At 40.8% G+C, this 67,877-nt stretch overlaps 9 protein-coding genes across 20 annotated transcripts in view; 5 read left to right on the top strand and 4 right to left on the bottom strand.

Moving 5' to 3' along the window:
* The window catches only part of cbarpa (CACN subunit beta associated regulatory protein a), a 12,440-nt gene extending 9,509 nt beyond the window's left edge, over positions 1 to 2,931 (bottom strand). For 2 of the 3 annotated variants that reach the window (XM_025066278.1, XM_025066280.1), the window contains exon 1: positions 992 to 2,931. The gene's annotated coding sequence lies outside the window, so the exon portion shown is untranslated. The remainder of the gene's footprint in view (positions 1 to 991) is intronic. The other variant, XM_025066279.1, reaches the window with a different exon arrangement.
* A 2,529-nt stretch (positions 2,932 to 5,460) lies between these two features.
* LOC103395951 (midnolin) lies at positions 5,461 to 9,324 on the top strand. Of its 2 annotated transcripts, none has more exons than XM_008333816.3 (7): positions 5,461 to 5,817; positions 6,070 to 6,157; positions 6,920 to 6,982; positions 7,470 to 7,985; positions 8,080 to 8,185; positions 8,351 to 8,590; positions 9,112 to 9,324. In XM_008333816.3, exons 1-7 carry the CDS (start codon positions 5,660 to 5,662, stop codon positions 9,279 to 9,281), a joined length of 1,341 nt encoding a protein of 446 aa, XP_008332038.1. In that variant the 5' UTR covers positions 5,461 to 5,659; the 3' UTR covers positions 9,282 to 9,324. The 2 variants fall into 2 exon arrangements, with proteins under 2 accessions (XP_008332038.1, XP_008332037.1); XM_008333815.3 differs by having other exon boundaries at positions 5,463 to 5,817; positions 8,351 to 8,602.
* Positions 9,325 to 10,607: 1,283 nt separating this feature from the next.
* On the top strand, positions 10,608 to 16,377 carry LOC112486262 (cold-inducible RNA-binding protein A-like). Of its 3 annotated transcripts, none has more exons than XR_003053100.1 (9): positions 10,608 to 10,758; positions 11,372 to 11,505; positions 11,601 to 11,707; positions 11,804 to 11,924; positions 12,012 to 12,186; positions 12,267 to 12,325; positions 13,878 to 13,983; positions 14,207 to 14,327; positions 15,793 to 16,377. XR_003053100.1 is itself a non-coding variant. In XM_025066319.1 (7 exons), exons 2-7 carry the CDS (start codon positions 11,406 to 11,408, stop codon positions 12,732 to 12,734), a joined length of 576 nt encoding a protein of 191 aa, XP_024922087.1. In that variant the 5' UTR covers positions 10,609 to 10,758; positions 11,372 to 11,405; the 3' UTR covers positions 12,735 to 13,648. The 3 variants fall into 3 exon arrangements, 1 of the variants encoding a protein (XP_024922087.1); XR_003053099.1 differs by having other exon boundaries at positions 14,155 to 14,327; XM_025066319.1 differs by lacking the exons at positions 13,878 to 13,983; positions 14,207 to 14,327; positions 15,793 to 16,377 and adding an exon at positions 12,721 to 13,648 and having other exon boundaries at positions 10,609 to 10,758.
* Positions 16,378 to 18,146: 1,769 nt separating this feature from the next.
* On the top strand, positions 18,147 to 22,508 carry LOC103395949 (cold-inducible RNA-binding protein A). 6 transcript variants are annotated; one of them, XR_003053096.1, is made up of 8 exons: positions 18,147 to 18,298; positions 18,916 to 19,046; positions 19,136 to 19,242; positions 19,326 to 19,467; positions 19,543 to 19,708; positions 19,786 to 19,844; positions 22,134 to 22,231; positions 22,307 to 22,508. XR_003053096.1 is itself a non-coding variant. In XM_025066317.1 (7 exons), the coding sequence occupies exons 2-7, from the start codon at positions 18,947 to 18,949 to the stop codon at positions 20,878 to 20,880; spliced, it is 582 nt and encodes a 193-aa protein (XP_024922085.1). In that variant the 5' UTR covers positions 18,147 to 18,298; positions 18,916 to 18,946; the 3' UTR covers positions 20,881 to 21,157. The 6 variants fall into 6 exon arrangements, 3 of the variants coding, with proteins under 3 accessions (XP_024922085.1, XP_024922084.1, XP_024922086.1); XR_003053098.1 differs by having other exon boundaries at positions 18,149 to 18,298; positions 19,326 to 19,446; XR_003053097.1 differs by having other exon boundaries at positions 18,246 to 18,268.
* A 2,306-nt stretch (positions 22,509 to 24,814) lies between these two features.
* ndufa13 (NADH:ubiquinone oxidoreductase subunit A13) lies at positions 24,815 to 26,324 on the bottom strand. The gene is made up of 5 exons (XM_025066322.1): positions 26,158 to 26,324; positions 25,615 to 25,693; positions 25,451 to 25,522; positions 25,290 to 25,359; positions 24,815 to 25,054 (listed from the first exon to the last, which is right to left on the bottom strand). Exons 1-5 carry the CDS (start codon positions 26,249 to 26,251, stop codon positions 24,935 to 24,937), a joined length of 435 nt encoding a protein of 144 aa, XP_024922090.1. The 5' UTR covers positions 26,252 to 26,324; the 3' UTR covers positions 24,815 to 24,934.
* Positions 26,325 to 27,756: 1,432 nt separating this feature from the next.
* plekhj1 (pleckstrin homology domain containing, family J member 1) lies at positions 27,757 to 30,753 on the bottom strand. Its single transcript, XM_008333809.3, has 6 exons — positions 30,363 to 30,753; positions 30,083 to 30,150; positions 29,933 to 29,999; positions 29,507 to 29,597; positions 29,226 to 29,289; positions 27,757 to 28,824 (listed from the first exon to the last, which is right to left on the bottom strand). The coding sequence occupies exons 1-6, from the start codon at positions 30,454 to 30,456 to the stop codon at positions 28,732 to 28,734; spliced, it is 477 nt and encodes a 158-aa protein (XP_008332031.1). The 5' UTR covers positions 30,457 to 30,753; the 3' UTR covers positions 27,757 to 28,731.
* Positions 30,754 to 31,149: 396 nt separating this feature from the next.
* Positions 31,150 to 33,834, top strand: sf3a2 (splicing factor 3a, subunit 2). The gene is made up of 8 exons (XM_008333807.3): positions 31,150 to 31,304; positions 31,878 to 32,164; positions 32,257 to 32,303; positions 32,488 to 32,597; positions 32,687 to 32,736; positions 32,932 to 33,072; positions 33,168 to 33,236; positions 33,331 to 33,834. The coding sequence occupies exons 2-8, from the start codon at positions 31,967 to 31,969 to the stop codon at positions 33,568 to 33,570; spliced, it is 855 nt and encodes a 284-aa protein (XP_008332029.1). The 5' UTR covers positions 31,150 to 31,304; positions 31,878 to 31,966; the 3' UTR covers positions 33,571 to 33,834.
* On the bottom strand, positions 33,588 to 42,066 carry LOC103395946 (uncharacterized). 2 transcript variants are annotated; one of them, XM_008333808.2, is made up of 7 exons: positions 36,487 to 42,065; positions 35,442 to 35,545; positions 35,098 to 35,126; positions 34,938 to 35,019; positions 34,702 to 34,836; positions 34,529 to 34,623; positions 33,588 to 34,399 (listed from the first exon to the last, which is right to left on the bottom strand). In XM_008333808.2, the coding sequence occupies exons 2-7, from the start codon at positions 35,536 to 35,538 to the stop codon at positions 34,061 to 34,063; spliced, it is 777 nt and encodes a 258-aa protein (XP_008332030.1). In that variant the 5' UTR covers positions 35,539 to 35,545; positions 36,487 to 42,065; the 3' UTR covers positions 33,588 to 34,060. The 2 variants fall into 2 exon arrangements, with proteins under 2 accessions (XP_008332030.1, XP_024922079.1); XM_025066311.1 differs by having other exon boundaries at positions 35,442 to 42,066.
* Positions 42,067 to 57,375: 15,309 nt separating this feature from the next.
* lingo3b (leucine rich repeat and Ig domain containing 3b) overlaps positions 57,376 to 67,877 on the top strand; it is a 36,731-nt gene continuing 26,229 nt past the window's right edge. The window contains exons 1-2 of the mRNA XM_008333806.3: positions 57,376 to 57,839; positions 60,041 to 60,658. The gene's annotated coding sequence lies outside the window, so the exon portion shown is untranslated. The remainder of the gene's footprint in view (positions 57,840 to 60,040; positions 60,659 to 67,877) is intronic.

Below are 67,877 nucleotides of genomic sequence, written 5' to 3'. Positions count from 1 at the left end.
TACAGTGGGAGTCGTTTATGTACTTATACATATAAATATCTGTATGTGTGTATATCTGTACAGCAGTGTAACCTGATAATTAGGTCATTTCCTGGTGTGACTTATAGTACACAGTGCTAACACATACAAATCCTTCTTTTTTACATGCAGTGTAAAGTCATGCAAGCCTCCTGGATGATTTGTGAAAAGCACTTGGGATTTTGTAATCCTGAGATAATGATGTATTGATTTTGAAAATCATTATGTAATAATGAAACACATTTATTATGTACTCTGTAAGAACGTTTACAGAGACAGTTCCAGGTACTGTTGAAAGGGTTCTCTGATTGTGACCACCATTATCACCAGAATTACCATTAACAACAGGATAATGGTGATATGGTGTGGTGCTGATGGTTATGGTGACGTTAAGGGTGATGATGACGATGATGATGTAATGGTGACATTGACCTCAGATATCAGTGTTTTGTGATTAACTAAATCTGACTATAACTATTAACTATCAATCAACAAATTAAAAAAGATTAATTAAGTATTAATTGTTATTAAAATGTATAATTATTATTAATTATTAAAGAAATATTAAGATATTCAAGTAAATTCTAATACTCAAACTAAATTTGAAAATGTCAAAAATTAATGTAGATTTTCTTTTTGTTTTTACTAATTCTGCAATCCAAGACCATCATTTTAAAAAAGTAACTTATGTCTGAATAACAAACCGAACCCAAACAACAATTAGGCTCGTGCCCGTGTGTGAGTTTCGCCCTGAAACATGTTGTTATGTAAAAGCATCGTGAGCATCTCTGCTTCCACTGAGCCTTTAAGCCAACAGTTGATTCATAACTGAACCAAAGCTGCTGGGGGTTTAAAAACTCCAGCAGAAACAGCGGTGGTGGTGATGAAGAGGAGGAGGAGGTGGAGGGGAGGGCGGAAGGTGACGTGTGTGTGTCTGCTCCAGATGTGCTGCTGCTGCTGCTGTTTATCTTACTGTGTACGAAGGCGGTGTTGGGGCAGCTTTTCCCTCAGCTCTGTGACTACAGTGAGCGGCTGCAGCCGGCGCTGCTCAGCATCAGCAACATCCTCAGCATCCTCCTCAGCCTCAGCATCTCCAGCCTCAGCATCATCACCGTCATCATGTTGCCCTCTCCTCTAAGAAGCCAGCGATCAGGGCTGCCCCACATCTCTGCGACGTCTGTCCCCAGCCTGTCAGGAATTAACCAGCCGTTAGTCGTGGGGACGGAGGGAGATCCTCCACCGTGTCCCCTGGACTGGAGCTGTCCGTGTGTAACCTGTCTGTCTATCCCCTCTCCGGCGTGTTACATAATAAAGCGGCAGCTCACGAAGGACACCAGAACGTCTGCATGTCCATCACTGGTCCTGATGTGAGACTCACCTGCCAGTAGACCAGCTCAGAAGATCCTGCCCAGTCTGCATACTTTAATCTAAGCTCCACATAAAAAAGAGGGACGGGAGAGAGAGAGGGAGAGAGAGAGGGAGAAAGGGAGGGAGAGAGAAGTTATGAATGAAACCACACGCGATAGGACACGCCCACCGCCTGCTCCTGACCACACACGTGACCAGCAGTGACGATATTGGTGATGATGATGATGATGATGATGGAGGTGGATGTCCTGGTAATGACGATGTAAAATGGAGGAGGGTTTTCCGTTTCATTCAAAAGTTGTTTTTTAGTATTATTATTATTATTGGTGTTGTTGTTATTATTATTATTATTATTATTGGTGTTGTTGTTATTGCTGTTGTTTCTGCTGTGGTTGTACTCAACTATATCACTGTATTAGGGTGTTGGTAGTGGACCAAAGATTTGAGTCGTTAATTTCCTACAAATACAGCGTGTCTGACTGAGTATGTTTTTCTGCGAGGCTTTTCCGTTTGATGGCTGTACATTGTGTAATCTTACAGTTTACCACAGGATGGCAGCATTGCTTACAATGATCATGTCACGCTCTGTTAGAGAGATCTCGGTTTGGTTTGAGCATTCAAAGGAGAAAACTGTTTGCAGCACGTTGTGCTGTGGTCTGCAGACGATTTTGTGCTGTGGTCTTCTCCTCTCAACATTCTCAAAAGAACATTACAAGTGTTGTGCAACATGCAGTGGTGCATGCTACTTTTTCATTTAAGCCATTGGTTGTCTAGTTTCTATATTTGTCTGCATCATTCTCCCGTTATATTAGTTACCTAGGAATCAACGAATCAACAATTGTGTCGTTTGTGCATCTCTGATTGTCTCGTATTGTAGACACAAGGCTATGATCACATGGTCTGATGACGAACATTGTTAGATCAATCAACCCAGCCATGATGATGTATTTTGCCCCTTGGATATTTCCTATTTTCCATAGTGATCGTACCTGTTTTTCTCTCAGGCTAAAAAACAAACATATCCATATCCTAATCTAAAATACTACACGCAGCAGCCTTTTCCTCTGCAGCGTGCACTGTTTGCATTAATAGCAAATGCCTCAGCGGTGAAGTGGTGGGAGGCTCCAACTGTGCTTGTATGATAACAAAGAGTGGGTTGATAGATAATGTAACGGAGAAAACGTTAACAGAGGTCAGAGAAAGGCAGCCTGTGTGTCAGCAATATATTTAACAGAGGTGCAGTTATAAATGAAAGGCATGTGGTATTATCGTCCACACAAATCTGATGATATGAAGTCACTAATGGGGTGTCTGTGACATTGTTAAAAGCTATGCAGCAAGTTCTATAAATTGTACATTAAGAATGTGCTGCTGTAGGGTTAATTCTTAAGTTCTTTTTAGGTTTCTGATCAAACTGTCCACAGTTTAGACTAGTGGTTCTCCAACTTTTTCTACTCTGTACCACCTGAGAAAACACTGAGCTCTCTGAGTACCACCATGATGACCAACATTAGAATGTAGCAGCATAGGCCCTCCACCACACAGGAGAGATGTTTAGAAAGATGTTTATGTTTAAATGTTGTATTAATTGTGTATGGTATGTTTCAGATTTACTTAACTGAAAATGTAAATGTGAAAATGTGAATTTTCCCCACGTACCACTAAAGAGTGTTCGCGTACCACTGGTGGTACACGTACCACAGTTTGAGAACCACTAGTCTAGACCTCTTTATACAAAGAGCTAAAAGCAACATTATTATCAATCAGTTTGAACAGAATAAAAATAAAACTGTGTTGTGTGTCATTCTTTAAAGAGAGAGTTGTTGTTTTTTCATTAGCTTGACCAGTGTTTATTAAACTTTCATTCCAGTGAGCCGTTACACTGGTGTTGAAGAATACAGAACACATTCCTTCCCTACATATCTGTTTGCACCTCCGAAAATTCCAGGAATTCAAGGTGCAACATACTGGAGAACAGAAATATGTGGGAAATGATGCCAGGAGAGGCTGTGCAGGGTGGGAGGAATGTGGAGGAGAGTATATGAACAGTGTGTGTGTGTGCTGCTGGACAGTTGACGTCAGAGCTGCGTCTGTGCATGCTCTAAAGAGCAGGACATCCTGTGGAATTGTTCTCAGCGAGGCCTGAAGAATGTAAAGCAGAAACCTCTCTTCTCTGGAAGACGTGCGATTCTAGAAATCTCAGAGATGGTTGAGGACGGAAAGGAGAGATTCAGGGAAAGGAAAGAGGAGAAGGAATCACCATCTAAACCATAGTAGGACATCAAGCTCCCTGGTCACGGACAGATGACACAGCACCAAAAATGGAATGTGGCGTTCTGCTTAAATTCCAGTGATACTATGATTTCAATTCACTTTATTTTGCACCACTATTGCCGGGAATTGTTAGGTACTGAAACCCATCATAAAGAAATATGTGTTATAACATGTGTGCTAATACTCCTTCCCCCAAAACAGAAGAAAGACAACAGAAACAAAATGATAAATGTGGCTTCTCTCAAATGCGGCGTAGCAATTGTTCTCGGACAGAAAAGACACAATGAGACAAAGATGTCTGCAGAGTGTGAGGAGGAGTGAGTGGGTGAGGGGAAGAGAGGGAGGTGAGGGAGGATATGAGAGTATAGTGACGCAGGCTGGATGAAGTGGGGGTGTTGTGTGTGCTGCTATATTTAGCCGCAGTGAGGAAAACACGCATTAACTGCATTTCTCTGCCCTTTCTGGAGTCCTTTTACTCCGGTCTGGTCTCCACCGGTGTACGTCGTGTGACAGGTGCAGCTCCAGGCCCTGCTGTCATGGACACGGGGAGTAGAAGGATGTGAGGAATACAGAGACTTGTCCCTCTGTGGTTGGAAACAGGTCTGGGTGTTTCCATGCCTCCAGCAGAGTGCATGATGGAAAAAGATACAAATGTGACCTTGAAGAAGAAAACAAGGAGGATGCACCAGACGGAAATTGATTATTGATATGTCAAGTGTAAAAAAAAGCACACGTACTATTCATTACAATAACTACAACGTAGTATAATTACTATGTTCCTAAGACTTAGATGTTAAGTAGCGATAACTGGTTTATTGAAAATGTGAGTGGTATTCATTGTACTTTTAATGAAAAGTAATTGTGTCGATCGTGATGTTTTCCAAGTATTTTTCTACAAAATTGATCAAATAGTGGTTAAAAACAGGAAGGTCAAAGTTCGTGTCTGTACTTGGTGAACATGGCCTTACTCATTTGTAGGTTCTCAAGTGTAGAAATGGTAAAATATAAACTCCAAATTGACCATTGATGTGAATATCACTATTATTGCTTTTCCGCCTGTATATTTAACCGCGTGGTGAACTGATGACCTGTCCCGTGTGTACACTGCCTTTGTCAGGGACAGCTGGTTTCCTCTGTGTAACCCATGGCAGGATAAACCTATACAAAAAGAATAAAAAGAAAAGAGAAGAATAAAAGGAAAAAACAGAAATCCTAAGTTTAAACTTTAAAGCTGACTCTGTATCACAAGACTGTGATACATCATTACATACCATAATATCCATCCAAACTGTGTAAATTATACTTATTTACTTTATATAAATTACCCATTTTGCACACCTGCCTGTCTTGGTTCATCCTAATATTTCCTTTATATCATAATATTTTGCGTTTTTCAACTTTAAGTGTTATATCTTGAATTTTTTTTAATTGCTAGAAAATCGCTGGGAAACTGTAGCTACAACATAGAATAGAAATAGATTAGAATAGAACAGTAAGTGCATGCACATGTTCTAAATGTAGTTGTGCCTTTGTTCAGTGAATTCTGATTAGTAATCAGTGCAGACCTCAGATGTATTTTGGCGATACGTCGTTGTTGACATTTCTTTTTCCATTTTAACATGCTGTTGTCCTCTGTGTACGTTGCATCATTTATGAATGGTGAGTGTGACACAAATGGAGGGACTGTGTATGTGTAAAACGCACGTTTTGATTGGATAGTACAGGATGGCTGTCGGTAAGATGGCGGTTGATTGGCTGTTGGTTCGGCGGAGGCGTGGCTAACATCGAGAGGGCTGTGGAGCTTTTTACGCTCGGTGGAGTAGAGCTGCGGCTGTTACTGACCGAGAGAGACGAGCCGGTACATGGACCGTTGTTCGAGACTGTCCTGTAATGGTAGATTTATAGAAATGATACATGGAGACTGAGACGATGACAGCCTGTCGAGGTGTCTGAACACTTTCTAGCATCAACAGTAGCTCGTTCTATTTCACACACGGTTATGGAGGATCTCACCATGCGTTTGTCCATCACCTCCACCACCGGTGGTCCTTTGGAACTCACTGTGCCCCGGGGAGAGACGGTGGAAGGACTGAGGACACGGATTTCCCAAAAACTCAGATTGCCCAGAAACAGAACCATCCTCCTGCACCGAGACAGGTGAGGTGGTCTGTGGTGTGCAGTGTGTGTGGGAGAATCTGTCGTATCTGTGCCGTGCGAGCAAATTACCCATTAAAAAAATATTTTTTAAAGACATTTCAGCAAGGGGTTATGTGTTTATTTTAGTTAGCTAGTACATATGATTATAAAGGGCATGGAAATGCATCGTGTATCTGAGAAACAACAGTGTGTGTGGGACTGTGCTGCACAGAAAGATTGATGTCCGTGAACTGTGTGTGATGTGTAAACCAGGCAGCTGACTGCAGGAAAACTGCTGGAGCTGGGAGTAACAGATGGCAGCAAACTCACCCTGGTCCCTGTCATTGAGGCTGGTTTAGTAGTAAGTACATGTTCCACTATCTTCACTCTAGTATATTTAACGGTGTGGTCGTATGGGGTGCTGTCACCTTCTTGAATACAAATTACTTCAAGTGTGTGGGCAACTTGTGTCGTAAAACTGTTTGAAATTTGTTTTACGACACGATAAAAATAAAGACTACTTTATGGGAGACCAAATGACTGTAGAAATATAACAACAATCACAACAAAGCGATTGTTGAAAATTAAGCTGTGTAATTTTAGGGGGAAAAAATATATTTTTCTAATCAAAATCAGAGTCCTAAAGGCGCTTCATGTTAAATAACGGCCACTAGTGTTCATATCTGGTACTGCCGTCCAAGTAAAAACTTAAAGGTTGAGCCATCCCGAAGCTACATTTGTACCAGTGCGCATGCACAGAAAGGCAAACATAGATGTCTCGCCATACTGAATCTTTAATAACCAATAAACCAGATAAAATATTTTAAAATTCAGCAACAGGTTCAGTCTGAATATTGTATAGTAAATGATATGTTTACATTATTTATAATGATATAAAACATTTTCCTTTTAGTTTTATTTCCTTGTGACCTGAAACACAGTTCTTTATATTATACTAATATTTATATAATTAAGAGTATAATGTCTCTGTCAAAAATAATAATCCCACATAGAGGGAAATACATAAGAAACAAGTTAAAAAGAAAAGGGTAATTAAATAGGGATATCCACCTGGAAAGCCTTCACTTGATAATAGGAAAATATTTGTTCTTTATTCCCACAGTTTTCAACTACTAGATCTAAAAGAACTATGATGGACGTTTTGGAAAGTCTACCTGACAATCAGGTGAGTGTTTTACGTTCATTTTTGTAGGCCACTGCAGAAAGCTGTTAACTGTATCGATGAGGAAAGATCAGAATACTGAATCCTACCAGTGCATTCAAAGCAGCAGGACTGTTTTGATTTTCTGAGATCTAATCGACTACTGGAAAATTCTGGTATTCAGAGTATCCAGAGTGGCTGAATACCCAAAAAGTGGGTCTTTGTATTAAAACAAGGGAGATGACCACACCCAATTCTAAAGGCAGGAAACATGTGGTTACAAAGGTCAAGGTGTGTGTGTGTGTGGGGGCGGGGGGGTTGAGACATTTTGTAGGTGGGTATCATCAATGGATGATGGACAAACCTGCCTACGTGCCCCTTTCAGTCTGTCCTTAATCTTAATCTGTGATTGTTAAAACATAGACGTGTGAACGACTTCTTATCTTATAAATCTTTTCTTTTCTCATGGTCTCTGAGAATTTATAACCTTTCTTTTCTGACTATCCTGCAGATCAGTGACTTCTTGTCTGGACACTCACCTCTGACAATCAATCTGGGAATTGGAGCTCATGTAATGTATGTGCAGCTCCAGCTGTCTGAACAGGATGTGAAGAAGCTACAGGAGAACGGGGATCTGAGAATACAGAGAAACACAGAGCTGCAAAACAGCCTGTCGACTGCTGTTGGCATGAGCCAAGCTGACTCTGGGTCAATGTCCTTTATCACCTCAGAATCTCCCCAAAAATCATCTACTCCAGTCTTAGACTCTGGTGTCTGTCCAACCGCAGTCCATGATAATGTAGAAAGACCCCTTAACCCAAATGCTGTCTCATTCAGTTCCATCCCTCGTGCCAACAACCAGCAATACTCATCTCTACCTCAGTCCAGTCAATTTGGACACACACAACCATCTGCTTATTCACAGTCCAGTGGTCCGCTCCAAGCAACTGCACCAATTTCCTCTTCTGCTCCTGCTGGATTCAGTCCTGGACCACCAAGCCCAGTGGAAGCCACAACCTTTGAAAAGGTTATCGTCATATCATATAAAACTATTTATATCTCTCACCTTTTAGTCCCCAACATGACAAAATATACAAAACATGTTTTGTTTTTTCTTCCAGAGTAATGTTCAGACATCACCCTCTACTGACCAGAGGAGGCAGACAGGAGCTGTTATAGAAAGCTTCGTAAACCACTCTCCGGGAGTCTTCTCTGGAACTTTCTCAGGTAAGTCATCCTAGACGACAACACACTGTACGCAAACAAATGTTCCTGGTTGTGTTTTTAACATCATAGTTTGGGAATTAAATGGAAATTTAAAAAAAATATTTTGGAAAATTCCCTTGTCCTAGCTTTTCTTATTGACTTGCCTTTCTCTTCTTATCCCACCAGGCACTCTCGCTCCTCTCAGTCAGACTGGAGTGAGCCACCCTCGACATGGCATCAACATCATTCTCCAGATACTTAGTGACCTCCTCAGAGCTGCTTGTCACCACCAGGTGGCCCTATCACACGCCCTTCCTGAACATCACTGTCCTGCTGTGAACTCCTCACTCAACCCAGTGCTCACAGAGGGAGGATCTGGCAAAACAAGAAGTAAACCAGTTGTGACCCAGAGGGCAGAGCACACCGGTAAACGTTCAGGTCAGCCTGACCACATTTTACATGTAAAACAAATTGGAATCAGATGCTCACTGTGAAGAGTAGTGCGTTACTACTTCCCATGTTCCTGTTTTTTAATTTTGTGCATAACAATTCTTCAGACACACCACTGTGGAAAAGTCTTGATGCAAAAAAGTTTGGGAAACACTGGTCTAAATGAAGATTTGAAGACGGTTAATATTTTTTAGTGTGTGAAACGCCTAGTCAGGATTAATGAAGGAATACCAGCGTGACATCTCAGTGTACACAGTTTGGAAAAAAAGATAGAGAAGCTGTAGATTGAACAGTTACTGAATGGTGGACAATGAATGTTAGATGTCGGGCTGCAATGCAGGATCTGATGTGGATTTATTAAAAGACATGAACATTGTGAGTGTAATGGTTACAAAGGCCAAGGATATGGTAAAAGAATGGACTTCTCCTGTAGTTAGCCTTGAGGTAAAGGCCTAAACTCAATCATATTTTATCAATGTTTTCTTTGTCTCTTACAGGTGAGGAGATCAACTCTCACCGTTCACTCACTGAAGAGGAACAAACCTTGCACTGTAAGCTAGAGCGCCTTCAGTCACTGATGCATGAGCGGCGCTTTCGTAAAAGGACACAAAGGAGCACACATCTTCCACAAATGTCTCATCCCTACCAACGTCAACAACATCTCTAGACCCCGGACAATAAAGATCCACTCACTGTGACAGCAGTAGCAGCCTATTGAAAAGCAAATCCCTCCTTGGTTGAAGGAAGGAAGGAATTATTGTGGAAATTAGACTTCATTTGAAATGACTGTGAAGTTCATTGTGTGTCTGTGATGTCTTCTGAGAGGAAGACTAAATAATTGTCTTTGAGTTTTTGATGAATGTTAGTATTAAAAAAGCCTATTGGCACTGTGTCCTGTTGTAATAACGACACTGATTATGTTGTATAATCAGTGTGTTTTAGTGTAAGACTTCTGTGATGTAGCATATAATAATATTGTGAAGATTGTCCCTATTATGTATGTGTTTTTGAAATATTGTGAAGATTGTCCCTATTATGTGTGTTTTTGAAAAAAAAAACACAAAAGAATCTCTGTCTTGTGTTTTATGTACCAATGCCTTAATCATTTCTGTCCCGAATGTTATGTTTTCACATGTGTAGAAATGTTGCTTTAAAAATCAGCAGTTGAATGCAACAACAACAGATGAAAAATATGCAATGTAGGAAGAACGTATATTAGAGAAATGGATGACTAAAGCAGTCTGTTAAAGGTGAGGATTTTTATCTCTAATGTTGTAACCAAAATATGATGTGTGACCATAATAATAGAGGTGTAGCAGGTGTTTTTCTTAAACTCAAGGCAACATTTTTTAATTATTATTCTTTTCTGTAAACTTGGGCAGACCTTCTTGACCGGTCTACAAACCCAAATGCATCGGCATGCTGTTATGCATTTATTTAATGTTAACTCAATAAAGCTGTCAATAAATCTCATGACAATTTTGACGGAGGGGTTATGCTTACAGAAAACCCTGACTCCTCTTGGCATGGTCTTTTTGTCTTAATACTATATGTGTAGAATTCCACACACTCTAAAGTTTATCAGATGCAATCTTGAATATCACAATTATGCAACTTGCCACCCCACTCCCCCTGTGGGGGACATAGTTAATATATTTTTTAATAGATCATTCAGCTGTTAATGTCACACCTGACATGAACACAAAATTACAACAAGTTGTGTGATACCTTCTTAGCATATTGTAACCTATTCCAAATGTGCTAAGGACAAACGTTTTTATTGCTGATTGAACACAGGGGGTTATTGTGACGCTATTTGGTCGATGAAAACAAAAACGGTGCGTTTGTTTCTGCAAATTCAAAAGACAAATCCAAACTAAAAGCTTTGCTGATATCGTGACGCCTTAGACGTCGTTGGCCCAGTCCTTTGGTCTTTATTGTCCAATAACTTAAAAGAAAAGCATCAGAGCGGAAGTGAGCGACACACCAACCACGACCGCTATTGTGTCGTTTAGAGTGACTTCCCCTCCGAATCAATAGGTGGCAGTGCTGAGTAAATTTTCAATTCCGCATACAAGGCACAAAATCGAAACGCACTCTCCACACGCTCTCATTCTTCCGTCCGCAGCCGGCTCGTGAGTAAGGTAAGTGCAGCTTTCCAATCCTGCGTTCTAGGCTAATATAAATGTTCCTCGTGAATATTTCTCTGCTTTAACAAAATGTGAATGAAATGTTATACATTTACTTCAAACAACTGGTATACACAAACATTTGCTGAGGTTTTTTAGATGTTTTTTCTTTTTTTTTTTTTTACGATAAACGAGTCACGCAATCATGCTGAAATCTTGTTTTTAAAAAAACAAAACATGGTGTTTAACGCGCAAATGAGTTGCTCGAAAGGAAGATACGTCGAACTCTATCTTTTCTCTCGCACGTTGTAACAAAAGTAGACCGCACCGTGCTACAAAATGGCGCCGAAAAGATAAAGACGAATGGCTAAGTCGCTGTTAGCTTAGCTGCTAACCAGGTGGTAGCACGCTAGCAGGCCGCAGTACCGTCTCTTAAAACCTCTGCTTAAATTAAGCCATTCAATGTTATATATTACGTTGTTGTTTCGTTTGTTTACAATTAACAACAATTTAACCTATTATCGATCCTCTGTTAAGGACTAAGTGACCTACTTTCCCTCTCTTTATACTTGCTGGTCATCGTTAAATTATTGATTTTGATCTTGTGTATATGCACTGTTTTTTGCAGGAGGTACTTGTGTTAATTTTAAACAACATCAAATATGTCGGACGAGGGTAAATTGTTCGTTGGCGGCCTGAGCTTCTCTACTGACGAGGAGTCTCTGAACGAGGCCTTTAGCAAATACGGAACCATTGAGAAGGGTAAGGCCTCCATCTTGATTCGGTATTCCGCCCCATTTAATGTCCAATCAATTTTATTTCACGACTTTAAAGTGTTGTTTTTTTTTTCTCTCCAGTGGATGTGATCAGGGATAAAATTACAGGAAGGTCTCGTGGCTTTGGCTTTGTGAAGTACAACAATGTGGATGATGCTAAGGATGCCCTGGAAGCTATGAATGGCAAGGTAAACGAGTGCAGCTCGCCAGTTTGTGCACATTTGTTAAATTAATGTGAAGTCCACTTGTGGTTGATCATTGTTACTATTGCTTTCCCCCCCCAGTCTCTGGATGGAAGGCAAATCCGTGTAGATGAAGCTGGCAAAGGTGGTGGACAATCCAGAAGTTATACATCTGGTGGCCCCCGCAACAACAGATTTGGAGGAGGATCATCTCGTGGGAGAGGTGGGTGTGGTTACTCCATGAGATAGTCAATAAAAACGAATCTGTCCTTGATGCACCTTAATTAATTTAAATTGTTGTTAAAAACAGACTTCGGAGGTGGTGGATACTATGGAGGAGACAGGAGTGGCGGTGACAGGAATTATAGCGACAGAAGCTTTGGAGGTGGAGAAAGGAGCTTTGGAAGTGGTGGTGGAGGTGGCGGCGGCGGCAGTGGTGGCGGCTACAGAAGTGGAGGATACTCTGGAAGTTACAGAGATAACAGGTAAATTATGTCCTTTCTGAGGAGCATTATGTCAGTGTTAAGTGTTCCACACATGTTGAGTCTTTCTCCTTGTTTGACAGGGGCCAGGGTGGATATGGTGACCGCTCCGGATCTTACCGCGACTCGTATGACAGCTATGGTAAGTATTTTTGATTTGCTTTTGCATATGTTTGGGGCTGTGGTTGTCAGACTTGAAATATGCTAAAGTTGCAGTACAATGTTTTGCACAAGAAAGGTTAATCATTTCAGAACATGAAGACTTTGTCATAATCGCCCCCTCAGTTTTAAAGCTGATTGCTCTCCGGTTGCTGTTGGCAAACGTGTCCGTCCATGTCCTCTGAAAGTGACTTGCAAACTACCTGGGAAACTCATAAGTAGAACGCAGGAGTTGCTATTCTCTCATAACTGAGCCGGTGGAGCTTTCCTAAGCCAAAAAGAGGGAGGGTTTATGGACTTTCTTATGGATTGATATTTTGAGACTCTAGTGTTCGAACTTTCAGTGTCTTAACCTGTGTGCCCGCTTCTTATCCTCAGCTTCACACGAGTAAAGAGCTCCCTGATTCAAGATCATCACTTGGCTGGCTGTATTTCAAAGATGCGCTCATCAAGGAAAAAATGTCTGTTATTGCTGACCTTAATTTGTACTTCTGTTATAGTAGCTTGGACATCTTTAACTATGTAGCAGTCAGTTAAGTCATTCCATTAACATGTGAACGATTAAATTGGAGCTCAAGCTTTGTTTGTTTTTTTTTTTTTTTTGCTTAATTGGTCACCTATATTCCTTCATTAGACGAAACTAAAAGGCATCTGTGATATAAGTACTAATACTGTAACTCTCCCAGTTTCAGTTCAAACAACTCTAGTCTTTGTGGCTTTTCTTGGAGCAGTTGCATAAGTTACTGTCTGTCCTGCGACTTTCCCCTATTTTAACCTAAATTTTGTTCTCAGTAATCTTTTTTTTATATTAATAGTGAGGTTTTTTTTTTGTTTGTTTGTTTGGGTCATTTCCCTTGCTTAGTCACCGTGACTCAACTACCTCATATCAGGCTTTATACTGAATGAGAAAGATTCCCGTACCAGTAAACAGATCGAGGGGATTTAATGCCAAATCATTTTTTTTTTTACTATCTAAAACTTAGTTTAGCCGAGGCTCCTGTATGTTCTATTTCCAAAAAAATGAATTCCTTTCAGACTGGTGAACTACACATCCGAGGTGGTCGACTGTTCATGAAGTTGCAAATTGCAGCATGCTACAGTCTGTCCAAGGTATCTTGTGCTCAATATCTGCATTTTATACGTGCTGTAAATTGGACTAAACCTGTTTAAAGTGATCGAAAAATGTACCCTTTTTCCCAAAGTTTCTCATTTGGGAACAGTTTTGTACTTTGTGTTCTTGTATCATCAACCTTTTTCTTTGTCAACTTTGGCTTCATGGAGCCGATTAAACGAACTGTGGAAAATATTCTCGATTCTCTTGCCTTTGAAAAGAAAAATAGCCGCATGGGGAGTTTCGCTAAGAGCTTACGGCGCATGAACTTACTCAAGATCTGTGCGAAATATGGACCCGACAGCAGTGAATATGAATCTCTGGGATCTGTAAAGAATTTGAACTTTCGCTTGTAAATTATCAAAATAAGTCACAACTAGATTCTGCTAAAACAATTTTCTCAAATAGAATTTTTTTCTTCCAGAGTAATGTTCAGTCATCACCCTCTACTGACCAGAGGAGGCAGCCAGATGCTGTCATAGAAAGTTTTGTAAACCACTGTCCAGGAGTCTCCTCTGGGACTTTGTTGGGTAAGTTGTCCTAGATGACAACACACTGGCATGACAAATATTGACAACTGTATATTAGTTGTTTTCAACATTATAGTCATGGAATTAAATAGAAAATTAAAGATTCTTCAGACTTCTGTTGTCCTTTCTTTGTTTTCCATGTTCACTAGCTCCACTCTTCTTACCCACCAGGCACTCTAGCTTCTCAAGTTGAGCCACCCTCAACTTTGATGTCATTGTCCAGGTTCTTGGCGACCTCCCCAGAGCTGCTTGTCACCACCAGGTGGCCCTGCCTTCCTAAACACTACTGGCCTGCTGTAAATTGGTTGTGATCCAGAGGGCAGAGCACACCAGTAAACATCCAGGTCAGTCTGACCACATTTTACATGTCATGCAAAACAATTTGGAATGTGCAGATGCTCACTGTGCATTTTTCAACTATAGACCTATAGTTCTCAATGTCTGTATTTACTAAAATCTACAAAAAGAAGCTTGCTGTGCAATATTCTTGTAATTACCGACTGAGTAAATAAAGCAAGGATGCTCAAGATTAAGCATCTGGGGCCTCGTTTATCAACCATATAAAGCATATAAAAGGTTCTCAGATCTGTCATATGATTTCCGTTTAGGCAGTGTGTAACAAAATCAAACATGTATATATTGTGTGAAGCACACTAGTAAGTAATGTGTGATGAAAAACTCTGCCTGTTGTTGTAGAAGTTGAAACAAACCTCATACAGTTTGGAACAATATATGCAGGTGTTGCCCAAAGTTGTGCTCAATTTATGAATTCCTCCGTTGTGATTTTACGATTATTATGGCCATGAACTGCACTCAGTTCGTGGCTCCGATTATGTTTGGGAATCTGGAAATCCTTGTTAAATTTCTGCTTGTTAGTGATGTGTATAGTCGATCTAGATGTAAGTTGGCGTCACAGAAATGTCCATTACTGCTGGTATGATTCTGCCTCAGTGGCTGCAATGTGCTGCATGTTTCTCCAATCTCTCAATGAAATGTTCCGTTGGCTGGACGTGCACTGGGATGGTGTGTTTTGTCTCGCCCAAAACAGGTTATAAATCTATATATATGTGTTTGGAGAAGTGGTGGCTGCTTAAAAAGCCCACTCTGTTCTCTCACTGAGCTGATCAGCATGTTCTTTAAAATGTACTCCCTGTGCAGCATACACTTCTTTAAATCTCCCAATAACACAGGATAGATGGATAGGTATAGTTAATTGATCACAGGCTGGGGAATTACATTGTAGCAGCAGCAGCATAACATACAGGGGAAATAAAGAAATTAAGATAAAGCAATTCTTAGTTTACTTTTCTTACTTTTTACTTTTTAAAAATGATCGATTTTAATAATAAGAGGCAACGGAAAACGTGTTACATGAGATTGCGGAACACAGTCCTCATTAATGAGTTCTGTTTGTAGTTTCAGTGTTCTACCACTTAATTTTGTCGGTACACATGCTCAGAGCTGTGCTTAAATTTACACACATTTCTATGCTCAAGTACAAGTTGGTAAATTCCATATTTTGCGAGGGAATGTTTGTACACATATTATGTACACTTAAAATATAAGTCCCCTGGGATATAGATTTAACTGGTTAGGACAGTTGCTAAGGAGGAATGGTGGACAATGAATGTTAGATGTCGGGCTGCAATGCAGGATCTGAATGTGGATTTATTAAAAGACAAAGATTTTGAGGGTAATGGTTACAAAGGCCAAGGATATGGTAAAAGAATGGACTTCTCCTGTAGTTAGCCTTGAGGTAAAGGCCTAAACTCAATCATATTTTATCAATGTTTTCTTTGTCTCTTACAGGTGAGGAGATCAACTCTCACCGTTCACTCACTGAAGAGGAACAAACCTTGCACTGTAAGCTAGAGCGCCTTCAGTCACTGATGCATGAGCGGCGCTTTCGTAAAAGGACACAAAGGAGCACACATCTTCCACAAATGTCTCATCCCTACCAACGTCAACAACATCTCTAGACCCCGGACAATAAAGATCCACTCACTGTGACAGCAGTAGCAGCCTATTGAAAAGCAAATCCCTCCTTGGTTGAAGGAAGGAAGGAATTATTGTGGAAATTAGACTTCATTTGAAATGACTGTGAAGTTCATTTTGTCCTATTGTAATAACGACACTGATTATGTTGATTACTTGGTGTCTATTAGTATAAGACTTCTGTTATGTAGCATATAATAATCTTGTAAAAAGTGTCCTCATGGTGTTTTTAGAAAACCCCCCACAGAATCTGGCTTGCGTTTTATGTAGCAATGCTCTAATTATTTCTGTCCTCAGTCTTTTCAAATGTGTAGACAATGATGCTTTAAAAGTCAGTGATTGATTGAAGAACAAAAGAAAAATATGCATTGTATGAAGAAAGTAAATTTGAGAAATGGATGACTCAAAAATCTTTATTTTAAAATCTAACCAAAAATATGTGACCACAATAACAGGCGTAGCAGTTGTTTTTAAAGATTCAAACTAAGCATTTTTTTTCTTTAAACTTAGGCAGACCTGCTTGACCTTTCTGCAAAACCCAGTGCATAGGCGTGCTGGTACATGTTTATTTAATGTTTAACTCAATAAATATTTATTTATAGAGAGATTGAGTTGTTTTCTTCACAATACAAAGCAAAGAGAAATTATTTGTATTTTTTGGTTCTTAATGGGTTACATCCACCTGCTGCTTTCCTCAAGAATTTTGGATTTGAAAACAATAACTGCTCCTTTTGTTCTGGGATGATTTGCATCGCTAGAAAACTAAAAACTCTAATCATTGCTGCATGTTTTATTATGTTGTTTCTACTGATTTTTTTTTGTACTTAAGCACGTTCTAAATTTCTTGCATACGACATAATTAAGCATACTACTTCAGACCAACTAATCAGACGAGATTAGCGTGAGCCACTCCCACAGCCTATGATTGGCGAGTTTGACAGCTAAAACTATAATTAATGATGCATTACAACACACCGACCATGAAATACTTAAAGAAATGATGGGGTTATTTACATAAAATTTTAACGATTAATTTGCATTAAAATCTACCAACTCCTGCTTTTAAATGTGAAATTATTTTGTATGGTTTTATGATTAAGCTTTCTTTGCACTACGTCATTTAATTCCATAGTAATGTTAGGCTTATTTTTTATACATGAAGAGAGATTTTCTTATACGTAAACCAATACGTATGTTTTTTCATGAAGCACTCCGTTTATTTTTCTCCTTAGTGAAACATATGAAGAAACGGACTGCTGTGAAACTCCACAACATGGTAGAAAGTATAGAACTCAGATATACCGTAGCTCTCTGGACATTCACCTGAAAACAGAACGGTTATTAATATTTTAATTATTTTATATATGTTTCTTTCATTTATATTCCTGGTTTATATTTACTACCTGTTCCCTGACTGTTGCCCTTTTATAACACTTTGACGTAATTGTACAAAACAAATTCAGGTTTGTTTTTTTAAGATGGCCGTTACGAGTGACTTCCTCTCCGTATCAGTAGGTGGCAGTGTTGAGTAACTCGCACAATTCACAAAGTGAAGCGCCCAGTCATACAGAAACTTAACAGTAGTGATGTTCGATACCACCAATTTCCTTTCCGATCCGATACCGAGTAAAATTCGGGCTGGTATCGCAGATACCGTTATCGATATTTTATCATTTGTCTTTTAAATAAAAAATGTGTATTTCAAATCATAGCTTCTTTAAGAATCCAAGGCAGAGGTTTTTATTTATTTATTTTAAACTCTGGAGTGTACTGAGGTAGCTGCCTCATTTACTATACAGTCAACACAACAATAGAAAAGCCTGAGAACACAATCATATAAAATGTGTCAAAACAATGTTTCAAACTCTGAAAACATGTTATTTGTAAAACAAAAATTAAAAAAATAATCTGAGGAGCCATTTGGGACCTGAAAGAGTCGGATTTTTTCAGTGAACCGAGCCAAAAGAACCGGTTCTCTAAAAAAGAGCCGAAATTCCCATCAATAGTGACTGAGTGAGAGCACGGAGTAGAGCCCCTGTGCTTACGCATGACGCACACACCCAGGCGGAAGAAGAAGTAGTCCCACCAACCGAGCGTCACTTAGACAACATCTCAATAATTTGGATATTTTTCACCATGTTTCTGTTTAGGATACACTCATCTCAGAATGCGTAAGTATCAAAAGTATCGATATTTTGATTACAGAATCGATTTCAGAGCATGAAGATCCAGAATCGGAAGTATTGATATTTCAGGATCGATCCGCACATCACTAGTCCGCAGTTAGCCGGTGAGTCACCATCTCTTCCACGATCTAACGGTAATTATCCCACGCTGATGTTTCTCTGCTTAAACAAAATTTAAATGAAATGTTACATCCAACGTATTACTTTAAACAACTGCTTTATGCAAGCTGTTGTGATTTTGTTTTATTAAATGTTTTTAACATGTATTGTGAATGAATCACAAAATCGTGCTAAATCTAAAATGTTTGTTTTTCAAAAATATGCTAAGGGGGAATCTGTAATAGGCAATGTGGTTCCATTGTCTTAAATGAGTAGCGTAAATGAATAGCTCAAATGGAAATGTGTCCAAGTCTTTCTTTCCTCTCGCACGTACAAACAAAAGTAGGCTGCGCCGTGCTATAAAATGGCGGCGAAAAGAAAAAGACGAATAGCTCGGTCGCTGTTGGCTTAGCTGCTAACCAGGCGGCGGCACGATTGGGGAAAAAAAACAATAAATCCATTAAGTTTAATTTTATTTAGTTGTCGTCGTTTCATTTGTTCGTCGTTTCATCAACAATGCATACAAGTATATAGGAAATTCCGTTATTAACGGTTGTTTTAAGGACACAGTGACCTATTTCCCCCTCCCCTATTTGTTGGTCAGTGGCAAATTATGGATTTTGATGTATGTATCGTGTTTATCCGCCTGCAGGAGGTACTTGTGTTCATTTTAAACATCAAATATGTCGGACGAGGGTAAGCTGTTCGTTGGGGGGCTGAGCTTCGCAACTGATGAGGAGTCTCTAAACGAGGCCTTTAGCAAATACGGATCCATTGAGAAAGGTGAAGCCTCCATTTTGGTTAGGGTACTCCGCCCCCACTTAAGGTCCATTCAATTTTTTAATTTCAATGTGTTTTTTTCCCTTCTCCAGTGGATGTGATAAGAGATAAATTTACAGGAAGGTCTCGTGGCTTTGGTTTTGTGAAGTACAATAATGTTGATGATGCCAAGGATGCCCTGGAAGCTATGAATGGCAAGGTAACCGTGCAGCTTAGCAGTTTGTAATTGTTATTGTGAAGTCCACTTGTGGTTGATCATTGTATTACTAATGTTTTTTTCAGTCTCTGGATGGAAGGCAAATCCGTGTAGATGAAGCTGGCAAAGGTGGTGGACAATCCAGAAGTTATACATCTGGTGGCCCCCGCAACAACAGATTTGGAGGAGGATCATCTCGTGGGAGAGGTGGGCGTGGTTACTCCAGAGGTGGGATTAGTCAACAAAATCAGAGATCTGTCCTTGAGGTATATGGTATAATTGTGTCTGTTGTAAAAACCATAGACTTCGGAGGTGGTGGATACTATGGAGGAGACAGGAGTGGCGGTGACAGGAATTATAGCGACAGAAGCTTTGGAGGTGGAGAAAGGAGCTTTGGAAGTGGTGGTGGAGGAGGCGGCAGTGGTGGATACAGGAGTGGAGGATACTCGGGAGGCTACAGAGAAAACAGGTAAATGTCCTTTCTGAGGAGCATTATGTCAGTGTTAAGTGTTCCACACATGTTGAGTCTTTCTCCTTGTTTGACAGGGGCCAGGGTGGATATGGTGACCGCTCCGGATCTTACCGCGACTCGTATGACAGCTATGGTAAGTGTTTTTGATTTGCTTTTCTTGTATGCATATGTTTGGGGCTGTGGTTGTCAGACTTGAAATATGCTAAAGTTGCAGTACAATGTTTTGCACAAGAAAGGTTAATCATTTCAGAACATGAAGACTTTGTCATAATCGCCCCCTCAGTTTTAAAGCTGATTGCTCTCCGGTTGCTGTTGGCAAACGTGTCCGTCCATGTCCTCTGAAAGTGACTTGCAAACTACCTGGGAAACTCATAAGTAGAACGCAGGAGTTGCTATTCTCTCATAACTGAGCCGGTGGAGCTTTCCTAAGCCAAAAAGAGGGAGGGTTTATGGACTTTCTTATGGATTGATATTTTGAGACTCTAGTGTTCGAACTTTCAGTGTCTTAACCTGTGTGCCCGCTTCTTATCCTCAGCTTCACACGAGTAAAGAGCTCCCTGATTCAAGATCATCACTTGGCTGGCTGTATTTCAAAGATGCGCTCATCAAGGAAAAAAATGTCTGTTATTGCTGACCTTAATTTGTACTTCTGTCATAGTAGCTTGGACATCTTTAACTATGTAGCAGTCAGTTAAGTCATTCCCGTAACATGTAAACAATTAAATTGGAGCTCAAGCTTTTTGCTTAATTGGTCGCCTATATTCCTTCATTAGACAAAACTAAAAGGTATCTTTGTAATATAAGTACTAATACTGTAACTCTCCCAGTTTCAGTTCAAACAACTCTGGCTCTGTGTGGCTTTTCTTGAAGTCACATAGGTTACTGGCAAGTCTGTCCTGCAACTTTCCCCTATTTTAACCTAAATTTTGTTGTCGGTTGTCTTTTATATATTTATAGTGAGGGGGTTTTTTGTCTCGTCATTTCCCTTGCTTAGTCACCGTGACTGAACTACCTCATATCAGGCTTTATACTGAATGAGAAAGATTCCCGTACCAGTAAACAGATCTAGGGGATTTAACACTAAATCATTTTTTTTATCTAAAACTTAGTTTAGCCGAGGCTCCTGTATGTTCAATTTCCAAAAAAATGAATTCCTTTCAGACTGGTGAACTACACATCCGAGGTGGCCGGCTGTTCATGAAGTTGCAAATTGCAGCATGCTACAGTCTGTCTAAGGTATCTTTTGTGCTCAACATCTGCATTTTATATGTGCTGTAAATTGGACTAAACCTGTTTAAAGTGATCGGAACATGTACCTTTTTTTCCCAAAAGTAGTTTCAATTTGGGAACAGTTTTGTACTTTATGTTCTTTGTCAGCCTTGTCATCAACCTTTTTCTTTGTCAAGTTTGGCTTCATGGAGCCGATTAAATGAACTGTGGAAAATATTCTCGATTCTCTTGCCTTTGAAAAAGAAAAATTGCCGCATGGGAAGTTTCGCTAAGAGCTTAGGGCTCATGAACTTACTCATGACCTGTGTCTGAAACTTGGCCCCGACAGCAGTGAAATTGAATGTCTGTGGGAACTGTAAAGAATTTGCACTGTCGCTTGTAAATTGTCAAAATAAGTCACAACTGGATTCTACTGAAACAATTTTATCAAGTAGAATGATGGATTTGGGCCAATTGAACTTTTTTTCATGATTGTTTTTTTTAACCATTGGCTTTCATACTGTTGGAGACCAAACCTTTACGAAGGTTTGAGTTATTGGCCTTGTAAAATGCTCAAGGGAATGCTGGGGAGAAACATTTAGCTGGTGTCTGGTCATGTTGATGCTTCATTACATTCAAGAGGTCAGCTACATCAAAAACCTACAAGTCCTTGGAGAGTGAAGTGTTGCGCCTACCAACAAGTGCTCCTCAGAGATGAAAGCCGCTCTCTTGCCTAGGTCATATGTGGAGAAAGTAGGCCAATGCACGTGAGGTAAAAATCTCCTTTTGCTTTGCTCACATCCTTCAAAGTCAGTTCTCATTCTTTCCATGAATAACTCCAACCTAGTCTCTCCTAGTCCTGTGCTTCAAATGTTGCCCACAAACATGCCCCTGGCTTTTCTGATCCTTAATACGTTTCATTGGGGGGATGAAAAAAGTTGCTGCAAGGCTCTTGTGGAATGTGTTGCTCAACTACGTCCACTGAAACCATGCATTGGCCGCCTAAAATTTTAGGAAGTCCTGTTCTCAGTCACTCCTGGTCCCTGCATTAATCCTCAAATTTGCTCCAGTTAAAGTCCTAAAGTGTCATCTAATGTGTAAAATGTCATTTCTTTCTTGATAGAATATGGTGAGATAATAGTACTGCATGCTTGTTTTGTTTCATTGATCAAAGACTATTTGCAAAGCCTAATTATGATTTCTCTCTCCATAGGTTTGAGCAAACAGGAGACAACTTAAAGTCACAGGCTATCCCTAGATTAGCATTCCTTCCATTCAGGTGGCAGTTTCCATGTAGAAGATGGGCAGCATGTAAGTTTTGGTTGATTTAAACTTGTCAGGTGTCACCTAAAAATATAATTCTAAAGACTCTAATCTTTGTTTCAGGTCCAAAATGCAGGACCAGATCTGGCCTAACAGGAGGATCTTGCCTACAGAGTTTTGGTCTTGGTGTTCGTTGGAACAAATTGAGCAGTACAAGAACGAGAAACCAGAACAACTTGATGTTGTAAAAAGAAAAGACAGATAACTGTGTGCGTGAGTTAACTATTTTAACTCTGGTGGTTTGAAAATAAAGTCTGAAACATAAGTTGATGCTTAATGTTTTTGTTACATGCAATTTGCATCAGATTATGATACAAATTGGTGGTTGACATATAACCAGGAAAAACCTTCTTTTAAACTTCCCTGAAAATGATTTGTGTTGTCTCAGTTTTTCAAGGCTTTACATTAATATTGGTAAACCTTGTAATAACTCAGGACTATTGCTGATATCACTTTCTTTGTGTTCAATTGGATCGTTCATGATTTATTATTTACCCCTTAATTTCCCTCAGTTCTTTCCTAAGATTGTCATTCAGCAATCAGCTGTACATTCTCAGGTGGCAGCCTTGACAGAAGATTCTGGAGGTGTGGAGCTCTTTGTTGGTGCTGCAGTAACATCATGTAGTGAATTTAGTGAAACTTCAAGAGATGGATGGGGTCAGTTTATTTTGTTGTCTTTTGTTCATACATGTATCTCTAATTCTTCCTAGATACTGCTCAGGAAGCAAGTAAACACCAAAGAACTTGATTTTAGTTTTACTTTGCTGATTTTCTGGAATTGTTTAGAAGACAAAAGAGGTGGAGTTTAGATGCTGGTGGATTTTCTCATTAATAAAACAGCAGTAGGGAGTTACAGGTATTGGTATAGTATGGCCGGGAGGGTTGTTAAGCAAGGAGGAGATTGTGTTTGAGTTACCTTCGTTGGAGCAGATAAGACCAGAGTAATAATTCTTTGGCTTTCATTGAGCAGGATTCTGGAGCAAACCAGGGAGCATTGTATGAGAGGTGACAGACCACGTTTTTACTGGAGAAAGGCACTGACTGTTGATTATTGTATTATTTATTGTTGTAGTGAGAAGCTAGAGCATCAGGGTTGGAAAAGTGGGCTGGGGCTGAGGCCCGGTGTCTTGGTGATGGAGAGAGGGAATGTCGCACTGAAGGAGTTCATCAGCTGTGCAATTAGATGATGTTGTCTGAACAGCAGATAAAGTGTCAAGTCTACACTATATTCTTTAATATGGGTAGAAAAATCAGCATATGATTGTACCCAAAGCTCTGGAAGCATAATGAACAGTTTTCTGGTCAGAGGGAGATTACTATGTCAGAATGTATGTTCAGCTATTGCACATTTGGGAGTGGATAAATGAGTGAGAACAGCAGTAAAGTCATTCAAAAAGGAATAGTGACACACACTCCGTGTAGCACTGCAGCAGGTATTTATCAACGTCTGGTTGGACCACGGAAATTTCGACTGATGGGTGCCATCTCATTACAGGCTTCAAATCTGGCCCCACCTCCAGTCATTCAGGCTTCAGAATTTGTAGGAAATAAAACCATTTAGTGTAAATTTACAAAATGTCACACGACACAGATCAAAACAAATGGCACATGAAACACACTAAATGCAAAATGACAGTGATGCAATTAAGGGACGATACCAGTTGAAGTAGTTAACGGACCCTTTAGAGTCATGCGTTGCTAAAATGTGATGCCATCAATTTCAGCAGGCCACATAGTACGATTTCTCATTCTTTTGTTATACTCTCAATAGACTATTGATTGTCTGGTGTGTGCATGTGAGTTTTTGCATCCTTTTTTGTCCGTGTTGACCACCTGTCTATCAGGACCCGAGTCTGTAGTCATAAAGCCCCAGCGTGGGTGGACCCCTTAGCCCTGTTGAATCTGATTCTGGCTGGGTCTTTGTCTGCTTATCAAACACTCACTGGTTTTTGAATTTCGACTTGCAAAATCTGTTTTGATAAAAAAAAAAAGTGTTGGCGCTGACCTATTTTGGTTTTTTGGACAACATTTTCAACAGTACCATCCAAAAAAGTGTTTCTGTAGACCTTGACCAGACTGATTCAAGATAGATTATTACAGCAGCAGAAGAACAACAGAAGGTGCGTTGTCTTTCAGGTAAGAGCAGGAACGGAAGCTGCTGTTAGCACAGGCCAACCAAATTAGTCATTGGCTAGTATAAGTCCTGAAATTCAACAATTTGTTAATTGCTAATCTTCTAACTATCTTTTTTGAATCAAACAATTAAAGCAAGATTATATTAATTTAGATGAGTTGATAGATAAGCCTCAAAGCTGGTGATAAAGTCTGGTTTTTAATTTTATTAAGTAGCAGTGGTAGAACTATCAGCAATGTATTATCCTCTGGTTTATCACCACATAGTTCCGCATCTTCCTGGTTATTGTCCAGAAATAGTTACATCAAGGGCAACTGGACTTAGAAGAGAGGTTAAATTACTTCAAGAAACCTACTGCGTCCAGTTGCCTCAATGTCACTATTTTTGGATATATTAAATGCTAATTTTCTCATCCAAACAAAAGAATACAGATCATCTCAGGGTAAATAGTTTTAATAATGAACATTATTCACAAGTTTAATTAAATCAGCAACCAGGACCACATCAAACAAGGTGAGAAAGAAGTTGAAGCTCAGAATCTTTCATTTTCACGGTACTTAGAGTGGGCCCAAGAACCCGAACTTATTCTTATTGGAGTCTTCGGATGGCCGGAGGTAATAGAGCTCCCAACCCGAAGGGGGAACCCAGCGATCGGTGTTGAAAAGTTTCTCCCCCACCTGCACAGAGGGAAAAACAAAAACATAAGTAAAGAACATTTCTGTGATTAAATCTACTATTCAAATAACTTTTAGCTAGCAAGAAAGTTGTTTAAAAACACCTAAAAGTATGCACATGCCCAAAACACTTAAATGAAATGTATATGAGCCCTAGAAAGTAACTGTTTTAGTTCTTCAGCAGAAACAAAACAGACAACAAAACATCACAGGGTTAATGTTAAACAACTATCTTTACCGTCCAGCCTGGAACATCTTTCATGATGATTGCCTCCTCTTCTAGATTTTCCCTCATAATTCTCAAATTCCTGAACAGAGTAGAAATCAATTATTATTCATGTGAACACATCACCTATTCACGCCTAAACATAAAATGGGCCTTTGTTGAATTTTTGTCACCTCCGATCGTGTTCTGCCTGCATAAGAGGCATCAAGGCGATTCTTGCTTCCAGCTCCTCAATATAGCGGCGCCTGCAAAATACCAATGCAAACATTAGCAGAAACCAGGTTTAAACAATGATAAAACAAGGTGCATAAAAGTGGGTGTGATATATTTTTTTTACCTTCTTTCTCTATTCATCTGTACAAATTTCCAGCTACCAAGAATCATGAGACCAAGGCCTATACCAAACCTGGTGTATCCTATTGAAAAAAGTAATTGATGAGACAGTGTTCTTTGTGTCATATACATCCACTCTGTGGTTAATGGTTCGTTTCCCCTCTTGTAACAAATTTATAAAATCCCAACATGTGTTATATTTCCGTAGGTTTTTCTAATGTTTTCTCATTAGCAAAAACAAACCCAATTTGCCATAACGTTATTTAATTTATGAACGACTGAAGATAGTCTGCATGTGGCTTTGTTGATAATGCTCGCGATAATGTATACACTTAGAACGTATTAAACTATTGCTTTACAGTGGCGGTTGTCAATGTAGAAACAAATAACGCCTTGATACACAGGTATGAACCATCCACCTTTCTGGTGTAAACAAGAGGAGCCGAACTGTTAGCATTAGCGTTTATCCTTATTTTCTATTGTCGTTAAGGACCGGTTAACGCGTAAACAGTGTGAGTAGTTCTAACTGAGTGATCGGTGCAAATACCAGAGATTCCTCTTTTCGTAAGACTTCTCTTGTAATCAATAGAAGCGTATCCTCCCGAAGGAGCCATGTCCTGCTTCACCTTGGCCCCCGCCATCTTGCTTCAGTTTCCTCGAAAACGCACGGTGCTGACGTCAAATGAGACCTCTTCTTCACTCTTGCAAATTGCTTGCAACGCCGCTGAGCTTTACCACTACCAATGGTTAAGTTCGAGAACTGCATCTGCGAAACCACTACGACTTTGATCAGCATAGAACGGTGTAAAACTCTGCAATATCCACGTCAAATTGTTTCAACATCCAACAACAAATGGCTAAAACGGACCATTCGAAAACGTTCGTCTTTCTTGTCAGCAGTTCTCTTAATAGATATGAGCATATTGGTGAAGATTATACAGATGGAGCCATATTTAGTTTTTTTATTTATTCTGAGACATCTTTTACATTTTGGGTTGTGTGGAAAAATGACTTGAAAATAAAGGAAATAATCAAATGTCACATTTTACTAATTTAATTATTTAATAATAATTTGTTAGTGACAAAGTGTAGTGGTCCAGCTGTACAGCAGGATATACTGTATATAATATTTAATAGGAGATGTATTTAGTATATATTTAGTATAAATTACACACACACACACACACACACACACACACACACACACACACACACACACACACACACACACACACACACACACACACACACACACACACACACACACACACACACATATATATATGTATATATATATATATATATTATTTTTTTGTTTGTTTTTTACCGTAATGTGTTGTGTGATTGCAGTGACTCACATTGATACGACCAAAGTCAACATCCCAGTTTGCTCCAGCCCTGGAGGGAATGATTCGATGAACGATTTCAGACAGTTTTAACTGCTTGTAAATACATATGGTGACAGTATCTGACTATTGCAAGCCCCCCACAAAGATACCATACTGCCCAATCCCACACTCAGGACACCCCTCGATGACCAGTCCAGCAGGCTAAGGTAGTAGTTGTCCTGCAGTCCTGGAACATTAAGACCTTTGTTTGAACGGTTATGAAAGAAAAACCCAATTTGTTATCCCCTCGTACTGGTCAACAAACAGTTCATTTCCAGACTTTCCAACTAATGTTTGAGGGTGGATGCAAGGACTGAAAGGAAGGACCTGCGTTGCTAGGCAACGAGCTAAGGCGCTCTGTCTGGGTAGATTTAACTATAAACAGAAAAATGTACTCATTAACTTAATGTTGAAAGGGCATTTTGTTTGCTGTGTGTTTTTAAAAAGAGGGACCTAAACTTTGGTGTCATTTTATATTATTTTTATGTATTTAATGAGTTAATTTGTTTCCCTGAGGTTTTATATAAATCCCATTGCATTCTTATTCGATATATATTCTCTCCTCATTTAACAACCTTCTCGTATACAGTGTGGTCTTAGTAAACCCCACAGATTTTAAACAAGATATATGCAGGCCAGAAACATTTCATTTAACCCTCCAAACTGGAAATTCTGAGAATAATGCTATTTTTTTTCTGTTTAAGTGTGTCTGTTCAGACCACCAATAACTGTGATTTACAGATGGGACAAACCGCTAATTAACAGGATCTTATAAATTCTTTTATTAGATTTAAAAGCAATTAAACCAACAGATTCTTAAGTAAAATAAGAACCAGGAAAAATGTGCAAAGAAACAGAGACACATTCACTGACGTCAGTCATAAGTTTAAAGACTGATGTGAAATTTCCCCCAAGTTGCAGGATAGTGTACAATTTAAAATGTGTTAAACTGTTTCAATATCTTGGTTAATGTTACTTAATTTATACCAAATGCCCACATTTCTTACTATGGTCAAACTTATAGAAACCTATACAAAGTGCTAAGAAAATGTACAGTAATTTCAAGTGACTTATTGGAATTCTAAGAAAAAAAAAAGAAAACCTCAAATCCAGCAGAAGGTGCAAAAATATAATCATCAAAACTAAATATTTTAAATGGGCTGACTGATTAACATAACATACAGTTTTGCTGCAATTCTGATTCCTCATTAGCATTAGGATTGAAATGTGTGGCTCAGCTGAGTAGCTCACATGGCTCATGAAGTTCAGTTAACACAGTTAAAACACCTGGATGATTTCTTAATTGGCTGTTTGCTACAGTGTGCACTCACTACTTTTAATGCTTTATGTTTGTTATACAGTGATGTTAATGTCGGTTATCCTACAAGAAATTCACAGCACCATTTCGAGCAGAAAGGTAAAAGAAGTGGTTCTCAAAACAACACAGTAAAAAAATATATTTTATGTCTGATTAACTAAGACAGAGCTTGTGTCCCTTAAACCAAAAAAAATAAGACAGTGTTGATTATTGGAAGTCCAGGCATTGCCTTGGGTGACTGCAAAAAGCAATTCAACAGGCCAGACACCCTGATACAACTAGACATACAACTAGAGCATAACATAAAATATGTTCAAAGCAGTGAAAAACTAAAGTTATATCGTGAGACCTGTGAGGCTATTTCAATGGCTCGACAAAGAGCCAGGAGTGGATTTTGGATTCCCAGGACGCTGGTCTACAGTGAGGATGTTTCTCCAGATGTCATTTGAAGCCCGTTGCTGACCTGGAAGCGTGTTTCATCTGATATACCATACTGTTCCAGAGGATCCTGCATTGAGAAGGAGAAAGTGATGAGATAAAAAGAGAAAATAAGCACATTTCACATTAAGTGTACTCTATTGTTCCAATACAACTTGAAACTAAATTACAAAACCAACACACACAGGTGTGAGCAGGTTTACTTTTGCTCGTTCTGCTATCTGTACCATTGATTTTCTAACCCTAACCCCCCTCCTTTTAAGACATTTTATGGACTTTCATTATTCAACTCAGCCAACTCAGTTTAAAAACAATCTCTCTCGTACTACTAGAGGGCGCCATAGCACCCTCATCTATGATGAAATTAGTTTTACATTATCAGTAAATCAATAAGGTAACTTGTTCACAGTGAACGTTACTTTGATGCTCATCTTAGCAGCTGTGATTTTCAGTGCAGTCTGATGTTCTCACCTTGCCAGTGAGCCTGTGGATTTCAGTTCGATAAAATATCAGATTCTTCCTCATGAATTCATAACTGCAAGAAAAGAGAAGAAAGTGAATGTTTAATGGAATGTGACTGTCTGAGATTAAACAGACTATTCTTTTTTACCTGCGGCTGACTGTAAAATACTAATTATTTCAGGGAATTTTAGATCATTTCCAGGGGCATACAAAAATCACAATGTTTGAGGTAACTTTTGAGGACCTCTGGGCTAATTTTTAACATTATTACACCATTCATGCTACTGTACCTGGCTTTGATGATGGAGTCCATCCACTCTCTGCATTGTTCCTCTGAGTCACACTCAAATAAATACTTCCGCTCTGCTTCGTCCAGAAATGCTAACAAGGAGGATAGAGGAACACTCCGGTCAAAGATGTAATTACACATTTACACTGAAAATATTACTCATGATGAAGGTTTACATTCATACCTTTATAATGCATCTATTTGCTTTCCTCTAGTCTTACTTGTGTTTTTCATGATTGTTCCTGTTTAACTTTTGATGCAGTGTGGTCACTTTAGAGTTGTTGTAAATGACATAAATACATGTTGATTGACAGACTATTTGATTATGTTGTCTGACCTTTCTGGCGACATTATTATTTATTAAAATTAAGAGTTCGTTTTTGTTGTGAAAATGTCAAAGAATGCCTAAAGGATGGAAGTCACTCACTGATGGAGAAGCTCTGACGGTCCTCCCTGTCTACTCGACACTGCTCCAGCAGCAAAGCTCCCATCGGCTGAAGACAGATAGTGACTTTAGTCAGATACAAAATTGACATCTGTTATCACTGAATCGTATAGCATTGTTGTTATATCTCACCTCCTCCTCATCGGTCCGGAAGTAGAAGAGGAAGTTGACGACCAGCTTCACCAGCCTCCTCTTAATAACTATTTAAGAACAGAAGCAGGGATTAGACTAAAAATCAGTAAGTAGACGTTTGACAATGCATGCCCTGCAACTGCAAAAGTGTTTTTTGAATAAAAATCAGTAAGTAGACGTTTGACAAAGCATGCCCTGCAACTGCAAAAGTGTTGAGGGTGTGTGTGAAAGTGAAAGTACGTGAAACGTTCAGATACGAGTCTGGGCATTTACCACTCACCGTCTCCTTTCTTGTGCCCCTTCATGCCCAGTTCAGCTGCCATCTCTGACGGCTGGCGGCTCAGAAAGACCAGCTCCTTCTCGTTAAAACGCATCACGGTCACTGACGCAGGAAACTGTCTGTAGCTACAGCCGAGCCGTTACCGGTACATAGCAGCTGGGTAACCTGAGAGGCGATGAACGGGGATAAACAACAGTCCGACTACACTATTTCAGCACTAATGGCTTATTTTTCTGTTGATCTCGAACGATAACGGAAGTTCGTTCATGACTGCAGTCAAACAAACAAGGTAGTGGCGAACCCAACCTTCATGTTACACACCAGACACACGAACATCACGGTTTCCACTGACACGCCTCAGGATTAACAGCACAGCGACTGTCGAGGGACAAAATACAAGAAAAGGGCGAACAGAAAAATCCCGAGTGTTCTCGAGTAAAATTGTTCAAAACGAAACGAAACGAAGTTTGAAACCACACAAACACTATTTTGGGAAACCATTACCTTATCATTAATAGTAAACGATGAAGGAATAAGGATCCTCACTAATAATTCATATATTAATTTATAAGACGAATGTGAAATGTATTAAAAAGCAATTCTGGGACATCATAACCAACAACACCAACAATTTAATAGCAGTAATAACTTTTATTTTTTTCATCTTTGTAAAATAAGTTTTTAATAGAAAAAACATTATGCATTCGTTGTGATTAATACTACAAAATAAATTTCAACACACCAAGTATCATTGAAATATTTGTATTTATTTATATCATATTATTATACTGTATTATAACTACTCGGTAAATCTCTTCCCGTCCAACAGGGAGCGGTAATGCGCCAGCCAGGCAGGCAGGCTTAATCCACCATAGAAGAAGTAGATGTTTGGACTTGCGCGGTACGGAATTACTCCAGCGTTTTTCGAACGTCGTGGACTTGGTGAGTGTTTTTGATCAACAATACCTTTAAACTCGACGCACTTCTCTTATTGTTATACATTGTCGATAGTTAGTTATTTACCACACCAGCTTGATTCGCACAAATACGTTAGTCTTTTAGTTTGAACCTGTTTGTTACCACCACGAGTTCTTAGCCGTAACATTGTTAGCTTAGCATTGGCTAAATAGTCACCGGTACATTGTTTCCAGGGTATGTCGTGCTTCTGCATTTTAGTAACACAAATCAAACATAATTCTGATTGATATTTCATTAATATGATGTGTATATATGCACACAGGTGTTTTGGAACTACAAACTGCAACTCAAAATATACAGTTTGACCGACAGTGACTTTAATGTAATTATAAACACTGCAAAACTGCAGACAAGTAAACACAATGGTGGTCATTGTTTTTATATAGGTTTTACATTTTTAATAAGATATGTGAAAGATTTATTTTCAGCTATCATATAATCATGAATAATAATGACATGGTAGTTATTACAATGACAATAAAGGCTATTCTATTCTTATGTTCCTCGTTCAAAATGTTTGTTTTATTATTTTTCTAGATAACTAGGAAGGATCTGGTCCAAGTAACCGTCCAGTTTTTTGCTGGACACTTAGGTGTTATTGTCAGCTAATCTGACACTCTACAAAGATGGATTTCCAACATCGAGCTGGAGGGAAGACGGGGAGCGGTGGAGTGGCGTCTTCATCCGAGAGTAACCGTGACAGACGGGAACGGTTGCGTCAACTGGCCCTGGAGACTATTGACATCAACAAAGATCCATATTTTATGAAGAATCACTTAGGATCATACGAGTGCAAGCTTTGTCTGACACTTCATAACAATGAGGTAATGAATGAGAAAATACATTTAAATTATCCAAGCTTAGTTTTGTATTTGTTATACAAGATTATAACATGTACCACCTTTTTATATTACAGGGCAGTTACTTGGCCCACACCCAAGGAAAGAAACATCAAACCAACTTGTAAGTCTGTGTCTTATTTTCATCCTTTGGTTTAACAAACCCAAAAGGATTTTAATTGTTACAAGTCTATTATAAAACTATAGTCCAATGGGAAATGTATTTATGTTAAAAGTTTTGCTTGCACTCATTCTTTGTGATGCCCACCAACCCAAAATTGAGGTAACCATTTGATTGTACCTTCCAGAGCACGGAGAGCAGCCAAAGAAGCAAAAGAAGCTCCTGCTCAACCAGCACCAGCTAAGGTCAAAGTTGAAGTGAAAAAGTTTGTCAAAATTGGTCGGCCAGGATACAAAGGTACGGTAGATATTTAAAAAAATATGATTGTAGTGTCTGTACGTAGTTTGTGAGTTGTTTTTTTAATGAGTTTTTTCTTTGTTGTTTAGTTACCAAACAGAGAGATCCAGAGACCGGACAACAGTCTTTACTTTTCCAGGTATCCTTGTCTGGCAAAAATCGCCAAGTAAAAATGTTGACTCTAAGTCAACATTAGTCGTAACTAATTTGTGTCACACACAGATGAATGCAACACTTGTCTTTCTGTGTTATTTTTATTTATATACCATGTAATGGTCTCTATTGGATTCTTATTTATAAACCAGTTAAAAAAACTATCCTCTTTGTCCAAAAGATCGATTACCCGGAGGTTGCTGAAGGAATTGGACCAAGGCACCGTTTTATGTCTGCTTATGAGCAGCGCATTGAGCCACCTGACCGTCGCTGGCAGTATCTGCTGCTTGCTGCAGAGCCATATGAAACTATTGCCTTCAAGGTAAATGGAACTTTTTCACTCGTTCCCACTTTATATTTTTATATATATATATATATATATATGTGTGTGTGTGTGTATATTTTTTTTTTTTTCAGGTACCCAGTAGAGAAATAGACAAGGCAGAAAACCGCTTCTGGACCCACTGGAATAAAGACACAAAACAGGTAGTGAAAAGTTATTAGCTGCTGGCACAAATTGTATTTTTATTCTTAAAAATGTGCCTGTGAACAGCTCACTCACTCTCTTCATTCCTGACAGTTTTTCCTGCAGTTTCATTTTAAAATGGAGAAACCTCTAGCCCCATCTACTGGTCCACCACCTAATGCAGGTGTGAAGCGACCTCCACCTCTCATTGCTGGACCTCGCTCAAATGACAATATTCCTCCTCCACCGGGAGGGATGAGTGTTCCTCCTCTTCCTCCCGGTGCCCCACAGATGCCCATGCCCCCTATGCCAATGAGGCCACCGCCTCCTGAAGGTCTGTCAATGTCCCGCTGATCTGTTTTCAGTGTGTCATGATTGCTTTCTCTAACAGTTTAGACCCAAACTCGTCCGTTGTATTTTTTATATTTTGCTTTCACATTTGATTTATTGTCTCCTCTGGTCGTCATTCAAAATGCACAGGAAGAATTTTGTACATCTGGTTTAAAAAATTGTCCGAGGCAAACTGTAAACTGCAAACATGGACTCCACACTGTTGTTATTCATGTTGGTATTCTGATCTTTTAGGAGTCTTTTGTAATTAAATTCTGTGGAAAAAACCCATTTGCATCTTGACTTTGTGGGTTTTAGTTGTACACATACAATTTATTGACAGATCTTTGGTTGGTGGAACAATTATCACAAATGCTAAGCGCTGAGGGCAGATGTTGTGTATCACAAGCTTAATAACATGAAAACATTTGTTTTTCTTAATGTATTTTTTTATATAAGTGAAATCGCTGTCTAAAAATTAGAGTGAGATTATTCTCCAGTGTTTTAGAAAATCCTAAGTCTCTTTGTTTTCCTCCACAATTTTCTTCTTTTTCTGACCAATTTTCCCATTGCATTCATCTTCAACTCTTTCACCATCTCCTTTTTTGATGTCTTGGTTATTTTCTCTTTCTTTCTTGTCTTTGTTTTCTTCACCTGTGCCCTTCCTTTCCCTTCTGTCCTTGAATTTCTCATCCCGTTCCTTTAAGAGTTCTTTGTCTAGCAGTGGCTTGTTTCGAAGGCCGCTGGACCTACGTCCTGTTGCTCTTTTCTTTGATTTGCGTGTCTTGCCCTCGTCCTCATCATTAAGATCAGGCAGCCACCAAAACATGACTTCCCACAGAGATGTCTCTGGCTATGGGATCAGAAAAGATGTGGGTCCAACAATGAGGAGTTGATGAAAAATGAAAACCATTTTATCCCTGACTGTTCTGTATGTGAATTGTTTTTCTAACAAAGTATGGAATTTCCAAAGCTAGTTTACCTCAGGAGCTCCTCTGTGTCGTATTGAGCTTGTTTTTCTCAGCATCAGCTCCATTTCTTCCCGCTCCTCAACCGTCACACGGCCACGCAGTGTTTCTGTTTTAGGGATGTTGAGATAAAGAATGTTGACTCATTTTAACCACTACATTAACTGGTGACTGCAGGTTTACCTACCGTGAAGCCTCTGAAAACCTGAGGTGATCACGAGTAACGTGATGGCCACAAATAGACATCGGTTCAGGGTGACATTTTCCCACGGTACTTCAACCTGGGTCAGGTTTTGGGTTGATGAGGGTTTATGCAAAGATGCTTACAGAAAGGAAGTTAAAAACAAACTGTTTTTATTTAAATCATATTACAAAGACATTTCTTTAAATATGAAAACAGAATGAACATCTTTTTTGTCTCACTCATTTTGGGGAGGCTCTGTTCTGGGTTCCTGGTAAAACTCTTTGTCTCTGCTCTTATTTGATGTGCAGCTGGAGCCAGTTCCTGTAGAAAACAACACACAGTAGCTTTGATCAAATGTTATGATTATTATCACACCAATTTTCTCGTTTTCAAACTAACCTCTCGGAATTTTCGTGTGGCATACATTTCTGAAACACACAGATGAAAAATGAAGTGTTATAAAACAAAATGTACAATAACTGTGATCTAAGCAGCCTTTTCAGCACTTGTCAGTGTTGTGTAGAGCAGTGAGACCGTCTGTATATCCATCCCACACAGCTGAGGTGCATTATCACTGTGCTGCTCTGACCAGGAGTCATATTTCAGTGGCTCTCTGTGCTGATGTCTCCAAGTATTTATAGAGTTGCACAATATAAGTATCACAAGGTTGGAGTCTGTTTTATTGTACAATAGACATTACTGATTCTGTCTGTGTCTGCGAATGTCTGTCTGTGTGTCGCCACCTGGTCTGCGAATCTGTCGAAGAGGCTTGAGTAGATGAGGAGGATCTGTCCTCCGTGGCCCCAACTCCTCCTCAAATGTCTCATAGCTGTCTTCCATCCTTTTCCTGGGAGAATTTGAGACAATAAACAGGGAGAGAAGGCAGTTTTAAGATGATTAAGCAAAGTTGGGCACAGCTGCGGTTAAGTCTTTTGATGTGAAATATTTGATGTCTACTTCAAAGATTTATACAGTGCTGTCGGCATTGTTTGTGTTTTGTAAGTGGTGGATCGAGACCCAAAAGTGGTTCACTTGGCTAAATTTACTGGGTCATGGTCATAAATGATTTGATTACCACCAGCAGGAGTCACAGCACGACATGGAGGCACTGTGTATTGCTGTATTTTGCTGAAATAGTCCTTGATTTATTTAAATCAAGTTTGGATCTTGTTCACATAAATCAAACTAAACAAGAAACGAAATACTTTGGATTTAGTAATAATTTATGGATACCATGTTTTCCCACATATGGATGGTAAGGCACATGGTAATAGAGTGGTTAGTGTAGTTGCCTTACAGCAGAAGGTACAAGAACATGACCAGTTCTGGTAACTGATAATATAATATTATTTTAATCTTGAAAAGGAGTAAGCAGCAGAGGATGAATGAATGAATGTCAGCAATAGTTAAGACAGGAGTTTTCACCATATGTTGTTAAAACTGACATTGCACCCCTTTAAGAAAACCTCTGATTTATACCAGAGAAAACACTGAGTCACATACTATTCAAGCATTTCTCAAGTGATTAGATAAATCTGCGGCAGCTTCTTGAACTTCATTTACAGATTAATGCAGGGAGGCCCTCGTGTTGTTTGACATTTCTAAACGAACACTGGCTTTAAGCTGCTATAAATAGATGAAGCAATGTCACTAGTGAGAGAAGAATACAAACACTGCATTCAAATACACAAAAATGATGACATCATTTCTGTGATGCTAACCTGCTTATGGCTACGACCCACTGAACTGAAACGAAACCTTTTGACCCTTATATGAATGTTGACCTACCTGCTTGAACATTGAGGTTCCCCAAGGCGGCTTCAGGGATCCTTTGTCACAGAGTCTGTTGTTCCTCTGCTGTGATGGCAGCAGAGTCATGCTCTCAACTGTCTGACTGCCAAGCACAGGTGCTGGAGAGTGAAAAAACAAAAAGCAGCACATGTCAGTCAGTGGTGTTGACTGAGTCAGAGCTGACATTACTACTGAGCTAACAGCTGTCACATCACACTGGATGGCAGGTTGGATTAAGATGTGATAAACTGCAGACCTGGTTGGAAAAATAATTTTCCTTTTTAGGCACAGAGGGAGCAGCATAGGGGTTCTGATACACAATGGTGGCACAAATCATATTTAAGTTTTCAATATATATAAATTAAGTAAAAACAACCAACAACATCCAAGAGTCAAACATTTAATATATACATTGTTTATCCTTTAAATGCTGTTACTTTTCTACTTATATTTTTCTGAATATACGGTATGTGTTGCAGTTAACCAGCAGAGGGCGCGCCTTAACTTCAAACTGGAGCATTATTAGTTCCATATAGGAGCTCCATGCGTGGGCTGTCACACTGATAATCAGATTGAAATGACGTAATGACACATTTAATATTATGAGATGACCATTAAATGGACTCCTTCAGCCTGGTACCTTCAACATACACAACATTTCATCGGTTACATACATTACATTTGGGTCCTGAGCCCTGGTTCTGTTGGACCCATACATGGTCTGATAATTTACCATCCAAATTTCCAAAAGACAGGCAATGTGGCTTTGAATAAAAACCAAAAACCTTTTATGCTAATTTAACATCTATTTCAGACAAAAACCAGAGGTGAGCCCATTTTTAACAAAGACTAAGCCACTCAGGTCCAGACAGTGTTAGAGGAAAATTACTCGCTGAAGGGCTAAAGAAACCTGCTTTCATTTGTTTCATTCAGTCTGTGTCCCACTTTGAGGTCACGATCCTTCATTTAAAATATAGTGGCTCAGAGCACATTTCCTCAATATCTACAGTACAGCCTTCACTGACTGAGGCAGGCAGGGAAAGTGATGCTGTGTGTTATGTGTGATGACTGGCTGCTGTCAGGCTGGATGCTGGATGGATGGAGGCGGCCTTTATGTGGGCAGGAAACTTTAATGTTGATGACTCACAAACTTTGCTTTGATTCTGCCCCTAATTCCAGCTGAGTCACACAACTCTTTATAACCCTGCATTAATAAACTCCTTTACTCTGCAAGAACGCTGACTAGAAGGCAGCATGGTGCTGGTTATGGTACATCATATATTCCTTTTTGACGTCACATTAAAAAACTGATGGCACAGCCGTTTGTTTCTTCGATACTTTATAGTCAACACTTTTAAAGTCCTAAAATTCTTCAAGCGCTTATTCATGAAACATTCTCCGCTTTCTAATTCCTCAAACAGAGAGGTGCTTTTATACACGAAAACAACTTTATTAGCCAAACAACATTAGGATTTATTAGTAGCTTCCGTAATTTAATTATATAAGAATGTGTGTGCAACGAAACTAACTTAATAATGAAACCTTCATCAAAAAGCACTCCTCATCCTGTAAAAATAGAACAGCTGAAGTTTATAAAAACAACCTGCTGTAACATCTCATCAGTCAAAGTGTAAGAGCTTTACTAGGAGCTTTATAACAACAAAGTTACAACAACAACAACAAAAACACTATTAGCATTCGTTAGTGACATAAACCAGCTATTTCATAATTTAACAGCCATAATCTCTCCTTGTAAACAGTGTTAAAATTGTGAAATTATTTTTTTAAGATTTATTGTCTATTCTACCTTGACTCAATTAACTAACTATTCTGTTTTCATCATCTTTAGAGTATTCCCAGGACAATCAGTCGTTGTGTTAAAGGTTGGCGTCTTTGACTTTTTGTGGAGTGTGTGGCTAAAACTGGTCGGAGTGGATTACATCCGTCTTCATTCCTTCCTGTTCCAAGGTCTCAGCCAACCATCTAAGTGTCTTGGTGTGACACCGTCTGTTTCTTCTTGGCTCAGTGCAGACTTCCTCTCAGTCAGTTTGTTTACCAATGGATCTTCTCTCAAAGACATAGGAACACACCGACTGCTGTAAGAAAGTAATTAAGAAAAAAAAGGATGGAAAAAAGGAAGAAAAGTGTCTCGTCCCTTCACCTCCATTCAGGATCTTCACGCTCGTCATCGCTGTCCTTTGCCGTCATTATCTGTCATAAATGTTTCAGAAGATGAACATCCATTTTGAAGGTGTTCTACTTTCTTGTGTCAAAAAGAAACCCTTTTACTGTGGAGCCAAAGTCTTTAAGAATGTTTGAAGGTCAACACGGGGCCCGTGCGGACCCACTGTGTCCAATAAGTGAGCAAACACTGCTTCCGGATATCTGTGTTCCAAATTCAGACACAGGAGTTTTCAAGCTCAGCGAGGGCTTTTGTCCCCTTTTGCCCTCATATAATGGGAACTGTACTCTGAGGACACGGTGACTTCCACCAAGTGAGAGACTTTATATTGCATATTTTATACTGTGTATAATAAGAAGTGAATTTTAATGGCTTTTTAATACCACACAGTTTTGCTCTGATTTCAATTTATTCTGGCACTTTATACTTTATTAATTCTGTTGCACTGTGCCATTAAAAATGAATACATGAAATTACTGAGGTTGTTATAGACAAAACAAACTGCCAGTCTCAGAGTAAATAAGTGGAACAGCACCAAAAAAAAAAAGTGCTCATTTTTCAGACAGCCTCGGAGGAGCTTCCTGCCTTCCAGCACAGATATCTGTCTGTGAAATAAACATCCACTGCATCCACTGATGCACTCAGAGAGTAAAACCCGCATTTGAAGAGTAATGACACTGGCTCCTCAAGGATTCCCTCGTACGTCTCAGCCCCGTGTGCTGTTCACGTTTAATCTTCAACCAAAGCCTTCACTTTCTCTGGGAGTCACTGTGGGACTCTGTGTGTTTCTGTGCTGCTGCTCTTCAGGCAGCGCTCTCCACCTTTGATCTGTTAGACACCGCAGCGTGTAGCTGATCGGATGGTGAGCACAAGTTCTGTCAAGTTCACTGGGGAGAACCCCCTTTAATCTGGACCATGGCTTCAGGCAGATCATGTTCCAGCAATTTGATAATCAGCCCTTCACATTTCCATCGCAGGAAGTGTAGGCTCAGAGAAGCCTGTCTCTGAACGGAACAAGAGACCCTGACCAGGAGTGCTGAGGTGGTCATGAAAATATCAAAATGGTTGCTGGTTCACATTCAGCTTTGAAAAGATGGCCTTTAGTAGTGGAGGTAACATTTCTGCTGTGCATGTTGGTTTTCAGGACTACTCAGATTTGCAGTACTTCTGAGGTTAACTGGATACTCTTAAGCTCTACCCTACTCACAGGCCAACAACAACAAACAAAACCAAAATGTATGTGTTATAACAGCGCAGCACATACTCTGCTAATACTACAAATTCTGCCAATATATTGAAACTATATACTGGCGGGCCAGCTCTAGTACACATTTGATATGATCTCCCGGGCCAGATTTGGCCCCCGGGCCTCAGTTTGAGGAGATTTGAAGATGCAGTTAGAACGTGAGATAAGATATCTCTGTGTGCCTTGACGTGGATACATGCTGAAGTAGTACACCTTGTGATATTCTCAGGTCTTGAAACTGTCTTCTGAAAAGTACTTCATGGGATTTTTTGGGGAAAAGGTTCCTTAAATAACAAAGTTCATATTCCATGTAGTCTGGGTCGTAGCTGCAGTTCAGTGTGCTCTTTTAGCATATGCAAATAGATTTGGGGTCTTCCCCTGTGATGTGAAATGTCAGGTGTCAACTCGTCACAGTGGCGTTATCTCCACCTACTGTTAAGGAGTGTGAACAGGCCACTCTTGGCCTGTGACCAGATTTTAAACAATCAAAATGCCGTCTACTGTCTTTGCCTTACACGTGCATCCTTGTTTTTTAACTTTGCATTCTGAAAGTGTGAATTATTTCCTGTGGACATTAGGGAGCTGCTGTCAGACAGTAATATGTTGTAGACTCCTGGCACTTCCAGGAGTTTTCAAATGGCTTTTTACCAATTATCCAGCTTTGGCAGTAGAGGCGGAGACTGTACTCCATCTGTCTGGTTGGGCTATGATGAAAATTCAAACATCCGAGCCTTGTTTTTCTGGTTGAAAGCTGCACCACACTGGGTCACACACTGATATTTCAACCAAATATCCTGAAGTCTAACGTCTTTATTACAAGGCGAGCTCAGTCAGGGGTTCGGGAGAAAATGATAGAACTGGAAAAAAAAATCAGTGTAGAGTAATTGGATTTAGATATTGGATTTTCTTAAACATCTATGGATATCCAGTTAGACTTGCCTGATTGTGGATATGAACTTCATCATCTCGCTGCTACAGAGCCGGCTGTAATTGAACTTTGATGCAGAGGTATTCAGCCGGTACTGTTCTTGTTCCATTGTGCTACTACTCATCCTTCCTTCTTATCTTTCCGTTTAACGTCGCCTCCAAGCGATTAACCTTTCAAATTGTCTCACTGTTTTTTCTTAAATATTCCTCTCACTTGGGAGGTACCAACGATAGGCTCTTTTCCTAGAAATTAATCGCTTCACTTTCAGAGGTGCCTTAATATGTTCAGGTGCTTCCTCCCCATCTCTGTCTCTCTGTCTGTGGCCACTTTACGTCTGCAGGCCACTTTATTGATGGAGTAATTTGCCCTGAGATTGTACTGCAGTCTCCCGGGTGCTATGTGTATTAATTACCATCTATTCATCTGAGGCTGTTCAGCCTTTCGACGTACTGCAGATCAGCAGTTCCAGGCCGGTGCTTCACAGCGTCCGTCGTCGCCTTAATGCTCTGACCGTGGCGCGCGTGTCGGCAGGACGAGGAAGATTTATTGCACTTCAGCACTGACCGCTCCATCGGCGTCTGGAAATTGAGGCCACACGTTCACACATTTATGTACGGTATGCAGAGTTTTCATCTTGAGATGCCTCCTCATCGCCACTCCCCTGAAGTCAAGCACTTTCATGCATGTTACTGGAGCAGGCCAGTGATCAATATCTCATCCCAGTGTCCTGGAGTCATTACAGCCGGTGCTCATGCTAATGAATTTCAGATAAATCGTTCGATTTTGCACAATAAGAATCAGGCGAGGAGAGCGGTGGTGATTTAGGGTTGTGGGAGTGGATGGTGTGTGTAGACATGGAAACCATGGAGTGTAGATGAGACAAAGGCAGATGGGACTCAGACCTGTGGGTGTTCATTATCTTATTAGTGAGGCTATTTCAGGTTCATGAACATGGAGGAGTTATTTACCCATGATTCTTTCTCTGCCGTATTCTGAGCCCAGGAAGCAGAGATATTGATATACACAGGTGTTAAAATGAACAATCACTATTAGATCTTCCTGTATTTAAAAATAAACCCAACACTAAAACACATTCTCAGTGGTTACTAACCTGCTAACCCACTGCACACCAGTTGAACATCTAAGACAAAACACAGACATTTCATCAGGAATTTCTCTCTACATTATTATTATTATTATAAAGGATTATTTTCATTCTTATTATTTTTCATCCTTCTTTTGCATTTATATAAAAATACAGTGGTTCCTCGGTTTACGATGTCCTCGACCTACGGCGTTTCGTAGTTACATTGCCAAATGTTTTGTTTTTGTTCTGTTGAAGTCTAACAAAGGAGCAGAACAGGAGTCTCTCTAATGCACAATCAGACAGTTTCTATTGATAGAATTTCACTTGCATGTATTGTTTGCGCCGTCATAACTGCTCTGTGTGTTCTTTTTGTTTCCTCCCACAGTGAAGTGCTTTAGAAATCTCTAAAAATTAACAAAAACATTCAAAAGGAAAAGGAAAAGAAACAGACAGTCACCTCTGTGATGGCTTTTCAAAACCTTGCTGACCGAATTCAAAGGTAGCATTTTTTTCTTTCTCTCTCTGAGACGGTTTGACCTCTGTGCACCTTCAAAGCCTCGCTCCCTCGGCTGTTTGTATGTGAGCAGCCTTTCTGCTGGGCTCCGCTTGTCAACTGATTGTAGATAATTACAGCTATTTGACTGCAGCTTTCACAGCCGGTGATTTCTGTAGGCACTTACAGAGGACGAACACGCCGAGTGGGGGCCCTTAACTACCCCCGGAGATACCCAGACACAATGTAAGAGTGAGAAGGAGGGGATTCAAATTGTGACTCCGACTGGAGGTGGTGTTTACAGATACAGATTTACACTCATAAACTCCTGCATCCTTACAACAGAAGTCGTAGGCGAAGAAAAAAAAAGATAATATATTTGTACCCATGAGTTGCAGCATTTAAATCCAATGGCTAAAAATAGCCTCATTTGCATGATTGCATTGTTGTTATGTTATATGGTGAGGTGGAATTCGTCCAACGGCAGCCAGCGGCGATTTCAAGATCTTTGTCTGGTGATTTTCTCTGGATACTGACCCTCTGTCTCGCACGTAATGAGCCTAATCCTTCTTTGAAGGAATGCAATTGTTCTTGAGCTGTCATACATTAGCTACATGCCTCTCAGCTCAGTGCTATATCCAGAACAGTAGGAATGAGTCAGACTCTTTATGATGACAGCTTCCCCCATCTCTCTCTCTGTCTCCCTCTCTTCTTCTCACTGTCTGTCTGACACTTTTTTCCTCCTTCACTCCTTTTGTCTCTGCTTGTCGTCCCCTGCGCCCTCCATCTGTCCCACCTACACCTTACATAAGGAGCTTTGTCTTTAGTGGCACTGGAGAATTAAGGACCCATCGCTCAACAGGACCTCCAGACCTCTGTCTGTCACTGGGCTTGTTGGAGAACCCCGACAGCTGCCCACCTGACCACAGGCCTGAGCAGATGATAGCTAAAGGAAGATAATAACAAAGAAAGGAGACACGCTGGCTTTCATCCAGACCGACGACAGACTGTCTTATATAAGAATATTTGGTATTTTCATCAACTAAGAACTTACTGAATGAAATTGAACACATTTTTCTGCTAACTAAACCTATAGTCCAGTGGTTCTCCAACCTTTTCTACTCTGTACCACCTGAGAAAACATTGAGCTCTCCAACATTAGAATACAGCAGCACAGGCCGTCCCTGTTAGCTTCCACCACAGGAGAGATGTTTATAAAGATAATCATCTTTATGAAAATGTAATAATTGTGCACGGTATGTTTCAGATTTATTCAACTGAAAATGTAAATGTGAAAATATGAATTTTCGTGTACCACTGGTGGTACGCATACCACAGTTTGAGAACCACTGCTGTAGTCAATGCAGGAAATGAAAACTAAGAAACTTGACACTCCCAGACACTCCCATTATAACAACTAACAACATGTGAACAAAAGTGAGAGCGTATAAATAATTATAACAAAGTTGCTGTTGACAAATTCCTCTGCAGGGTGTTTTTGTGCTCAGCAACACGAAGCCTCACAATGAAATAGAAACACACTCAAAAAAGCCGCCGGTTTTAGTTTGTATTCATGATCTGTGAAATGAAGGCAGGTGAAAAATGAAATAAAGGCGAGGACGAATTGACAACGGCTGAAGTGAAAGGAATCCACTGCAGGTCTCATGTAGGTCTGCGTTGGAAGAAGGAGATGCCTATGTATGAACACACAACACAGACACTGACAAATGGACAAATCCTTCTGATTTCACATGCAGGCTCACACACACACATTTTATGGCCATAGACTTTGCCGTCCGGAGTCTGATGACCAATTTTTTACGTCTTTGGTGTAATCGTCTGTGTGAAAGAATTACAAAGGTCTCAAACATGAAGGACAATTAGACGATAAAGTCTTTTCTTCTTCTTTTAGTTAAATGTAAATACTTACCCAGATGAGGTTTCGCAGTCATCTTCCTTTATTTATCCCAACAGACAGTGATCATCCAGACATCTACGCATTATTTATCTTTTTATTGTTTTTTTTATTTGCTTCTTTGAGAGCTCTGGAGCAATTCAGGGAGCCAGATTTACAGGCAGTTTGGAAAAACGAACAGCAGTGAAGAATAACAGTCGATCCCCAGATCAATACAGCAGCTGGAGGTGTAAATTGTGTGCTTTGTTCACTGTACAGTGAGTATAACACACTGCTGTGTATTAGTGTATTAACTGATGATAAATCTGATCTGTTCTTTTTCCTAAATGATTGTACAGCATTGTCTCCATTCCATCCATACATTCCCACAGCAGGTGCAGCAGAAATGAAATTAGACCATTTATTTTTACATTGGGCACCGGGTGCAGTAATTAATGTAAACCTTTAGCCCATCTATCAGTGTCCAGGAACACAAAGTGGCTCTGCTGAGTGCTCGTTGGCAACTCCGGCGAATTTAAACGGAGCTCAGACCAAAACAACCTCTCTGCAAACGTGATGAATCAAGAAACCTGCCACATCATTTTATTTTACTTTGCCCAAACCTGTGCCAAGGGCAATAATTCATTATGAAGGTTCTCTCTGTAGCAATAAGGTCTTTATAAGCTGCATCTACGCTGTGCTGCACCGGCCTTGGTCTCAGGTGTTAGGTGGTCCTGCCAGGCAGAGAGCAGTCCAGCCTGCATCAGCACACATCATCTATCCCCCTCAGTCTCATTCTCCTCTGGGAGATGGAGCTCTCATCGCTCACCCGTCTCCATCAGCCTTGGTGATTGGCTTATTATCAGATGCTCTGCACAGAAGAAGAAAGGGCCATGCATCACGGCACACACACTATCTGCTCACACACACGCGCTGACAAAATGCCTGTTAGCACATGCACTGACTGCGAAAAACACATCATAGTACCTTGAAGAATAATATCTTACATGTACCTGAAGGGTCTGAAGTCACTACTATGGACAAACAGGTGAACAAATGCTGAGGGCAGTTAGCTTCAAAAGCTAAACACTGATACATGGATGTTTTCACACAATTTAGCTAAAACCAACAATCTCAGTTGATGTATGGGCTGATGTCACCATTGTATGAGGATATATGTTTACCTTTCATATGATTATGTTTGATTTCTGTGTCACTGTTATCATAGAAAGAATCTTCACAGTTTACATAGCGTAGCTGCAGTATTTCAGTACTTCATCATTGTGAACATGTGTGTTCTCCTAGTACTGGTTTCACATCCACAGTCAAAAAACCCCCATGCAGAATTAGGTTAAGTGGACGCTCTTGATTCTCCGTCTCTTTGGACTGAGTTGTTTGTCTCAGTCTGTGGACCAGTGCCTGCCTGCAGGGATTAGAGGAGCGTTTGTTTTCCCCCCCTTGAAGCAAGAAGTCTTCTGTCCTGATTCAGGCAGATGGAGCTGCTGTGTGATGTTTGCATGGTTGACCAGTTTGTGGAAGTGTTTTATTTTTAGCCACAGATAGGAGATTAGCTCAATGGTTTGGATGTGGGTGTAAACGTCTGTCTGTCTCTACAGTTGCCCCTGGGATGTATACATGTACTGTGAGGCCAGTTTTAGATGGGAGGGGCTTTACTACCTGGCTGCAACAACGTGAAATTCTTTGCCATCTTTTCAAAGACACACCTAGTCATCTGTGAAAGATTAGTCTGACATGGAGAAATGCACTATGGGAAAAAGACTAACTATAGAGTTTACCTCTGTGCGTGAGTCCTGCTAATGAACTACAAATCTGCGTCCCTGCTTTGGTGGAAGCCATGCATACATTACTGCAGAGAGGGCTATTTAAAGAATATAATAATGATAATGACACATTACATCACGTCACTGATCCTAAAGACTGACTGCACTGAGAACCTGCTGATGTGTGTGGAACAGATATATATGGCTGCAGGTCTCAGGTTATCTGGGATTTATCTGCTCCAAAATCTTCTCATGAATTTATCACTGTCACGACAGATGAGATGAGTGACACGTGCAGAGTCCTGGCAAACATCTGCAGCAGTGGAATGTCGTGGTGTAATAAACTCCACCGTGCTGGAATAATCACAGTGTTTCAAGCCTGATTACACTGCAGCTATAGAACAAGGGCGGAGGTAGATGAGGACAAGGAGGGAGGAGAGTGTGGTGGCAGGAGTTTAGAGGTCAGAGGACCAGCATCAGGACCAGCATCCTGAGAGAGAGAGAGAGAGAGAGAGAGAGAGAGAGAGAGAGAGAGAGAGAGAGAGAGAGAGAGCTAGACGGGCGAGTGTTAGATTTATAAATCTACTTCTCCGTCTGAGGTGAAATGAGGTAGCTGACAAAAGCCCTAACAATCTCCCACCTTCCTGCTCTTTTATCTACAAATGCACAGCACTTCTGCAACCAATTTGATACAGTAGTTCTGCCAAAGCCTCCACATCCCCTTACATTTCTACCCACTCACTTGGTTATTCCTCTCTACTTTAAGCTCTAATGCTTGCATTTTGATTTTCCCCTTTCTGGCAGTTTTATTTTTCCTCTTGCCCACCGGTCCAGTTGCCATTTCTTTCCTTCTTTACAGAACCTTTTTTTTAATTTTCTCCTCTTCTCAGTCTTCTTCCTGTCCGTCTCTGACCTGGCCTCAGGCCTTTCTTCTTTAAAGCCTCTAAAACACTGGGAACTCTTCCACAGAATGAGGCTGCACTGCGTTTCCAAAGCTCGAGGTTTGCATTCAGCACAGACACATAAAAAACATTCATTGTGTTTGTGTGTGGGTGTGCATGTGTGTGTTTGCATGTGTTAAAAGACATGCATTAGGTAGAGGTGGTGATTAATGGCAGATTAATCAGACAGGGAGGCGACAGTCAGCACAGGAAGAGGAGGAACGAGGAAATCTCCTAATGAAGGAATTTAGTTTATTATTTTGTGCTGATATCAAGGCTGGAACAGCACAATCTAGTTTCTTTATTTTAGAGTTTTTTTCCTCCTTGGCAGAAGAGGTTAACCTTGTGTTCCCGAAGTCAATTCACTGCAGCAGATGGACGTCTAAAGGTGAGAGGTCTGGAAATTGTGGCTGGCAGACGTGGAGAGCAGAAAAACTGTAACGGCACTTCTGTCTCAAGTGCCCTTGAAAAACGTTTTGAGCATCATTAAAAGTGATTTTAGCCTGTCAGCTGTATATAAATATATATATTGCTCCTTAATGGTGCACTCTTTAAAAATGTGTTGTACCTGTCCTAATGTTCTTCAGCGTGATACGGTGTTGTTGATTCAGCCTGTTATCCTTCAGAGTTGGATGGTCCTGCATCGCCTCCTAATTTATATTGACTGCCTACATCCAGTTAACAGTGCATGGGAGTATCTCATGTAGCAAAGTGTGAAAGTATTGATGGAAAGGTCACAAGGATGCAGTGGATGTCTGAGTTAGCTGGCATTGATATAGGAGCCATAGAAAATGAATTCAATCTTTTTCACACTATTTTCTTTTTTTTTTTCTTTGCATTTTCTTTCTTCATCTGTGTAATGCAGAAGAGCGTGTGTTTGTGTGGTGAACACCTCAGCCCAATAACATTTAACCTTTTGAACTGGAGAGAAGAAAAAGTGATGAAAGGAGAGGAAAAAGTCAACAAAATCAAAACCTCATTTAATCCATGCGTTGCAAATGCAGTTTCAGAAAAGGATAAACTCCTGCCTGAAGCCTGATTGTCAGATAGGAAATAAACCCGTTTCCCACTCGATTCTCCACACTGTGACTTCCTAAATGGAGGCATACTCTAGAATATAGGGCACAGTACTTTCAGCACTGGCAGATAACATTGCGTGTAGATGCACATTATGATGCATTATTCAAAAACTGTGCAAATCCTTAAAGTTTATTTTTGGCTGTATCTTCCTATATGTTGATACAGTCCTTACAGGAAAAGATGGGGAACCATGGCTCTGCTGGATTATTATTATTATTATAATTATTATTATCATCATCATCATTATCATTATTATCATCATTATCATCATCATCGCCATTATTATTATTATTTTAAAAACAGACACTAAAGTAGAATGTAGAAACCTGAATGTCTTTGTCTCTTGACTGTATCTGCTGCAGTAGAGGTCATCTCAATACAAATGTTAAACTGTGGCTGTATTTATTTATGAAGTTATGTTTATGTTGTGAACCTAAATAGCCAGAGTTGGTCTTAATGTTTGTTGCTGACTGGATAATGTGTAACTCTCAAGTTTATGCTGTCAAAATAGATGCTGCTCTCACTCTGTGTTGCTAATCCTTTATAAAAGTTGCGTAATGAATGCGGATAAAATATATGATAAGGGTTTGGGGGGGGGGGGTGTGATTGGTGGATGATGTGGAGGAGGGTTGAAAGTGGAGGATTAATAACTGAGAGAGCATCTCAGACACATTACCACCTGTAGTTATGGCTACAGCCCGTTCTGCATGTACAGCTGATGTAAACCACATTCACATCAGCTGTAATTTTAATCAGAGGTGACTTTAGGACCCTGAGAGCAGATTTATGCCATCATCAATAATTTGATCTCTCTCTCTCCCCCTCTGTCCCTCTCTCTCTCTCTCTCTCTTTCTCTCACAGACACAAACACAGCCATGACTTATTGGTATTGGTATTTTGGCTTCAGCATTACATTGATATTTATGATCATTGCTCAACAGCATTTAATTTATTTCACTACTTGATCTAAAATTTTACTACATCAAGGAACTACATAATCGTTCCCAGTACACAATAACACACACAGTGTCATGTCTGTCTGTTTCCGTGTTTTCCTGTGTTCTTTGTGGGGTAATCATGGGATCACACTCACCTGTTGTTAATTAGCTTGACTTGTGTCACCTGGTGTTCCCTGTGTATATATACCCCTCTCCCTCACTCTGTCAGGGTTGGATCATTGTGATTGTGATAGTGTGTGACTGTGGTAGATCTTCGTGTTCGTGAGTGTCCTACTCTGTGTTTCCTTGTGTTCTGAAGAGAATTCCATGCCTGCCTGTTCTCTGTGTTTTGTTCATTTGGACTTTGTAAATAAAACTTCCTGTGTGTTTTGCACCTTGTTGTTGGTCAGAACAATGTGCATTCTTGTTTTCTCTCCATTGTTCAGTGCTTTGTTTTGGTGGCCTAGATAATTAATATAACTATTTCAATTGTATTGGAGGAGTGTCTGGTCAATTCAATGCAGTTCAATTCAATTCCAATGACAGTCTTACCGTGTGTGTACTCTGTACAGCACTGCGTCCACTGTTCCTGTGATTAGGTCTTTATCCCTGAGCTGCGTGTGATTTTCTACTGATTAATTCACTTTCAGTTGTTGATGATGTATTATGGTTGTTCTCTGTCCCTCCCACTATGGATATGTGATGAAATCAGTGTGGGTGTTTGCGCGCCAGTGTGTGTGTCTTAATCAGTTTGTCACATTCTCAGTTCTCAGCCAACTGCTTCTGCTTCCTACGACTGCTTCCACCCTCTGAAAAAGCCAACAATCCCTTGGCATCTGCAGCCCTGGAGAAAACTAGAACCTCCCTTTCTTTCTGACTTTCGCCTTCATGTCTGTGGCCCGGGTCAGATCGATGATGTGAGAAAATGAACCTCCGCACTGACGGGAAGGTGAGATGAGCCTCAAGGTATGAAATAAGTCAAGTCATGTGGAAAAAAAAGAACAGAGCTGAATGGAATATTAAGAGGAATCAATGAGTCTCAGTGTTGTCCTCTAGTTCCCCACATGTCAGAGACCGTTTTCAGATCAATGGATGTACCGCACGTACACACACAGTGACACTGATGCAGTGCAGTGACTGAAGAATGGCCACATTAACTGTTTTCATCCTGACACTGTGTTGATTTGGGTGTGAACATAAAGCAGGGCTGAAACCTTCAGAGCTTCCACAGTTGACTCCTTTTTTTGTCCGTTTTTTCTCCTCCTAGCAGGAACAATGACTCCTCCGGGCTCTCATCTCATCTTCTGACAACAGGGTGCTGTGAAACGCAGCAATCATGAATAAGTACATTTATAATTACATGTCATTTGCCTTTACACGGTGGGAACAATGCAGCGAACAACGTGCGTAGGTGGACGGCTTTTCGCTCAGCGAAGTCGGTCTGTCGAAAAAACGTGAAAACACCTCAAAAAGAAAAAAAAAGGAGGAAGATAAGCGGTCAACTTTTCAACACCCGCTCTATTGTCCTCCTGGTATTTAATGACATACATGGAGACAATGGACACCCCCACAAGTCTATTGTGAGTTGACCAAAGAGAAAGGAGAGTGAAGGTAGACGAGTTAAAACATGATGAAAGAAAAAGTAATTACACAGAATTAAACACGTTTTTCCTCCTCTCTACTTTTTGATAGGTAATTACGGAAATGCTTTTAGTAGTTTAAATAAATAAATAATGTTAATCCCTCTTTAATGGGAGTTTAAATTGAAGACTGCATTAGAGTGACATTCACTTTTGGAGATGCTAAATGCTAATTAGAGCACATTCATGTGACACTTCTCTGATATTCATTCAGCCCAGCATTAACTCAGTGGTACAGCAGTGAAATGTGGAGGGAAACCTTGTCAGGTGTGTCTGCCTATCTCCCCCTCTGTCTGGGGTAATTAGTTTAATCACACTCACCTGTGTCTGGGGCTTCCCTGTTAATTAGTCTCACGTGCCCCCACCCTGTGGGTCATGGTGATTGGAGTTGTTTTGCTGCTTCTGTTCTCGTCCTGCCCGTGTTTCCTGATTTAAGACTGTTTTCTGTTTCCTCTTGGATTTACCCCAAGTTGAGTTTAGGTGTGTAAATAAAGAGGAGTGATGCAACTGCCCTGCCTGACCACCCCTGCTCCTCCTCCCTAACAAAACTCCTCATGTTAAATCGACCAACAATGTGTGAATATTGATGAAAGGATGAAGAACCGTTTCAAAATGCTCTAAATCCATTCTTCTTTCATTGAAGTTGTCAGTAAACGGAGTCTCTGCGGAGACTTGATGCTAACGGGTGACCTTTTGATTTGCCATTTCCATGAAACGTCTTATTGACACCAGAGTCTTTACACAGGTAAAGGCCACTGAGCTCCTGGAAACACTCAAAGTTTTTAATTTCCGCCGTCTGAGCCTGTGGGTGAAGACCGAGGTTTACAGGCACAGTGCTTTAAAAACCTTTTAGATGCAGCTGTAACATATATTTTATATGTTGAAAATGACATATAAAGAAACGAGAGGACATCTGACCATGGTTTCAAACGCTGGAGTAAAAGCTGTGGACACTATAATAGGAGACGTTTTAACTACGTTGTATTTAATGTGGATGATAATGAAGGGTTTTACTTGAAACCACTCTTTAATCTCCCACCTCTATGTCATTACTTTTTATACCATTATTTTACAGCCATTATTTGTTTTTATGGCGACCAGGGAACAAATGTGACTATTTATTACGGCTGTTATACTTTTAGCTTTACATTTCTGCCTAACCTGGAGAGTTGGTCCAGTGATACGTTGTTGTACAAAATGTTGTACCAGCACAATCAGGATAAAGCAAAAAGAATGAGAGAATTCATACTTGGTGTCACCTGCAGGGCAGGAAGAGACATGCAGAGTTAAACCGAACACAAAAGAACAGACCTTCAGTTCCTGGTATGTGTTTATAGATTTATGAATTATTGGTATATTTTTAATGAATCATAGACAGATATCATGTTAGTACTGTATTCACTTTGAATGTAAAACTAGGAAACACTGTCCACAGCTGTGGTGGGAATTTGAATACTCAATAAAGACATAATAATGCATGTTTATTTTTAGTAGACTCCAGGAAACATCATGCTTTACAATAGACCAGTGCACTATGCGATCATGCAAAAAAAAGACAGCATGTTGGAATGAAACGCTTGGCCAAACATTCAGCATTTGCCTGTAACCCATATGGTTGGGAGTGACTGTATGATGAGATGTTACATAAGTCAACGAGACAGATTCTGTTATGGCCTTGAATGGAATCTGTTCCATCACAACAAGAGGATGTTTTCAACTCTCTGAGTGTTCAATGGTGGGTGTTCTCGTAGGCATACTTGTTGAGAATTCTTTTGAAAGTCAGGGCCGGGGGTCCATGTCTTTGTCTGGTTTCCATTGATTGACAGCACCTACATCCACCTGAAGTTAGGCTCAGTTTTAACTCTATATTGTTGCATCCACCTTAAGTAGCATTGTCTGTTGTCTTTTCTTCACTTTTACCAACAGTCAGATCCTGATTTTTGTTTTATCTGTGATTGAAATTGAATTCTCCTGCTTCGAAACACAGATCTAAATGCTTGTGGTACAAGTTACATCAATTGTTAAATTAATATTGATAGTAGTAAATGTGATCTATTGACTCTATTGATGCCTTCTGATGGTTTGAATCCCTCATTTGAGCTCTCTTCGATTAAAGGGAAGTAACACTGCTAAGAAACTGCACCTCCTAAGACTTTAAAATAATAAATAATGATACCTTTACAACTGGCATCTTACATGTGCTTAGGTTGCAGTTCTGCCGCTGCTCTCTGTGCAGCGCCCCCAAGAGAACTGCAGATTTAACACTAAAGTCTCATTTTTGTATAAATGGCCTCTCAGGGTCTGTTTGCTGACACTTGTTCTAAGCTGCTAATTTGATGCCGAGGCCTGCAGGGTCCCACAGGAGTCCTGACAATTACAGCTGCTGTATGTACCAGGACAGACCCTGGTTTAGAAGTAACAGGACGTTAAAGTTTGTGCTGTGCAAAGGCCATAAAGTTTACAATTTTTCCCTCTAGAAATCTTCTGGAAGTCTGATGTTCAAATGCAGTTTAGTATGTTCAGCTGTGTTTCTGAATCTGAATCAGCCTCAGTAGCCTGTGTCTGTGTGTGCAACATAAACAGTGTGATACTGACAGATGAAGGCTCTCCGTACATATGCTGCGACTCCGTCACACTGCTGACACACGGCCTGGTGGACGACCAGCCTGAGCGTCTGTAGGTCGGAGACAAGAGACAGGTGGACACCTGGTATTTAGGACAGGCTGGGACCAGTTGAGGCCTTTGTCGGGGTGAAACAGATGTAAATGAGCTTTTAAGCTGTGTATGGTGACACAGCATTCTCTGAGGCTGCCTCTTTATCCCCCCCTCATCCTCTCCTAAGCTGTGGATCCAGACAGCTATGGACGATGAATTTTCAGCTGCAGAATCATTCGGGACACCGACCCAGGCGCTCTGATCTCTAGTCCACGATGCCTCGGCCTCAGACTGGATATGTGCTCCAACTGGAGAAGCCGTGCCCGTGGCTGTCTCTGTTCCCGCCAGGTATTTTCTGACTAAGCGCAGCGTGCTCTGCAGTGGCACGATAACAATAATGCCTCCTCGGCTTTTTGGCTTAAAGCTCATCTTGCTCACTGCAGTAAAATAACACTAGGATTGAATGATTAAGGGTGACATTTTTTACAACTTTTTGTCTCCATATAAAGACTGTAGTTGTTGGACTAGCGTTTCCATGGTTTCTTCTGGTTTGATCACTCTTATGTAATATCATTGGTGGCTGGCTGCTGTCGAAATACGTGAATACAAACACACTCTCCCGGTTTGTGTCAGTAAATGTTGCTAACCACCCCCACATCCTTGTCCTTCCTCCAAGAGAGCAGCCCGAGGACAAACAACAGCTCTCCTCACATCATCTCGCTCTTTCATTCTCATTGCTCTCTCTCATTTTCTCTCTATCATCCCTTCCCTTTGCCATTCTCACCCCTCCATCATCTTCATTGTCATGGTTCTCTCTGCTCCTCTGGACCAGAATACACCTGTGGCCAGGCCAAGGGATTAGGACACCTGATTCTGATCATTTGAATGGGTGAGCGAATACTTTTGGTAATATAGTGTAGTACCCTGTAATACTTTTTCTACACTTTATTTTCATCTTTTACTAATATTTCTCTTAAATCCTCTGGTGCACATCAGTCAAACCCACTGTAGAGGGATCGACATCAGCCCCAGGCCAATCCTAGGATTTGTAACCTGAGGCTTCATAAAACTAAAAGTAGGCAGGAAGTGATCAAACACAGGAAACCTCCAGAGAGATGAGAGAGCTCATACAGACAGGAGCAACACATTGTACCAAAACCCAAAGTTGGGCTGTAAGATAATGGTTTGTGATGTTTTCTTTTATTTCTGTGAGGTTTTAAACAGCATGTATCATGTATCAACAGTATCATGTACAGTCTGTGATAAGGAAAACAGTGTCTCAGAGCTGTGTCGACGCTGCAGTTAATACAGGCATTTATTCATCATACACCATACATCAGTGAGTGTCAGTAATGGTGATAAACATGGTGAATGTCAGAGAATCAGTGTGTTTGGTCTGTGACCTCAGTTTAGACTCATTTACTTTGGGTTCAGACGTTTACTCTCTGTGGAGTATGAAGCTGGAGCATCAGCTGTTCTATCTCTCTCTCTCTTTGTTTATGTGACCCCCCCCCCCCCCCCCCCCTCCACACTCATGGCTGTATTGATTTTTGCCAGACCTCTGCTTTCATATCTCCATATCTCTTAATTTATGTGCTTACTCCATCTCTCTTACACACACACACACACACACACAGCGAGCATCTCTCCCTCGGTTTCTCCATCATCCTGCTATCGTCTCTTCCAGACACACGCTCTGTCTTTCTCGTCCAGAGACGATTATTCTTCGTGTTTTTTTTCCCAGTGTTTCTTTCCTATCCATCTTCTGTCAACAGTATGGGGAAATATACAGTATCGTAACGACCGCCACCGGCCGGCGAGGATGGAGTGGAGCTTGAGTGATGGGATTGTTCTAACACTAAAAACAACAAATGAATGGCTGTCGATGACTTATTCATGGAATTCAAATAGGTTGGAAAGAAGCCATGAAAACAGTTCACTTAAACTGTGAAATATAAACGGCTTGGGAAGAAGGTGTAACCAACGTCATCCAGTTTCCAACTGGCCCTTTCTATGAAGCCTCTGCCTTGTAGACGGTAGTTAAGAAAGTTTTAGAATAAAATCTGTTTTTGTTCTCCTGGAACCCTAACAACACGGTGGAATGGAGCCGTTATTCTTCATTAAACCCTAACAACACGGTGGAATGGAGCCATTATTCTTCATTATGAGTCGTCTGAGGAGATTAACAACATCAGAAAAAGTAAAGATTGTATAAAAGTCTTACCCTTGCTGCTGAGATCATTAAACTAATAAAAGAAACATGTCCGAAGGCTGGCCGAGGACAATGGTGGAATTAATGTTACTGAAGCGCCTCGTATGTGTTTCCAAGAGGACGATAAAGCTTTTTCAGAGATGAAAAATCACACAATCTCTGGAGCATGTCGCAGTTTCTCTGGATGATATTGGGGTGTTTTTTTTCTACTTTGAATAGCTTTAACACCATGCAGGTGAATTTAAGCAACTCTTGTGGTATGGTGTTCCAAACACGGGGGTGAGGGACCTGTACAGGGTCATGGATAAATGGTATCAGGTACCAGGATTTTTTTTCCCCACAAACTACTTTAAAAATGACAACGCAACAACTAAAGAAATGAAGTGCATGACATAAAGTAATACTTATATTTACAATATATACGCAATAATTATTTATTATTATTTATTATTTTGATCTCTCCTTCCACACATACACCCAGTCGCTGGTCTGAGGAAAACCTGACATAATAAGAGAAACAGAAAGTTTTGAATTTATTTTATTTTATGTTTCCTATTCTTCCATTTAAACTGATATTTTTTCTCCTTTTTTATTTCTCAGTGCTCAGCAGCAGTGATTTCTGACAGTGATACCAATAATCCCCAACATAATGTGCAGCATATTTATGTCTTCAGGCAAGTTTATCTGCTGCACATAAAATCACTGTAGGTCGGCAGCAGTTCATGTAAAGCTGGGAATGAATTCCCACAATGTCTCTCCTTCTTATTAACAAATATGTGGGACCCGTGGCGACGTTCCATCCAGACAACGTTACTGCTGTTGGTTAATGGCGGACATCTAACAAACAGAAGGGGGCGCTGCAGCCACTGTTCAACACTGACAAAAGTCAAATATGTCAAAAACACTCTGTCAGATACTGTGCCTTGAATATTTCTGTCTCCCAAGCTCCCTTGTGATTGTCAAAGCGTGCCCCCGCCCCCCCCACATTTTAAACCAACAGCCATTCGTTAAAGACAAACACCCTGATAACATCCTGCTACGCTTTCAGCATTTCTTCTACTTCATATAATTCAAATCCCTTATTCATTGTCCCTCAGTGAGACCGTCCGTGTGTCCGTGTGTCCATCTTCTCAGCTCTGTGTGCTCTCACTCTCCCCATTTCCTTCCTTATCCTCCAATTTCACTGTAAACGCTCACTCTCCACCCCGGCCTCCCCCAACAACCCCCCCTTTCACATCCTCGTGCTGCTCCACCCTGCTCACGTTCTAGGTCTGTTTCCACTGATAAGACCCTCACTAACATCCACCTCCTCACACACACACTCACGCGCACACACACATTGACACATTGAATTGCAAACAATGTCAAAATGCTGTTATAATGTTAGTTTTCTTATACATCATTCAGTTTCACCTACATTTTTTTGTTTTTGGTGACATTTTTTTGTTTTTGATTGAGAACGTCACAATGTCACCATTTAGTCAGATCCTAGCAGTGGGAGGGTCTTTCAGTGTCTCCTGCCTTTTCCCTCACGTAGAATCAAATCAACCGGCACTATTTCTACATATCTAAATTAATTTATTCAAATTCAAATAACTGGGCCTCTTCCACTTCATTCTCTCCTTGATTCGATGCTGGGAATCATGTGAGAATCCCCGCCGCGTACATCAGCGTGCCGAAGAGGTTTACTCCTCATCACACAGCTGCACGTTATTCCTCTCATCCTTCATTCTGCTGTTAATGGATGTGTCATGGGCGATATTTCCTTGTAACCAGGCAGAGAGAGAGAGAGAGAGAGAGAGAGAGAGAGAGAGTGATAGGTTAACAAGAGAGGACAAAAAACTTTTTTTTTTTTTTGCGCGGGGCTGCACAGAAAACAAAGTTATTAGCCGTCATGTCAAGGCCGACTCAGGTGCAGGGAGAGCAGTAAATAAGCCGTGCTATCTGAGGCCACGGGCTGAGCAGCGGTGCCGTCGGTTTATTATGGTGAAAACACTGATAAAATGTTTCCGTCTGACCCCCCCGGCGTCCACAGCGTCCCTGAGTCAAACGCCACTTAGTGACAATGTCACAGAGTACAACGTCATATATGACTTTGTTGATTCATTAACAGCAGCAGAAGGAACAGGTTTATCTTCAGCCTGAAGTCCTCTCTGAACTGCATCAATGTCATGACACTGAGGAGGTCACATGATCAGGCCCTGCACCTGTGGAAGGAGCCATGTGCTTCACACTGCTGCAACAGGAAGTGAGTGAAACGCCTCAACTAACAGGTACAGCTACAGATACATATTTATCTTTAAAGGGGGCTACTGCTAACAACAAAGGAGAACTATATGCACTATTAAATTATAATGTATAATCATGTGTAGTTTAATATGTTAGTTTCTGTTTTATTTTGTAATATGTTTAAATGGATGAAAATGAAGAATCTGTGTGACGTTAAACTGTACTACTGTGGTGGTTTGCTGAGATTTAACCCTCATTTTCACTAACATGACCAACAAGGAGTGACCAAAATCATATATGTTATGTGTTTGTAAAGTCTAAGGATTAAATTTGATTTTATTAATTTTATTATCACATATTTTCAGGGGGAAAAGAAGAGATTCAACTGTTGGAGTTTGAAATGATTCAACAGAGTGTAATTGTCAGGCCTGTCTCTGCTGGGTTAATTAGTTTCATGACGATCACCTGTGCACTCTGTTAATTAGTCTCACTCATCTCACCTGGTATATATATGAACTGGATATCACTCTGTCTCTGTTGGGTCACACCTTTTCTAATCGTTGCTCTGGTTGGTCCTTCTATACTTCCTGTTGTCACTGTTGTTGTTGTTGTTGTTGATGCTGGAATTCCAGCTCTGATTCTGTGATGCTTCTTTCACAAATGTATGTTTGCATTAATTAAAAAATCTTGTCCTGACTTTATTAGGAGGAATATCCAGCATTGATGTGCTGTATATATTGAAACATAAAAATGTTGTAATGAATCATCTAAATGTAGGCCATAGCTCACATCCACAACACTGGGATTGAATCAGGCTTAATAAACGGAGAAGACAAATATTTGACCTTAATATTTCTGAGCATTTTTAGACAAAACTATTTTAGATAATGATAAAAAAAGTGGAAAAGTCTTCCCCTTTTCTGTATTTGGGGCTGTTATTTTGCACCGCAGCAGGACATGCACTGAGCAGACAGTTCTGTATGAGTTACGGCTTCACTTATTCAGATTTATCACTGGCCATGGAGCCCTGGTCTTTTTTATTGCACCTCTAGTGTAAAAGTTAAGGCCCCATGCACCACTGATATATTTTTTCCATTCCTCAAAGTCGGTCTTTTATAACAGAAAGTTTCACTTCCTTTGGTTTCATTCAATATCTCATGGACAAGAAAATGAGATGAACAGAATGAACAGAAATATTGGAGATTCTGCCCTCATCACTCTGAGCTCGTTCGTCATACGTAACAGCTTAATGTTTCAGACTTTGAGACTGACATTCTTCGTGTAGAGTTACACGACCGGAGCTCGGGTCACACGAGAATGTGTGATATTTTTGCGTGTGACCACATCGAGCTCGTGTAATTCCACCTGGCTCTTAAAGTTCTCCCCTCCTGCAGGTCTGAGAAGTGGAGAGAAGGTGTCGAATGCAGCTTTAACGGAGAGTCTGATTAATTTGACATTAATCAAGCAGGGAGCTGGCAGCCTGGTGTGGGTGTTGTGCGCTGTTTGCAGAGTCAAAATTTAAATTTCTGTCTCATCTCTTTGAGAAACTGTTCAGACTCTGGAGCTCATTTGCGTGCATTCTGAACGTTAGGTGACGAAGAGATGTATGTGTGAACATGAATCATTTGTGTGACAAAACAGTTACGTTCATCAAAGATAGTGTCTTACCTTATATGTATATGTATATCATTTTTCTTTTGTTTTTGTTTGACTTTTACCACATTTACTTTGTTTCTCCTTGTACTCTGTGTAATCCGCCATGCCTGCGGTCTGACCCACATCCCACATACTCTCACAACTCAAATGTCATCGTGTTCTGTCCTAAATGTCAGCGAGAATGAAAGTCTTCCCAAAAATGGAGCTTTGAGACGGGAGCTCGTCTCTTGGCTGTTGTTGGTTATAAATTCGCCGATCCGTAGCCAATATCTTCACACTTGTCTCCCACTGTGATGACAGCTATAAACAGTCACTACACCTACGGAGATATATTTGCAATTTTAATAAAAAAGCTACTAAACCAACAAATGATCTCTCAGTGGAGCTGGTATTTCAAGGTATTTTAAAACCTACACAGGTAGTTATAAGTTTGGAAAAAAACCAAGATGAAGTGTTTGGGTGTTAGGAAAAAGATATACTGGCTGCACTGATATCTTCATGAAAAAATGTGACCTTTGGAGCAGTGAACTGTAACTGGACACTTATATATATATATATATACTTATCTGTACTCTCATTTTTTTTCCAGATATATTCCTCCATCCCTGTTTAGAGACGCTCCCTTAGCAGCATGCCCGCAGCTAGCTGAAATATCCAAACGGAGCAGCATCACAGAGGGGAGAGGGGGTGAGAGAGAGAGAGAGAGAGAGGCTGAGAGTGAGGGAGAGGAAAACGGCACGCTCCATCATCCCACATCTACACTGGGGGAGAAGCAGGCAGCTTTGACTGGCTGAGGAGCACAGTCCTGAGGAGCGGGAAAATCCAGATTCCCTTTCTCCTCTCGCCCCGTGCTTTGAGCTTCTTTTGTTTGTTTTTTTTTTAGGAAAAAAGGGGGGGTGGCGTAACTAACAAGTGTTTACAGAGAAGCAAGCCCACTGGATCCAGGGTGAAGAAGGAGCGAGAGGAGGAGGAGGAGAGAGGAGGAGGGGGACGAGGAGGAGGAGGGGGACGAGTGGCAGATTTTGTACAGCTGCTGATGCCCGAGTCTGACAGACTGAGGGGGAACCTGAGGAGTGGAGAGCTGGCACGTGTAGAGCTGTGTCTGCAAGTTCTGGACAGAGAGAGGAGACGAGAATAGACCCACACACACACACACACACACAGCTGGACAGATGAGGGGGCATCAAGGACCACGCTTCAGTCCTGGGTAAGTGCAAGTCATACAACACACACACACACACACACACACGTAGTGTACATGTTGACTTGTACAGTTGTTGCTGCGGTTCTCCCTCACACATGGCTGGATGCAACAGTGCACGTTTGCAGAGCTTGGACATGATGACAACCAACCCTGACAGGTCTCTCTGCGTTTGCCCTCACTGTGAGGGAATAAAGACGAAGAGGAGCTGTGTGTGTGTGTGTGTGTGTTTTATCATCTGATTACAGCATGAATGTAAACCAGAGGCATTTCATAATGGCTTTCCTGAGCCGTCAGAGTGATGATGAATAGGAATACATTTTGGAACGTCACACATTTTCCACTGTCATTCCATTAACTTTTATGCTCTACGTGTTACCCTGCAGACAGCCCTCGGTCTTGAGCCTAACTTGTGTTGAAAAAAAAACAAAAACAGCACAGGTTTGTTTTGCGTCGCACTCTGCTCTGAGACATGTTTAGCCGTGCTCCGCTGCAGGACGTGGGATCAGTGGGAACATGACATGTGTGCCCATGTGTTATGTCACATCGTGGCAGAGTGCATATGGTTCATGACAGCAGGTTTGCATAAGGTGTATCAAAGCCAGACGGCTCCGGCTCCTGCTCCGGCTCCTGTTCCGGCCCCCAGACCTCCCCTCCTCCCCTCCTCCCCTCCTCCCCCCTCCACATCTTTTACTCTTTTCACTCCATTTTTCTTCCTTCTCTATTTGCAATCACAACCTGTCACCTCTCCCTCTGTTCCTCCCCTTCTGTGGTCGGTGTCATTCCTTGGCTGTAAGCTATTACCGTTACCTGACCCTGCCTCCCTTGACAGCAGGGTTGAACAGTCTACTGACCACCTATTCTGCAATCAAAGTGAATGATGGGTAGTGATTTTCAAGCATTACTTATAGTTGCCTGAACACAGAAGGAGAGTTTGACCTCGGCACAGGTGGTTACTGTCACTGCCGCTGTAGATTTATAAACCCTATATTATCAATGGACTTAGTCTCTTGTTTTGTTTTGGGTTTTTTTTAAGTGAAGCAGCAGAAGAAGACTGAGTTTGTACCGTACTGTCACTGAAAGCTTGGAATTCCGAGGTAGACTGAGATAGAGTGTAATGGCTTTGATACATTTCCAGTCTCTCCAGTCTTCCAAATGCTAGAGTAAATAAAGGTACAGCATGAGACGTTTAAGATCAACCATTTGCTGCTTCAGAATCCCTGCCTCAGCAGTACCACGGACCTTAAACCTGGTTTTCGTTGACAGTGGCTCCAGCTCCCCTGCAGACAAATTTGCCTTTAATCACATGAAGTTGCAATCAGCTCATTATTAACTGCTCCTTATTAAATAGTTTGGATTCCAAACTTCGGAATTGTCGACAGTCCTGTCTTCCTGAGTAAGTGAACAGAAGCCCCAGTCGGAGCTGGCAGGCTCGGAGCTCCAAGCGTATGGTGAAGTTGTTGTTGGCTTCAGATACTAGAGAGATTTGCCAGGCCGCCAGAAACCCTCTTGCATCGCTGACTTTCCTGACAGAATTTGTCTCCACTCTTATACTTTTAAAGTATACTTTTGCAACTTCTCAGCAGTTCCATTTACATATATACTACAGCATGTCAGAGTGAACGGTCTGACAGCTACCTGAAGCGGAGAATCACTGCTGCCAAGATGATAGAACCAATGTCAGAAAGACAGAAGGGAGACGAGCCGAGACGAGACGAGGGTTCACCGAGGAGAAGGACAAGAGGATGCAGGGAGATTGAGGCGATAACAACGGAATCTTAGAACAAAAAGAGCGGAGATGGTGACAGAAGATTAGGAGGTAGTGGGTGAAAATGTTTTGCCTCTGCTGACAGGTTCTGATTGCCAATGTCTTTACTCAGTGAGATGACACCACCGGAAAGTGATTTTCGGGCACCTGCTGAAAGAGAGCGAAGAAAGCCAGGAAAATATAAGCTGCTCTGGAAAATGATTTGTTCCTTTTTAAAATGAACATCTGAACCATAGTCAAACTCAGGCCTGGGGGCCAAATCTGGCCCGCAGTGTAATTATATTTGGCCCTCGATATTATATCTAATGTGTAGTACAGTTGACCCGCCAGTATATACTGGCAGAATTTGTAGTATTTGTAGTTTTTCACCTCTGGTCTGAACCATTCATTTAGAATAAAAACAAATACACAAATCAAATCTTTCAGTACGGTATTTTCCAGCCCAGCTCGTCTCTCCCTTCTTTGTTTTGCACTTTTTCTTCCCACTGCCTTCCCAGATTTCTGCAGCAACCTCGCTGAGTGTTATCATAGCTGCTGCCGCCGATGGCCAAAGCACAGAGAAATAAGACACAGGTTGTGTAAAAGCTTTTATGGTGCGCTGCAGAGAGGGATAAGTGTGATGAGGCGAGGAGATGTGTTAAGGCGGAAAAGCAGCAATGATTGGCCGCATCGTGAAGGAGGGGTTTGATTGGTGACTGGAGCTAGAGAGGACTCTGTGTGTGTTGAAGGGGCTTTTGATCTGTGTGTGCATGTGTGTGTGAGGGAGAGAGAGAGGGACAGAGGGGGAGAGAACGAGGATAGTGGTTGACCTTGAGAAGAGGGTCTTAAGGATGTACTGCATGGAAGACTGCTGCTATTATCCTGCTGGATGATGATTGCATGGACAAGGGCGAGGGCAAAGACGTGTCCGTAAAAGCCTCAGCCATAAAACCCCAGGTTTTTATTTAAGTGTGCAATTACAGCACGGAGCCTGGGGTTGCATCAGAGGTCCCTCTCAAAACTGAATGTAATGTTCTTGTTTAGCATTCAGTGCCACAGAGTGATAACGCCGCCGTGTGCAGGTGACTGCACGGATCTGTCCAGCAGCTGCCCTGCATGCAGGCGCACTGACATTTGTCAACTTCTCGCTCTTGATTTAGAGCACCCAGGTTATCAGATCAGGCAGCAGAACTGCCAGCATCTCACCTTCAGGGGTGTGAGCTTTGAACCCTCCTCCAGAGGCAAGGCATCTCACCATTTGTCATCACAATCAGAACGTGGCATCTGACTGGAACGAGAAAATACTTTCTAACCACCATTTCACCATCTATCATCTATATCTCAGTTCAGCCCCTTCAGCTGTTTAATCTAAATTATATAATTCATTTATATCATCATTATACTTCTGCCTTTTCCCTGCAATACCCATATGTCCCCAATAGATGGCATAGAAAATGTTAAAAGCATTTTAGCATTCTACCCTTTATGCATGACTTTTTCATGCCATTTATCTTAGTTCACACGAACCCTCCATCTTTCTGCTCCTGACCCGACCCCCCCCCCCTTCAATTCTAGGACAGCTGTGTCCCATGAGTCAAAAGGTTTGCCCACGCCTGCTCTAGTGTCAATCGTCCTAGTGTCACATCGGCACTAGAGTCTACAGTGCGATGTTACGGTGTGACTGTCACATGTAACTGTAGGATTTAAGGCTTCTACTTGAACAAGGACAGAAAGAATTGTAATGATTTCATAAATGTACGAACGCAGTCCATATACAGTGTTCCTCGTGTTGACCTAACAGAGCCAAGATGTAAAAGTGTGGAACGGAAAGGTGAGTGCTGTGTCTGAGCACGAACAGTAGGTTTTTGGAAGGAGGCCCACAGTGTCGGACTTTGAAAACTCATGTGATAGAAGAAAGTCGACACAAAAGTGGGTTGAATTAAACTGTAGGACAAATAAAGGACTCATCTCTTATTTGATGTTAAAGGTGTTAGCTATGAGTTCAACCATAGGTTCCCTTTATAGAATTTGTTGCTAGATGTTGTTAAAATAAATCAAAATAACCCAAAACATTTGGTAGAGATTTAAGGTTTTAAAGTACACACACATAAACATACACACACACACACACACACTTCCTGTGACCGTTGCCTTTGGGCTCTTGAGACACGTGCTTCTATTCTTGTTTCACATTTGTGTTTAAAATACAGGACATGATTCGAGTCAAAGAAGAAGGAGTAAACTTTCTGCCTGGGGGCTAATGAGCAGCAGGTAGAACCTACACCTCCTCCTCAGCCTGCGTCTCCTTCACCTCTTTATTTCCACCTCCTGACCTTCTTCCAGCTCTGCCTCTCGCTCTCACCGCTCCTCTCAGGCTTCCTCCCTCGCGCGCCGCTGTTTTCCACATTCTGCCCTTTCACTTTTCTATTTCACGTACTTTAATTTACTTTGCCGGCTGCACTTTCTCAGACGTGACCCCAGGCTCGGTGATTCTGTCGTTCGGTCTTCCGCTCACAGACCTGATTGCTGTCTGTCGTGTTTCCTATACCTGGGAGTCTCTCAACTGCGCGGTTTTGATTGGAAAGCTTTAAGGTCACACAGTATCTTTCTCCTAACACTCAAACTGAATTAGCATTTAGCCTTGCCTCATTATGAAGTCTGACAGGACCATCCCTTGAGTTACTCCTAATCACTTTGAAATAAACTGTCAAATTGAATCTGGGGGTGATTGAATCTTTCTGTGATATTACAAAAATCTCACCGTACAAATGATTTTGTGTCCTGGAAGGTTTCCCTGTGATCACCTAATTACTGAGCAAAGACGGGAATTTGTTCCACTTTTACTCACTCCGAGTGTTTTCTGTGTCACACCAGACGTGTAGTGTATATTTTTAGTGGAATATTATTTGTCAACAGTTACATCGTGCCTCTTTTGCTCATTCAGAGAATCGCTTGTTCAGCCACAGGAAAGCAGAAAAGTAAACTGCTGGAGACAAACAGCCTTTTGCCAAATCATCACATAACTGCAGATAATGTGACACATTTGGCCCAGAACCATTGTAACGCGGCCGCTCCTGCGCGGCGGAGTACAATGAGTCATGAATAAACACCAACTTTGCGCAGGCACCGAAAAAAGCAGGTCATTTTTTATTTATTTTTTTAACAATGGACACATTAAAGCCGTCAGTGTATTGACCTTCAGGTGAGGCTCTGAATAGACACGGCTGTTGTGATGTTGTTGAGCTGAGGCTTCTGGGTTCAATCAGTGAATGTAATTTCAAGCAGGAGCTGAGGATTCAGAAGTAAATCGATTGTTACTATTCACAGACTAAATAACAATGTGAAGTGCCATGCTGTTTTTAGACGCACAATCAATCACCAGCCAGGCCGAGGCCTTCTCCCCGCACCCTCTGTCTATTGTGGTACTTCCACAACTGCATTACAAAGCATCTCAATACGACTGTTAACAATGTCTGATAATTGGCACCGGGTAAATATAAGTATTAAAATTATACCACGGGAAATCCTAATATTAGAGACTGTTGGTTGGCAACAGTTATAGGAAAACAAATATTATTTAAAAAAAAATGAAGACCAACTTTTCCCCCTGAAATCTCACATGTTGTTTATTGGGCTTTTAATGCAACTTTTCCACCTTTTTTTTTTAATGTTTTCAAACTTGTCTGTGTTTTATTTGTGCAACACTTCCTTCTCACCATTGACTCAATATGCAAATGTCTGCTCAGCCAATCACATTGCAGCTTGTTAAGAGTGATGTTTTTAAGATTTTGTTATTAATGTGGTTCACCTGTGCGGTTCTGTAGTGTAGCAGTTAACACGACTGCTTTGCAAGTAAAGAGAACAGAGGAACCACATATCCACTATAGCGCCTCCTGTGGCAGCCTGTGTCGGCTGCAAAGACTCACACTGTAAATGTCCCCGTTGTGGGACAAATAAGGGACTCGATAAATAATTATTATTCCCACGTTAATATTAGTGCAAGTCACCGAGGGACGGTGTGTGTGTGTGTGTGTGTGTGTGTTTTGTCTGACTGAAGCGGTCATGACAACAGGTGGTAGAAACAAGATTTTCACAATAAATTGATGTTAGGTATATTACGAACTGACTCAAATATGTGCACGTGTGTGTGTGTGTGTGTGTGTGTGTGCGTGTGCGTGCCATCTGTATAGCAGAGCCTTAGAGCAGGGGGTACATTTTTCATTATCCCTAACCACATGACTTCATGCCAGGAGCACAATCGAAGTGTCACTGCTTGTGTGTGTGTGTGTGTGTGACTTTTATGCTTCTTTCTCTTCCATCTCTCCCCCCTTCTTTCTCCCCTTACTCACTGACACCGTCCTCCACTCCTTCATTTGTGAGGGTTAGCAGATGAACAGCTTTCTGATCAGTGGATCCTCTGACTTAATGAAAGCTGTAACGCTCCTATTGCTATTGATTTCTCCTCTGTTCACTCAGTTTGTTCCTGCGCGATACAAACCACGTTATTCTGCGATGCTGAGAGCAAAGCCCAGCTGATGGTTGTGATGGAGTGTTGTGCCCCGGTCCTGCAAATTGGATTTTAATGATTCAGGGAGCATTTCTCCAGCACTGTTCACTGCTCCCTACAGAAATTAAATTCTATGAATGACTGAGTGAGAAGAACTCGTGAAAAATACTTTGGTGCCTGGGCTAAAATCAATTTTAAATAATTCAAAATTTTATTGTGAAGATGTAGTGTGAGGCTACAGTAATTTCATTTGAAATATCAGAAGTTTTCTATTCAATTTGTAAGACTTCCCACACACACACACACACACGTGATAGACAGTGAACTTTTGCAGCATTAGGAGAATGTATTCAACTACTAGCAGTCAATGTTGTTTACATTTACATTGAATAGATGAATCACAGACATATTATAACAACTATAATGTTACCATTGGATTAATGTGATTTTGATCAGCACTAAGTCATTGACTTTCTTTTTCTAAATGTATTTTCAAAGAGGTTTAATGTAACTTGAAAGAAAACCTGATGATGACTTAGTCTTAATCTGGTTTCTTTCTTTGGAAAATAAGTTGCAACATTTGCTACAAGATAACTAAAACGTCATCGTGCATTTTCTCCTCGACCAGCATCCTCCCGCTGCCGAGAGACCAATTTGTTAGGGTAAATGAGGATGGACAGATTTTCTGTAATGTCCTTCAGCGCTGACCCCCCACACACCCCCCCTTCCTGTAATGTCCTTCAGCGCTGACCCCCTCCCCTCCACACACACCCCCTCTCCCCTACTGCACACTTTGCTCTGGGGGAGCATATCCAGACATCACTTCTGCCTCACTGCTGCACAAACGGCTCGTTAAAGCCTGCGGACTCTTCACCGATGGCGCTCCTGACACATGCACCCACAATATACACACACTCGCGCTCAGAGGAGCCCATGTGCGTCACCGAGTCCCTGCAGCAGCGGGAGCATGT

Source organism: Cynoglossus semilaevis, chromosome 20 (genome assembly GCF_000523025.1).
Source record: "Cynoglossus semilaevis isolate Cse_v1.0 chromosome 20, Cse_v1.0, whole genome shotgun sequence".
Classification (NCBI taxonomy): domain Eukaryota; kingdom Metazoa; phylum Chordata; class Actinopteri; order Pleuronectiformes; family Cynoglossidae; genus Cynoglossus; species Cynoglossus semilaevis.
The sequence above is the reverse complement of the archived record's forward strand: the minus strand, read 5'-3'. Positions and strand labels throughout refer to the sequence as shown.

Excerpts from the sequence above, each read along its gene's own strand:
- LOC103395951 (XM_008333815.3), top strand. The coding sequence starts at position 5,660 with ATGGAGGATCTCACCATGCGTTTGTCCATCACCTCCACCACCGGTGGT. Across the intron at positions 5,818-6,069 it reads ATCCTCCTGCACCGAGACAG|GCAGCTGACTGCAGGAAAAC; the intron begins GTGAGGTGGTCT and ends TGTGTAAACCAG. Across the intron at positions 8,186-8,350 it reads CTTCTCTGGAACTTTCTCAG|GCACTCTCGCTCCTCTCAGT; the intron begins GTAAGTCATCCT and ends TTATCCCACCAG.
- LOC112486262 (XM_025066319.1), top strand. The coding sequence starts at position 11,406 with ATGTCGGACGAGGGTAAATTGTTCGTTGGCGGCCTGAGCTTCTCTACT. Across the intron at positions 11,506-11,600 it reads ATACGGAACCATTGAGAAGG|TGGATGTGATCAGGGATAAA; the intron begins GTAAGGCCTCCA and ends TTTTCTCTCCAG. Across the intron at positions 11,708-11,803 it reads TGGAAGCTATGAATGGCAAG|TCTCTGGATGGAAGGCAAAT; the intron begins GTAAACGAGTGC and ends TTCCCCCCCCAG.
- LOC103395949 (XM_025066316.1), top strand. The coding sequence starts at position 18,947 with ATGTCGGACGAGGGTAAGCTGTTCGTTGGGGGGCTGAGCTTCGCAACT. Across the intron at positions 19,047-19,135 it reads ATACGGATCCATTGAGAAAG|TGGATGTGATAAGAGATAAA; the intron begins GTGAAGCCTCCA and ends TCCCTTCTCCAG. Across the intron at positions 19,468-19,542 it reads TGGGCGTGGTTACTCCAGAG|ACTTCGGAGGTGGTGGATAC; the intron begins GTGGGATTAGTC and ends TAAAAACCATAG.
- ndufa13 (XM_025066322.1), bottom strand. The coding sequence starts at position 26,251 with ATGGCGGGGGCCAAGGTGAAGCAGGACATGGCTCCTTCGGGAGGATAC. Across the intron at positions 25,694-26,157 it reads TACGAAAAGAGGAATCTCTG|GATACACCAGGTTTGGTATA; the intron begins GTATTTGCACCG and ends TTTTTTCAATAG. Across the intron at positions 25,055-25,289 it reads AAGATGTTCCAGGCTGGACG|GTGGGGGAGAAACTTTTCAA; the intron begins GTAAAGATAGTT and ends CCCTCTGTGCAG.
- plekhj1 (XM_008333809.3), bottom strand. The coding sequence starts at position 30,456 with ATGCGTTTTAACGAGAAGGAGCTGGTCTTTCTGAGCCGCCAGCCGTCA. Across the intron at positions 29,290-29,506 it reads GACTCCATCATCAAAGCCAG|TTATGAATTCATGAGGAAGA; the intron begins GTACAGTAGCAT and ends CTTTTCTTGCAG. Across the intron at positions 28,825-29,225 it reads TCCACAGGCTCACTGGCAAG|GATCCTCTGGAACAGTATGG; the intron begins GTGAGAACATCA and ends TTCTCAATGCAG.
- sf3a2 (XM_008333807.3), top strand. The coding sequence starts at position 31,967 with ATGGATTTCCAACATCGAGCTGGAGGGAAGACGGGGAGCGGTGGAGTG. Across the intron at positions 32,737-32,931 it reads AACAGTCTTTACTTTTCCAG|ATCGATTACCCGGAGGTTGC; the intron begins GTATCCTTGTCT and ends TTTGTCCAAAAG. Across the intron at positions 33,237-33,330 it reads GGAATAAAGACACAAAACAG|TTTTTCCTGCAGTTTCATTT; the intron begins GTAGTGAAAAGT and ends CATTCCTGACAG.
- LOC103395946 (XM_025066311.1), bottom strand. The coding sequence starts at position 35,538 with ATGGAAGACAGCTATGAGACATTTGAGGAGGAGTTGGGGCCACGGAGG. Across the intron at positions 34,624-34,701 it reads AGGTTTTCAGAGGCTTCACG|AAACACTGCGTGGCCGTGTG; the intron begins GTAGGTAAACCT and ends TCCCTAAAACAG. Across the intron at positions 34,400-34,528 it reads GACACAGAGGAGCTCCTGAG|CCAGAGACATCTCTGTGGGA; the intron begins GTAAACTAGCTT and ends CTGATCCCATAG.